This window comes from Xenopus laevis, chromosome 4L, assembly GCF_017654675.1.
Source record: "Xenopus laevis strain J_2021 chromosome 4L, Xenopus_laevis_v10.1, whole genome shotgun sequence".
NCBI lineage: Eukaryota > Metazoa > Chordata > Amphibia > Anura > Pipidae > Xenopus > Xenopus laevis.
The window spans coordinates 15,028,990-15,101,078 of record NC_054377.1 but is presented as its reverse complement, the minus strand read 5'-3'; the positions used below and the strand labels follow the sequence as shown (position 1 = coordinate 15,101,078).

General features: G+C 39.8%; 1 long non-coding RNA gene and 1 pseudogene across 1 annotated transcript in view; both read left to right on the top strand.

Moving 5' to 3' along the window:
* LOC108713814 overlaps positions 1-6,703 on the top strand; it is a 65,751-nt gene extending 59,048 nt beyond the window's left edge. Inside the window, exon 3 of the long non-coding RNA XR_001935222.2 lies at positions 6,372-6,703. This is a non-coding gene — a long non-coding RNA (uncharacterized LOC108713814). The remainder of the gene's footprint in view (positions 1-6,371) is intronic.
* A 27,626-nt stretch (positions 6,704-34,329) lies between these two features.
* Positions 34,330-50,032, top strand: LOC121402934 (annotated as a pseudogene).
* The last annotated feature ends 22,057 nt before the right edge of the window (positions 50,033-72,089 follow it).

The following is a 72,089-nucleotide window of genomic DNA, read 5'->3' as shown; positions in this document are numbered from 1 at the left end:
TGTTCTCTACTGTTGGTAAAATTCCATGTGTGATAGAGGTCTAACTGGTGGTTAGGGAAAGACTGAACACAAAACCTTTGTGAGTCCATCATCCACAATCTCTGGAAAAGATCCTCTCTTCTGAAATGCCTACAACTGCCTCTAGGCCATCTATCTACTCATGGCCCTCTCAACTGCCGCTGGGTTGGCTGTCTATAATGTAATACTTTGTATAATAAATAGGGCTTTGCACCAATATGATGTAACGCTTGACTGCTATTTGAAATGTATCTTTCCTTTGTAACACAGTAGACTTCCTCTGCATTCTTTTACACAGCATTATGTTTTTGAAAACCTTTTCTATATATTTGACATACGCCATGTCATCTTGGGTTTTTGTGGCCTATTGTCATTCACATGGACGTGTGATTAGCCGCACCACTAATATACTTTTAAAGCAGTCTCTATTTCTTCCCCTGTTACGCAGTGTATGAATTAAACGATTCTGACCTTTTTGTGCCACGATTTGGCAGGTTTGACATTTAGGATGATTATAGGTGCCAGCGCATTATTTTAAGGTGGTCTGCAATTAAAAATACCTCTCAGCAACGTATAGTGTTACACATAACTGATTTGAGCTTTCTGATTTTTCCATGACAGCCCTGAGAATGGTATCTTGATGTTAGAGCGTCAATTATTCTAATTTATTCTGTTAGTCATTGTATCCACGTACGACCTGCAGCCAATTAGTTTGAGTAGATGGGGAAGAGTTTCAGAATGTAAACCTCACAATCAAATGAGGTGGAGAGGTGACAAGTCATACAGGGCTATGTAACAAAAGTTACAAATTGTGCCCAGGTCTAGTAACCCATAGCAACCAATCAGATGTGGACTGGTTGGTGAAGATTAGAAGACCAGTAGTCATTAGTGCTTGTAGCTGGCTCTTGTACAACAGCGATTGATTTCAATATGAAAGACAGTTTGCTGTAGGTGAATAGACCAATGTTATTGCAGCATCATATACTGTAGACCACAGTGGCCTATGGGGCTGCCCAACCTGGGAGGGACTTGGAACAGTGGCAATGAAGGCCACGTATGAGTGAGAATTAGGGAGCATGGCCATATGCTTCCCTAGATACACTTGAAAACACAGCTTGAAGGTCAGTTAGATTGACATTTGGGTGCATTTGTATTTCCAGTCCTAGAGATTGTTGAAATTATGACTGAATGACTGGGCATCCTAACGAAACACTGGACCTTCAATGGGGTCCTAATCAAGAGTTGGACCTTCAAATGGGGCCTGAATTGTCTCATAAGTTTGCCTTCTGTACACCATCTGCCTGTGCTTTGCCAATTTTGATTGACCAAGAAGTGGTGGTTCTTCCTAGTACACTGCATCTACAGTGGGTATGATTTATGCTGCGCTAACTCTCTGGTCCATTGCTGAATGCACTTATCTCTGTTTCAGATTTGTCTTTTGTTTCATCCCGATGGATGTTGGTCAACCTTTGATTACGTTTGACAGATCAATGTCCCAAACCAGGACTTGTTAGCTTTAGCTTCAGTCAGAAGACTCATGTAGGTTCAGAAGGCTCACTGTGCCCCACCAATAGATCTTTATTAAACCTTTATCTTCATAGTAATGAATGCTGTGCCATGGTATACTGTGGTGCACTGGAAGTACGGCTAGGGTTGTGGTGTAATTAACCTAAAAAAAGTCAGCAACAGCAAATTATTTTTTGTAGGACCACAGGGTTGCCTTTAATTGAAGCCAGGTTGCAATTTCAGTGTATAGCTCTAATATATAACTTCCTGCTTATACCTGTTATTTAAATAACACTTACTCTTGCCATTCCCTTAGTTCTGCCTAAGAACACTGTGTAGGGAAGCCTTTTTTCATGTAATTTGGGTTAACTGCAAAGCTGACAGGAGCTCTCCAGGGGTTAAAACAACTGCATGCTCCCACAGAACATTCTTTTTTGCTTTACAACTTTTTTTTTTATATCTGCACTGCTACTTTAATAAGGGGAAAAAAAATGGGTCAGGTCTTGTTATCTATTCATTGCGTGGGTAGGAATCCTTTGACGAGCTTTCTGGGGAAGCCACTGACTAGGGAATTGCTAGTGAAATTCTAGGAGAACACGGATAAAATTCTGTCAGCAGCAATATATATTACAAATAAACCCTTACACGCCCACTGGAAAAAAAAAAAGGCAAGAAAGGGGCACGGTATCTTCCAATTAACTGATATCATTGCAAACTTTTAAATCGGAGAATCCTACGCATAGCCTACACACAGGAGACAATGTGTTCTTTTTAATACACTGCATAGTATTGGAAATCGTGGCCTAGAAAGAGGAATTAATGAATCCTGCAAAAGAAAATCTCTGCTCTCTCTCTCTTTTTAATTTTTTATTTTTTTTTGTAAAAGAAGGAAAGAAGATTTCGCTGTGCCGTGGGTTTAACCTATTCATTATTCCTTAAAGAGATAACAATGCCCATGCAAACAGATAAAAGCAGTTTCATGTAGTTATGTGATCCTCCTGCCCCCTCCCCAAAACAGTGTCACCATTAAGTTGTCCACATAAAAATATAGGGATGCACCAAATCCAGGATTCGGTTAAGGATCTGGATTTGGCCGAATCCCCCCATGCAAATTGGGGGGAAGGGAAATCTCATGACTTTTCATCACCAAACAAGGAATGTTTTTCCACTTTTTCCTTTACCACCCTAATTTGCATATGCAGATTTGGTTTCGTTTTCAGAAATCTTTCACAAAGAATTCAGGGATTCGGTCGAATCTAAAATAATGGATTTGGTGCATCCCTATAACAATATGAAGCACCAAAATAATGCCACCATTAAGTTGTAAGTACTGTTTCTATTTTTGCAGATGATACTAAATTGTGCAGAACTATAGGTTCCATTCAAGATGCTGCCACTTTGCACAGTGATTTGTCTAAGTTGGGAAAACTGGGCAGCAAACTGGAAAATGAGGTTCAATGTTGATAAATGCAGGTTATGCACTTTGGCAAAATAATATAAATGCAAGTTATACACTAAATGGCAGTTAGTTGGGAGTTTCCTTAAATGAGAAGGATCTAGGGGTCTTTGTAGATAACAAGTTGTCTAATTCTGGGCAGTGTCATTCTGTGGCTACTAAAGCAAATAAAGTTCTGTCTTGCATAAAAAGGGCATTAACTCAAGGGATGAAAACATAATTCTGCCTCTTTATAGGTCCCTGGTGAGGCCTCATCTGGAGTATGCAGTTCAGTTTTGAACTCCAGTCCTTAAGAGGGATATAAATGAGCTGGAGAGAGTGCAGAGACTAAGTGCAACTAAACTGGTTAGAGGGACGGAAGACTTAAATTATGAGGGTAGACTGTCAAGGTTTGGGTTGTTTTCTCTGGAAAAAAGGCGCTTGCGAGGGGACATGATTACACTTTACAAGTACATTAGAGGACATTATAGACAAATAGCAGGGGACCTTTTTACCCATAAAGTGGATCACCGTACCAGAGGCCTCCCCTTTAGACTAGAAGAAAAGAACTTTCATTTGAAGCAACGTAGGGGGTTCTTCACAGTCAGGACAGTGAGGTTGTGGAATGCACTGCCGGGTGATGTTGTGATGCTGATTCAGTTAATGACTATAAGAATGGCTTGGATGATTTCTTGGACAGACATAATATCAAAGGCTATTGTGATACTAAACTCTATAGTTAGTATAGGTATAGGTATATAGAATTTATGTGAAAGTAGGGAGGGGTGTGTGTATGGATGCTGGGTTTTCGTTTGGAGGGGTTGAACTTGATGGTCTTTTTTCAACCCAATTTAACTATGTAGCTATGTCTTCATAAAAATAGGAAGTGCCACAACATCTGCCATAATATCTAACAGAGCAGCAATTCTGCAGCAGTGGCACTTTGCAAGATAATGGAGTGCTCCCCTCATAGTTGCCCAAATAATTTAAGCCCTTCTATTTTGGAGTTAGGCAACACTGTCTGGTTGTATATGTCTAAGGGTTTTATCCTGTTACCTGCATTATTTTGCCAAAGTTTTTAATTTACCACCCTATGTTCCACCAGAGAGATCTCTAGCACATTTCTTTTGAATGCCTGTGAATCACAATACTATTGATTGGATTCTGTATAGTTGCTCATAGCTTTCCTTCTGTTCATTAGCCGGTTCCTGTTCCACAAATGGACAAATATATGAATTTATTCTCGCTGCATAGTCACATATACATAAATCCTTCAAGTTCTACCTTTCATAGAGCCCCTTTGGCACCACAGATCCCAAGGAGGACTAAATAAATAAAGCAAAGTTTTTAAAAAGACTGGTAACTCTCGACAATTTTGCTCAAGGGGAAATTCCCTTTCTCATTACTTAAAGGCAATAGGAAATTCTGCCTGAATCAATACATTCGTACTGTATAAATTATTGAATATAACCTTGGGTTTTCTGCTTATAATTTCAAAGTGGATATGTCCGTGGCTCAAGTGAACTGCACTTTATGTTCGATATATTCACCTACCAGAGAATCATGATGATACATTTTGCTGTAAGGAATCAGTTGCTCCAGTGCCACCAAATGGTTTTGGGGAAGTTCCGATAAATATGTAACATGCATAATACATATGAGCGTTTTCTAGCCAGGGGGTTCCTTCTACAGCTGTGGTGCCCATGTTCCAAAGAAGGCCCATGAATAGTTATTGTTCAAGACTCATGTATAGGATTTAGACCCCATATAATTGATTAATCAGCAGAAAAGCATAGTACAGTATATCTCCCCTGCGGAATTCTCTTTAAAGGAGAAGGAAAGGTTAAAACTAAGTAAGCCTTAACAGAAAGGTCCATCTAAATATACCAGTAAACCCCCAAAGTAATGTTGCTCTGAGTCCCCTGTCAAAAGAAACACTGCATTTCTTTCCTTCTATTGTGTACACAAGGGCTTCTGTATCCGACTGCCTGTTTTCAACTTAAACCTACAGGGCTAGGGCTTGAGCATGCTCAGTTTGCTGCTCTTCCCCCCCGCCCCCTCCCTTCTCTGCTGTAATCTGAGCCCAGAGCAGGGACAGACTCAGGCAGGAAGTGATGTCACACCATGTTAATACTGCAGCTGCTATCCTAAACAAACAGAGAGTTTCTAGAGCTTTTTACTCAGGTATGGTAAAGCATTCTACAAAATAAATATAGCATTCTAGCTTGCACTATTGCAGCTAATCTATTGGCAATAAAATGCCTCTGTAGCTTTCCTTCTCCTTTAAGGAGAAAATATTTTAAAGGGATACTGTCATGGGAAAACATGATTGTTTCAAAATGAATCAGTTAATAGAGCTGCTCCAGCAGAATTCTGCCCTGAAATCCAATTCTCAAAAGAGCAAACAGATTTTGTTATATTTACTTTTGAAATCTGACTTGGGGCTAGACATATTGTCAATTTCCCAGCTGCCCCCAGTCATGTGACTTGTGCCTGCCCTTTAGGATGGACTACTTTCTGGCAGACTGTTATTTCTCCTACTTAATGTAACTGAATCAGTCTCAGTGGGACTTGGTTTTTACTATTGTTGTTCTTAGACCTACAATGGAGTGGTTATCTTGTGTTAGGGAACTGTTATCTGGTTAACTTTGCATTGTTCTGTTGTTAGGCTGCTGGGGGGGGGGGTGATATATTACTCCAATTTGCAGTACAGCAGTAAAGAGTGACAGAAGTTTATCAGAGTCACATGAATGGGGGCAGCTGGGAAACCAACAATATGTCTAGCCCCATGTCAGATTTCAAAATTGAATATAAAAAATATCTGTTTGTTCTTTTCAAAAATGGATTTCAGTGCAGAATTCTGCTGGAGCAGCACTATTAACTGAAAAAAACATGTTTTCCCATGACAGTATCCCTTTAAAATATTTGACCCAAACAGTTTAGTTTTTCTTAGCGCTGTTTGGGCTTCAGCCTTGTGAAACCCAAACAATAATCTGGCCAGTAACCACCTTTGATCTCAAAACTCTGCCCACATAAGCACAAACTCCCCCCCAAAATATCACAACCATATGTCACTGCTCTGCCCCTGATGCCTTCAACGTATCGCATTGTTTGGTTTTTGCAGAAGTCAAAGATGGCAACCCTAACCTACATGGAAGGTGCTTCAAAGCACTTTTGTAGGAACTTGTCAGTCAATAGTTGCATGGAAATGTGGTGGTCTTTTAAGTCCAGTTCAGTTTGTTTGTTTTTGTTTAAAAAAACAATGTATCTATGGTTTGACAATGCGGAAAATAAATGAAGGCAGCTGACGTTCTCCGCAATAAGATGGTGTATTGGACATACTTAAAATATATATATTCTGTTCTGCTTTTCTTGTGATTACTTTGTGATCACAACTTTCTATGTCTTTCAGAAGTGGGAGCAAATAAGATTTTCCAGCGTGGTTTTGATGATCCGCAGTCAGAAGGTGCCGTGCTTCTTATTTTCACTTCAATACCAGAAATGCATTGGAGATTTTTTTTTTTTTCTTGGATTGTTCCAAGCTATAACTAGTTCTAAAATAAAAAGCTATATCTGAAGAGTTTCTCCTGGGGCACAAAGGGTCATACACCACCAAATAATTTATCGGTGGCTGACGCAAAAGACTTATTTTCAAGCAACTGTAGTAGAGCACTTGATTTTATGTTGTCCAGTGCCTATTACCATCAGATTTTCATTCCCAGCTTTCATTAAAGCCGTGCTTCTTCCAATCAATTTATTGTTTTTTTCCTTCTTCCTGCTAAATTTCTTCTTTCAACAGATTTGATGAGTCAACCATTGTTTTCTTATGGTGTTTCATTGTGAGTTGGGCAATATAAAACCGAACGGGTGATCTTTTATATGCACACCACAAATAGATATATTTCTCCCTATGTGTTCTTGCTACAGAGAAAAACAACAAGAAATCTCACAATTATAGATATTCTTTTATTCTATGCTACAGATTCTGTCAATGGAAGATGAAAATTCCTCTGAACTAAGAGTAATCCAGCTGTGTACATTGTGTGATACCAGGGTTATTTTATTGGCTTCCTTGAAGTTGTAGATGCCGTCATGGAATGTATATATATTGAGGAAGTCCATATAATCTTCTGACTAATAGAAGGTTGCCGTACACTTATATGTTCCAGCATTTGTTGTATTTAAGGGGATGGGTATGGTTGCCACTTTTGTGCAGCTCACGATCCAGGCAGGGTCGGGACCATGACATCAGTGACATTGCGGATGGGGCGTTCTATGTTGAGTGGGCGGGGCTATGACATGATGATCAGTGATTGGCTGAACACAATTTCAATTGGGAGATCCTGCCTGGTTTTCCTTACTTGGAAAACCGGGCAGACTGTCTTGACCCGGGCAGCCCTTCTGAAAACGGGGCTGCCCGGGTCAAATCTGAACAGGTGGCAACCCTAGGGATGGGGGATGCTAAGGCAATCATAGTTCTGGTAAATAACTGAATATGTTATAAGAAAAATCAGTCTTTCTTACTACGGAGAGTTCCATTATTATGACTCTACTGCGCCGTTTATGAGCTACAGTGCCCTGATGTTCATGCTAAAGAAGGGATAGTCAGCTTGATAGACAATGGCATCTAAGGCAAGACTAAAACTGGAAAGGAAGTCTGGAACACCTTCAGAAAAGCCAGAAAGAAGTGTTAGAAAATTATTATGACTTCTCAAAAAATAAATATATAGTGCTCCCATTATGGATGGGATGACTCACACACAATAGCCAGAACCCAACTTTTTGCTGCTTTCTAACTCTGAGTTAGTCAGAGACTTTAAAGAGGTTGCTCACCATTGAGTTAACTTTAAGTATGACTAGAGTGATATTTTGAGACAATTTGTAATTGATTTCCAGCTTTTATTATTTGTGGTTATTTTATTCATCAGTTTCAGCATTCTGGCTGCTAGGGTCCCAATTACCCTAGCAACTATGCATTGATTTGAATAAGAGACTGGAATATGAATAGGAACTGAAATGAAGGGACTGAATAGAAAGATGAGTAATAAAAAGTAGCAATAACAATACATTTGTAGCCTTACAGAGCTTTTGTTTTTCTAGATGGAGCCCCCGTGTGAAAGATGGAACGAGTTAGATGAAGGCAAATATTTAAAAAGACCAATCGAAAAGTTGCTTAGAATTAGCCATTCTATATCATACCAAAAGTTAACTTAAAGATGAATCACCCCTTTAAGGGGGGCACATGGGACATAACAGTTCAATTGATCCTCAGCATTCAGCTCAGATTTAAAAGCAACAGTTATGACCCATGTGGCCTCCCATCAAGTCACTGATTGGTTACTGCCTGGTAACCAATCAGTGGAAACCAAGAGAGCTGCAAAGCAGGAAGTAATGTTCTGGCTATTATGTTACATATCCAGTCACTCCAGCCTTTATACATTACATTTTTGGCTAACTAACTATATTGAAAACCTTTTTCATTTTGCAAAGCCTATCTATTTGCTGTACCCATTTTTTATTTTTATACTGAACAATTCCTTTAAGAACTGCTTGGGGGATATTCGATATACAAAGATAGTGGTCTGAGGTTTACCTATCCTTTGCTGTATTGCCACATGACTGGTTGTTGGTATTAAGGAGTGTTTAGTCTTTGTACAAAAGGGTTCTTGGACTTTAGGACACTGCGTCTACCACCTTCTACCACCTGATGTTGCTTCATTGCATTACAGCAATATAAATCAGATAGTGTTGTACTTCCATGAGCATCACCAATTTCTCAGAAAATTTAAAAAAAAAATATGAATGGGCAAAACCCAGAGGGGTGACCTAATTGAACTGTTTCAGGACAATCTAGTAGTCACTATCTCAAAATCTACTGGTATATTATAATCTGTTAGGTTCCAAAACAGGGGCTCCTGGCCTGGAACCTAATAGGTGACATATTATAGAATATAAACATTCGTTAGCCGGTTTTTCTACTTTATTTTATCGGTATTAATACAAAATTTTTGAAGATTAACGTCTAAATTGAAGGTTTGAGTGTTTTTTTGTGTTATGTTCTCAGTACATGGCTTGCTCAAACCTGAGTCACTTATATTTCAGGGGACCTCCTTGGAGATGAACACTGTAAACACCAGATAGAGAGTAGATGTAGTTGGTGTTTTGCAAACAATTCAACCACCCATCATACAAATCTGCCATGTTTATAGCATCATACCATGACCATGTCCTTTTTTGTCCCAACTACACCCATTGCTCCACCCAGAATGAGGTATAAATACTGTTGACAAGTCAGTCTTTGTTCCACTGTGTAAGAGGCATAGCCAAATATGTTTATCATCAGTTCTGTTTATATTGTGGCAAAACCGGACAAGGTCAGATTGGCCCACCAGGAAAACACTGTGGGCCGAGGTCATAGTGGGCGTGACTTCTAAGCATTTGATCTATTCATGGCTGGTTCAAATTTCTGTATGGGGAACAAAGAGGAGAAATAGATGGTAGGATAGATTTTATCATGTAAAGAAAGGAGACTAGGACAATAAAGAGGTTCAGTGAAAAGTGATGGAAAAATAGGGGCCTATGGTCTATGGTTTTCTGGTGGGCCCCTGGCACCCCAGATCCACACTGAAACTGGATTGATGCTCACTGCAGAATCACTTCAAATTCACTCTTTTTTTTTCTTTACCTTCATAAAAAACCACCTTGTGAACAAATAGTTGTACTTTGAGAAATAGCATCACTCATTCTTTAGTACCAGTTATGTAGCACCTGCTTACTGTCAATATTCAAGTCTTAAGCGCTTAGTAAATACTTGGGTACTGGAATTTCTGCACAAAGATGATTATCTGCATAGTTGAATGTATTAATATGTATAGACAAACATAAATATCATGCTTGGAACCACCCAGGCCAGAAATATGCTGCTGTTAACATCATTGGTATTATTGGTTTTCAGTGCCAACTTTAGCCAGCAGATGGGGCTTAATAGCTGTCATGATTTTGTTCATCAGCAGGTCAGTTCGTCGGACACCACTTTTGGGCAGGTTACAATGTGATGGAGCTTGTGTAGTAACATGGGCAGCAGTTGCACTGTACAGTAAATTTGCCAATCGGCCGTTAGCTAGTTTGGTCTTCCTTTGATTTGTTGCTCTGGGTTTCTGGGCTAGTGGAGACATTGACCATGTAACTAACTAACATCTATGTATGCTGTGCATATTTACTGATTTTTTGATATGCAGTATTTAACATGTAAGTTGGATTGTTGCACGGAGACTCCATTTGGAAAATATAGCATTTGGGAAATGTTTGATTTAGATTAAAAAAGGCTGCTGGAAACATGACTGATTGGCTGGCCAATGCTCAGATGAATGAAATACCCTTTGTTAACGTCGCTCTGATGTTTGGAATTGCTGGAAGCTGCTACTGACCTGCTATAAGCGGGGCATCACGGTGATAGATAATAAAGTCACCTTTGCCAAAGAAAAACCCTCTTCATTTAGTCAGTTAAAATGTTCTTCCTTTAATAAAATGTCTATGAAGGTTTTCATTCATCCATTTCTTGGTATATCTAGTAGAAGTAAATCTAGAGCAACTGGACTTGCTGATTAATTATTGAAGATGTTTCACTACTCATCCGAGCAGCTTCTTCAGTTCAACTGACTGGTACGGGAAATCCTCTGCATATAAACTCTTCCAATAATCCAATCACAATGGAGCAGAGAGGTAACTAAGTGAAACGAGGTGTAAAAGAGGCTATTTTTATTAAGGTAGAGAAACCATCCCTAAACAGATGAGGGGGCCTTCAACACCACCTGTCTGCTACATACAATACTGTTGGAACAATTTAACCTCGGTGGTTTCACAAAACTTCACACCTCCATTCATGCAACTCTCTCACGTAACACCTTCCTCTTTGAGTTTCATGGCACAATGATAATTCTAACACATCAACTACAGAGCATTCACTTGTGAAAAGTGAAACACTTGTCACCTCTTTGAATAGTTACACTGCATCATTCTGATTGGATTATTATAAGAGTTTATATGACGAGGATTTCCCGTACCAGTCAGTTGATCTGAAGAAGATGCTTGTATGAGTAGTGAAACGTCTTCCATGATTAATTAGCAAGTCCATTTGCTCTATATTTATTTCTAACTTTAATAAAATGCTTATCCTTGGCTTCGGCAATGGTCTGGAAAGATGTTCGTTGTCCATTAAGTGGAAATAAGCAATACTAGAGCCATTAAATGTACCCTACGTTTTATCCGCAAGCATACTTGCGTATGATAAGAGATAAGGTAATATAACTCTCATGGTTTGTTTTTAATTTCGCACCCAATGGTTCGCAACCCATCCTTGGTGAATTACTTTCAGTTTCTGCATCAGGGCCAGCTGCCACCATTAACACAGAGCAGTACAATGGAGATGTGAAGAACAGTAAAATTGCCAAGCACTGCTCTAAAACTTTGGAGAGAATGGGGTGGGCTGAATCCAATGGGAAACCATGAGGAATGTGAGTGGAGGTATTGAAGCAGTGAGATCAATAACTTAAAAGTGATTCAATAAAATCGAGCCTGGACAGCCTGGTTGGATATCATTATAGCACTGGTGAACAATTTACTGTTAAATTTCTCAAAACACCGATGGTATGTGGTTTCAAAATAAAAATATGGTAGTAAATGGTTATAGTATTCCATTAAGTGCTTTGCTTTGACACTTGGGTTGTTCATCATGGTTACCAATGGGAAGAGAGAAAAAAAAATGTTTGCATTTCAGTTGAGCCTAGTCTTACAAAGAAAAATAATGGCTTACATGTTTTCATCACTTGAACCTTTAGTTTCCTAGTAAACATCAGAGTAGGTTGCTGTTTGGGATGCACCAAATCCAGGATTCAGTTGGGGATTTGGCCAAGATTCTTTTTTCAGCAGGATTCAGATTCACCAAATACAAGTGGCGAGCAGAACCGAATCAAAATCCATAAAATCATATGACACAAAAACAAGGAAGTCAAACATTTTTTAGCTGCTCGTGCGGTTCTCTTTTACCCCTTTCAATCCTAATTTACATATGCAAATTTGAGTTTGGATACAGCCAAATCTTTCACAAAGGATTCAGGATTTGTCTGGATTCTGAAATCGTGGATTCAGTGCATCCCTAGTTGCTGTAAAGAGATGGAGTGGGTGAAGAGCAGAGGAGGAGGCTTGATAAAAAAAAGCCAACCTGTACCTGTATTCAGATGCAAGCATACATAACAGCTAAAATAGGATCATGCCTTAATTCTCATCATAAGATTGGGAAAATAGGGTTTAAATGACCTGAGGCTTGACCAAAATGGCCTACACCGGTGTAGGCAATTGGAAGGTTTATTAGAAACTCCTTGGTTTACAATGAACCTTTCAACTGCCTTCCCAGCCTGGTAGTTAATTAAAGGCAATGGGAACATGAATGATTATTTCCCAGCAGATTCTTATACCTATATCCAAAGCGGATTTTTTTTTTATATAATGATTATATATCAAATGAAATGAGCATTCCTTTAGATATCTAAGTATGATAATATATGCTGCGGGCATCCTTCTCACAGGCAACTGACCGCATTAGTATGCAGATGATCAGTGCTGTGCTATTGGAATTTCTGAGTCACCCAAGATTTCTAATTAATCAACTCAAAGCACAAAGCAATTCATTCATCAAATGTAACTATATATATGTGTTTGTATGCGTGTGTAATCAAAATCATGGTATATACCTAAGAGTTTCTTATCCAAAACAGTGCTAAGAGGTCCTGATTATTTTTTATACTGAAATTCGTTGAGCTAAACTCTGAAGATACATAAATATTCTAAATTTTTTTGTACTGTATCATTTTCTAGTTTCAATAGATGCTTACACATTTGGAAGTCTCCTTTCTAGTTTTTTTGTAGGCCAGAGAATCGTGATTACTGGCAAACTATTTCACAGTGATGTACAATAGTGCTAAAAACAATAAACATGTTGACTATTTCAGCTGAAGCTTACAGCCCAAAGTGTAATAAACAAGCGTTATACAACCATTGAGTTATCCACAGTAAGCACTTTGGAAGAATTAGATATCGGGGATGTAGTAGATTTATGAATTTGATATCCTTAGGGAGAACTGAGATTTAGGAAGAGTTTGGGAATAGAATTGAGACTTATGGTTTAAGAGATTGTTTAAAGGTTGGAGAATTGTAGACCGTTATAATGTCCAGTGGGACAATAAGCAGAAGACTCAGAGAGGAGATTAAAAAGGGAATGTTGTGATAGCGTTGAAGCTCTTAAAATTCATTTAAATTCTAGCTTGAACTATTGATTTTCCTGTAATAGTGAGTCTTTCCTTGTTTCAGTATTGGTGCTGCTCTCAGGTGATCAATCAGTTTACACTTAGAAATGCTCTTCATACAAAATTTAGAGGACTCCAATAAATCCCGAAGTGGTTTGGAATTGGGTATTTTAAGTTAAGTGAATAAAATGGATAATAAAGTATGGTAATAACACTTAGTTTTGCCAGATAAGTTTGGGTTTAGGAAGCCCTGAGACATTTTACAGGCCAGAGGCTGGAAGAGGTTTTAATATGGTCAATGTAGATATTGAAATTTATATCATAATAAAGGACCTAAGAAATAGCTATGATATACACTAGGGGTGCACCGTATCCAGTATTTTGGATTCTGGCGAACTCCCGAATCCTTAGCGAAAGATTTGGCCGAATACCGAACTGAATCCGAATTTGCCTATGCAAATTAGGGGTGGGAAGGGGAAAACATTTTTTACTTCCTTGTTTTGTGACAAAAAGTTATGATTTCCCTCCCTGTCCCTTATTTACATATGCAAATTAGGATTTGGTCCAACCGTGCAGAAGGATTCTGCCGAATCCTGCTGAAAAAGGCTGAATCGTGGCAGAATCCCGAATCCTGGATTCGGAGCATCCCTAATAATATACACTAATAAAAAGTGATGTTTGGGTCAGGAAAAGCTCAACCCAAACCTGCAAAACCTTAACCTGCTTCAAGTTCTAACCTGCAAAATTTTGGGTGTTGGTTTAGGAACTGGGTGTGCAAAAATGTTTCCTCTTGCTCATTCTACTACTCCATACTGTTTGGAAAACATACTTTGGAAATGCTCTGCCTGTCTTATATTCACTCCTCCATTGTCCCAACTTCCCTGGAATAGGTTGCCACTGTGATAGTCCACTAACTCTGGGCATATAACTGTGGCAGATAATACAGGCTTAAAGGGATCCATGTTTTTTCAAAACCCATCAGTTAATAGTGCTACTCCAGCAGAATTCTGCACTGAAATCCATTTCTTAAAAGAGCAAACAGATTTTTTTATATTCAATTTTGAAATCTGACATGGGGCTAGACATTTTGTCAATTTCCCAGCTGCCCCTGGTCATGTGACTTGTGCCTGCACTTTAGGAGAGAAATGCTTTCTGGCAGGCTGCTGTTTTTCCTTCTCAATGTAACTAAATGTGTCTCAGTGAGACATGGGTTTTTACTATTGAGTGCTGTTCTTAGATCTACCAGGCAGCTGTTATCTTGTGTTAGAGAGCTGCTATCTGGTTACCTTCCCATTGTTCTTTTGTTTGGCTGCTGGGGGGAAAAGGGACGGGGTGATATCACTCCAACTTGCAGTACAGCAGTAAAGAGTGATTGAAGTTTATCAGATCACAAGTCACATGACTTGGGGCAGCTGGGATATTGACAATATGTCTAGCCCCATGTCAGATTTCAAAATTGAATATAAAAAAATCTGTTTGCTCTTTTGAGAAATGGATTTCAGTGCAGAATTCTGCTGGAGCAGCACTATTAACTGATTCATTTTGAAAACATTTTTTTTCCCATGACAGTATCCCTTTAAGGTTTAGCAGTAGGGCATTTAACAGTGATTATATTTTCATTGTTTTAATCTTTCATTGAGAACTTGGGCCTGAGTCTCATAGGTTCCTCTCACTGGCATACTAATGGGAGTCCTTTAGCTTTTGGGTGGGAAGCAGAAGTCATGGACAGAGCATGATATGGATGGTATGGATGCTGGGTTTTCATTTGGAGGGGTTGGACTTGATGGACTTTGTTTTTTTTTCAACCCGATTTAACTATGTAACTATGTAACTATGATATGCTGTATCCAGCAGTCTTTGCTAATGAAAACAAAAACTAAAAATTCTTGGTCACATTTTCTTTACACAGAGTAGATAAAAACATGGAGAACAACGTTAACCAAAGAAGAAAGGAAAAAGAGCACTTGAGGTCTTCATAGCAGCACACACCAATTATTAATAGGTCAGTAAATGGCATGGGTAAGGTGCAGGTTACTATACACGGTTTTCTTTTTATTTACTGGGGACAGACTTTGAAACGTATTACTCTATGACAAATCTAATATCTTTCTTTTTGAGTAGTGGCTTATCCTTACATTAGAATTAGAAATGGCAATCCTGTTTCACCTTCCAACTGCTGAATATGACATGATTCATGCATCACAGGCAGGCAAAATCCATCTGCCTTTTTTTAATCACAAAAATGTTAGAGATTTTTTTTTTTGTGTTCTGCTATATTTAGGTTTATGAACACGATAATAGAAGTTTGGCATGCTTTAGGAGCACTGTGTCTTTATTCAGAATCCTGATTCAAATCCAAAAGAAATTGTTGCAAGCATGACAAATCTCTGTTTGGAGGGATCATCAATACGCTGCTTTAGCTTTGATCACAGTTGTATCACACGTACGACAGTGATTTAGCAAGTTACACATATCTGCTTATGGAGCATTAGCCAGGCAGCTTGGCAAAACCTGGTGGATGGTGGTTTCTATGAACTTCAGTATGTCCTGCTAAAATGTGTAATTGAGTAAGCGACTGCATTTGGGGGAAGGCTTTGCTATGTGTCCATGCACCCCAAGATAATTTACACTACTACTTGGGGGCACATTTACTAAGGGTCGAATATCGAGGGTTAATAAACCCTCGAATTCCACCCTCGAAGTAAAATCCTTTGAATATCGAATTCAAAGGATTTACCGCAAATCCTACGATCGATCGATCAAAGTAAAAATCGAACGATTCGAAGGATTTTAATTGTTCGATAAAAAAAAACCTTAGAAAACTGATGGGGAAGGTCCCCATAGGCTAACGTTGTTCCTCTGAAGGTTTAAACTGCCGAAGTATGTAGTCAAAGTTTTTTTTAAACAGACAGTACTTCGACTATCGAATGGTCGAATAGTCAAACGATTTTTAGTTCGAATCGTTCGAGTTGAAGTCGTAGTTGAAGGTCGTAGTGGCCTATTCGATGGTCGACGTACCCAAAAAAATACTTTGAAGCTAAGTAAATGTGCCCCTTAGTGTTTGTTTCCCTGCTCATTTGTTTATATGCATACATACAAAAAAGCCTTACGCATTTAGTGCCAAACCTGATTGCTCCCACAACCCCACTTTTTGTCTAGTTCTGTATTATAGTAAAATTATTCTGTAGAAAGCACGGCCAAACTTTAGTGTGGTTATAGCAACCCCACTTCCATTCCTTTAATGGTGTTCCTAGCAGGGCTGTGGAGTCGGCACATAAATCCTTCGACTCCGACTCTTCAGTTTATGGTACCTCTGACTCCTCTGTTGTAAAGGAACAGTAACACCAAAAACTCAAAGGGGCTCATTTATAAACTGTTGGCAAATTTGCACCTGGGTAGTAACCTATGGCAACCAATCAGATGATTGCTTTCAGTGCTCAACCTGAAGCTGGAAGACAAAAGCTAATAACTGATTGGTTGCCATGGGTTACTGCCCAGGTGCAAATGTGCCCACTGTTTATAAATGAGCCCCAACGTGTATTAAAGTAATTAAAATATAATGTACTGTTGCTGTGCACTGGTACAACTGGTGTTTTTGCTTCAGAAAGACAACTTGGCCTATACAAGCTGCTGTTTAGCCATGGGGGCAGCCATTCAAGTTGCTGGGAAAAAAACGGTGAAAAGGCACAGCATACATAGCAAATAACAGATAAAGCACCATTGTATTGGACAGGGCTTATCTGTTATTTGCCATGTATGTAACCTGTGCATTTTCTCTTTTTTTTCCAAGCTTGAATGGTTGTCCAGGTGATTACAGAGCAGGGGCCCAAATTCTCCTAGGTGCAATAACCCATAGCAAACAATAGGATATTTGCTTATAAATAGATGGCCAGCAAATGCTGCTGTCTGATTAGTTACTCTAGGTCCCCAACTTTTTTTTTTACCTGTGAGCCACATTCAAATGTAAAAACAGTTGAGGAACAACATAAGCATGAAAATAGTTCCAGGGGATGCCAAGTAGGGGCGGTGGTTGGATATTTGGTAGCCTACAAGAGCCTCTCTTTGGCAGTACTGGTTTTTATGGAACCAAAACTTGCCTCCACGTGATTAAACCTGTAGCTCACTTGCACCTTTTATTACATAAACCAGTTTGTTTTTGTTGTTGACCGGATAAGAGAATTCATTCAAGTTGTTTGGCACTACCCTAGTGATTCTAGTCACGTACCCGTTACCCCTATTTGGTGCTCTTCTTCTTCTTAAAAAAACATACCAGCCTGGAGTTGAGAGCTGTACCTCCATCTTTTTATGGTCTTTCCGATATCCCTTGTCAGGCTTGGCTGAGCATAGGCACAATACAGAACTTTTGCCCAGATTTATGTCCTAGAGTCCTGTATCAAGTTGGGTACCTGTTGAATACCCACAAATAAGGTTTCAGACGGAAAGTCTCTGATTGCCTGACCATGCACTTGTACCCTGTCTAAAAAAACACAGACAGGCTCTCCCTGAAGAAACATATTAATCCCCCCGGACCGGGTTAATATGCCTCTGGACGACCTCCTTTCAGTGGTGAATCCACTTGAAAGAACATTACCATTCTACTAGGAAGGAGCATCTGGCTTTGTTAGGGGTTATCTTTGTTTGAAAGAAATTAAATGATAAATACCCCCTCCCATACTAAAACCCTTGTTGCTCCCAGTAATGCCAGTCTAATTAACAATTAAGTGCTGTTCATAACCAGCCAGGCGACCATGGTTAAAATACCCTGCTTGCAAGACTTATGAGTTTTCCTTCCCAAAGGGATAGATATTCTAAATGCGTGCTAATAATACTTTTCGGAAGCCGTGTTTATATTTATGTATTAGTTTTGCATGTTGATCAAATACTTTCATTCATATTGTCCTGATTCCAGCCATCCGTCAGATGATAATTTCCTACAGCTTTGACGCACATCACACAAGAAAGGTCAGGCTGCGGAATATTTTAAGTCTCGATGGCAATTTGAACAGAGCTCAGTGGAAGGGAATAGTCGCTGATGCATTTCCAGGGCTAAGCAAACACTCCCTGATTATTGATTTTCTGATGTTATTTGGTTCTGTAATCAAGTTTTAGATGCACACCAGTTTACTAAGGATAGCGAGTTAACGATTGATACGTCTTTACGTCGCCTTTGCGTCACTTTTTTCTTTCTTCTAGTTTTCGAATCATTTGCTAACTGGACACCGCTGTGGAAATTATTGACTATTGACAGAGTGAAATAGGTTCAGGTGAGGCAATTGATGCTTGGGGGGAAATAAACTGATTTTTGTCCCATTCTATCAGGAATTTCCAGATCTGCGCCCCCACAAGCTGTTGCTTTCAGATGAAACAGTCTTTATAAATCATTTATGACCACAAGTGCAATGAGCAAAGTGCAATTTCGAGTGCAATCACAGTGTTTGTTTCCCCATAATGCAGCATTTCCAGTGTTGCGAGAGGGCCTGACAAATGTGTGGCCAATGCTTCAATATTATGCAACTCAGCATGCACTTTACTGTAAATCAGACACTGCAGTGTGGTTAACACGACTACAGTAGTGGTTGTTAATGGCCCCTTTGACCTAGACATTTGGATCATCCCTATTTGTTCATGGGTGACTAGATCCGTTCGTTTTACTGTTGACAAATTTGACCAGTGTCGTAACTATAGACCCAGCAGACCCTGCGATCACGGCTGGATGATGGGGGGCCCAGACTGCAGGGTCTGCTGCACATAAATCCCCCTTCCACACACAAGAGATTGTGCATCCGGTGGGGGAGGTGGGGTGGAACCAATATTGCTGTTTGTGAGCTGTGCCCCTCCAAACATTTTTTTGTGGGGAGGACAACTTCTGGTTAGTCCACTGCAACCAATACCCTTGCCCAAATTGGGCTAAATAAACCCATTGTCTGACCCCAGGCCAATGATTTAATCTTACTTTGGACCTATGCAGTTCTGTTGGGATCAATCTGCCAATGTGGTCCGCGTCCAACAGAATTTTCTATCGTGCTCCATAGATATCTGCCCAATTTTCAGCCAGACATTACACTGGGAAATAAACGGCAAACTATGGCAGATTTTATGAACCCGTATAGGACTTTTATATGTTCCACCATTTAAACAGAGCCTTATTCCATTGAAAAGAAGATGGTGATATGATGGTCCAGCTGAATAATGTAAAACAGGATTGCCCCGTCTGTAATTTTCTCCGCCAGCGTTGTCTTCGCCGCGCTTCGCCAGGCGTAGAATCGGCAGGACAACGCAAATTCACAAAGATCCGAAGTTCCACACAAGTTACGGATCGTTTCCGAAGTTACGATGAGCGGTCCGAAGTTGAGCTAGCGAAGGCTAATTTGCATACGGCGCCAAATTTGAATTTCAATGGACGTGTATGCAGCAGCGCATACAGAACTCTACACAAGCGCAGGGAAACTTAATAAAAGTTTATTTAGGTGTTCTAATGCCCTACACATTATGGTTAAGATGCCACAAATGTAGGGGGGGAAGGTGGGCACCCTAAAAAAAAATTTAGATCTTTTTCAGCCAGCGTTTTTTGGGACTTAAAAATTTCAACTATTTTGGGACTTAGAAAATTTTTCAACTTTTTTTTTTAAAACTCCTATCTACTCTATTGCACTTCGCCTGCTCTAACCTGGCGAAGAAAACTCTGGCGAAGGAGGTCACGTTCAGAAAAAGACCAATGTTAGTAAATTTGGCACAAGGAATAAGCCCCTTCTTTGAGGCCTCTGGGAGCAGCATCCAAGGGGTTGGTGAGCAACATGTTGCTCATGAGCCACTGGTTGGGGATCACTGGTTTAGAGTATGGAGTTGACCATTCTTCTACCAGGGCTTCAGTGGGACTGCATTAAACCATAAGCAAGACCCTGGAATTAGGGGTACAAGTGGGGGAGCAGCAATAAGAAGAGGAGGAGCAAGAGGCAGGGTAAGAGTGAGCAGTAAGCAGCAGAGGTAAATGAGCAAGCTGCAGAAAGACTGTGAGAAGTAAGTATCGAGGATACATTGGGTGATGTGTGACATACATTCCAAGTGATATGGGGCCGGTTAGTGAGCAACAGGGTAAGGGGGCAGAGCCAAGTACTATTACCTTGGGCAGCAATTCTTCTAGGCCCGGGTTTGCACCCTGAGTAGGAACTGATGGCTTGTAATAAAAGGCTGCTCATCCATGTGGTTCTACCTGAGAAGGTCATGATGATCATAAAGACCCATGTGTTGTGATCCTCTACAACACAATAAATATCTTTAAAGGGGCAGTTGTTCACCTTAAACACATTTTAAATATGATGAATAATGGTATTTGCATTTGCTCTTCATTTTTTTTCAATTTTTGAATTGTTTTCACATGAACATACTTTTGTTGTGCGACATTGGAAAGCATCAATACAATAAAATAAAAAAATAAGAATAATGATTAAATTAAAGCCTCATTTTTTCAAGAGCCGGGCAACTGCCATTAAAAGCAAATGGGGGGAGGGCGAATTCTGAGCTTTCTGTTTCCCTTCCATGGTGCTAACAATGCTTATTGGGTGCCATTATCCTAATGATAAAATCCCCTTTAAGTCTCCACTCTGCCCACATAAACATACCTTCATGGCAACTGGGACCTCTAGAGTACTCGCGGAAATCAGTTACTCATTAGAGTTCAGGTTTAATTAAGCTGACTGCTAGCGTGTAGCTCTCAGCAAGAACCTGATAGGATTAGTACTGACTCTGCTTCATGTAATAAAGGTTTTTAATCTGTAGGCCTCCTCTAACGACATTTAATCTCAAATTCAGTTACTGTGCATCACAGGGATTGAAAATGATAGAGATAGCCATCGCCATTAATAACCATTCATTTATTAATATAGCCCCTTTTTTGTACATTTATTAATATGTCAAGTTAAGTGGAAGGTGATTTTCTGAAGTGTTTCGTTCTTTTGCATGGATACATTGAGAACAGCATCGGCTCCTCTAAGAGACACAAATTCTGCTTGTTCTTGGCCAATTCCCATAACATGATAATATCATACAGGCTATGGGGCAATTCGTTCTGGGCCTCCAGTGGGTAAGTGATGGCAGGAGTGAAACATTTTATATAAAACTATTAATTAAAAATAGTTGTATCAGGGAGGGAAATATATGATATATCCAGGGTCAGACTGGGCCAGTGAGACAATTAGAAAAAAATGGTAGGCCATGCCGACCCAGACCCGCTCCCCTCACTGCTCCCTGCCCTCCACTACTTGGTCTGATCGTGTCACATCTAGAAGAATATAAGGTATCCACAGGGCGGGGGGCTGGCAGATGGGGGTTGCGGCTGGGGTGGACGCTGGATATATCAAATAATGGGGCAACAATTACAGAATTCATGATATTTGTTTAGGGAATAGTCCTATATAATACTACTTATTGTTCAATAGTACGGTTGCCACCTGTCTGGTTTTGTTCAAAAGTGTCTGCCCGGATCGCAGTCTGCACTGATTGGCAAGTTTGTCAGCCAATCAATGACTGCTGTGTCACAGCCCTGCCCCTGTTATCACAAGCCTGTCCTTAAATGTCTCAAAACCTGGCTCCACCTCTGACATCATCTGCTTCATGTCCAGACTTTTAGTATTGGACAAGTGGCTGGCGGCCCTATACACAAATTAAGTTTGGTATTAGCACTTCTTAAAAGACAAGAACATCCCAATACATCAGCCACCCCCTCAGTGATGGGAATTGCTAAATTTGCTAGATGTCTACATTTTATTTTACTGTGCATGCATGAGTCTAGGTCTTAAGAGGGAAGATAAGCAAGGTGGAGGTTCAGCACTATGTTACTTTTGCCTCCTGGGCTGATGCATTTTTTCCTTAAAAGTAGCAAAGAACTTGGCAATTCTCTTAACATATTGACACGGTCCATCAAAATGGGGTGCCCTTCTTCTTTAGCCCATTAGTCCTTTTAAGTCAGTAACCCAAACACAGTTGTGCAGCAGGGACAAGCGCCTACCAATTAGTGTGTAGTATCAGGGGCCGGAGTGCAGGGTCTGCTTCCTCTAAAGTTATATGGACCCCCCACCCCAGCCGCTTTCTTACCGTCTGCCAGAAAATGAGGATGAAGGTGGCCTGTAGACTCCGGGGAGGGGCTGACAGAAGGGCAGTTGGGGCTTGCTGGGCTACCCTGTAAAAAATCTTCAGAGGGGCCTGGCACCAATGATGGAGGAGGGAAGGGATTCAGGGCTTGTGAGTACATGCCAGGCTCTCCACTGAGGATCTGGCATTTGCTGGGGTCCCCCATTGTACTGACAATACAACTCTGGCTTAGGTTGTCCAAATGAATGGACCAACAGAAAGGTGGCCATGCTATTATGGTGTTCAAAGCTGAATACTGCCGACCCTTAGGTCACTACCATGGTGAACACAGAAAAGACAGTACAAGGAGTCCTCGAGTTACACACACCCAACTTATATACAACTCATACTTACAAATGGAGGCTATTACAGTAACATACAATGGTTTGCTTGGCCTTTATTAGCATTTAGCTTGCATAAACGACCTGCCCCAATCCCCTCTGGCATGTTGTCTACTGCAGAGCACAGAAAGGTAACAATAAATACTATGTTAAGACAAACATCTGTCTAGTTGCATTTAATAAGGAAATGTATATGTTTCAACTTACATACAAATTCAACTTAAAGGGATCCTGTCATCGGAAAACATGTTTATTTCAAAACACATCAGTTTATAGTGCTACTCCAGCAGAATTCTGCACTGAAATCCATTTCTCAAAAGAGCAAACAGATTTTTATATATTCAATTTTGAAATCTGACATTTTCCCAGCTGCCCCCAGTCATGTGACTTGTGCCTGCACTTTAGGAGAGAAATGCTTTCTGGCAGGCTGCTGTTTTTCCTTCTCAATGTAACTGAATGTGTCTCAGTGAGACATGGGTTTTTACTATTGAGTGTTGTTCTTAGATCTACCAGGCAGCTGTTATCTTGTGTTAGGGAGCTGTTATCTCGTTACCTTCCCATTGTTCTTTTGTTTGGCTGCTGGGGGGAAAAAGGGAGGCGGTGATATCACTCCAACTTGCAGTACAGCAGTAAAGAGTGATTGAAGTTTATCAGAGCACAAGTCACATGACTTGAGGCAGCTGGGAAATTGACAATATGTCTTTAAAATTGAATATAAAAAAATTTGTTTGCTCTTTTGAGAAATGGATTTCAGTGCAGAATTTTGCTGGAGCAGCACTATTAACTGATTCATTTAGAAAAAAATTTTTTTTCCCATGACAGTATCCCTTTAAGAACAAACCTACAGACCCTATCTCTTATGTAACCCGGGGACTGCCTGTATTCAGTCTGGCCAGTGCTGAATAAATGTATTTTTTAAAATAATATCACAATCCAGAGTAGTGTTATATTAGAAAATTATGCCTTTTTTTTTAACCTAATGATAAAAATATAATTGCAAGTGCAAATTATCCTATGTATTTCTGAACAGCACATATTCCTTTTCATCCATGTCATCCTTTTTATTTCCCCTTTGTTTTCAGCAGGCGTGTTTTTTTTTTTTTAAAGAACTGGTAATGAAAATAGCTCCCCCCCCCTGTATCCAGTCATTAGGGCAGGCTGTTGCAGAAGATGCTATTTCTGAACTATCTATCACCTTAGTTAACGTTTTGCTGGGCATAAATCATAGAAATGTGAGGTTGCATAGCGACAATTTTGTTCTCGGTGCCTGCTATTTCTGTAACTTTATTTAAAAACCCGAAGCATCACTTGCTGTACCTGAAACCCCTAGCGAGGCAGTTGTTGGAGTGGAAGGAAGTCCTGACGTCAGAGCAGCTATTTATTCCACCGGAGACCATTAGCGGTGCCTTACCCTTTGGCGCTTCTGTTTTCAGGCGCATAGTTAAAATTTTATGAATGGGTTTTGACCAATTATTCTTTATTTTTAGCACAAGATCGGAGAAGCAGCTTGTGTGTGTGTATATATATATATATATATATATATCTCCATATACATATGGCACATTACTGATGAGCATTAAAAAATGGATGTTAAGCAATAGGGGGATTACTTTACCTTCGACTACTCTGCTTTGATCGCTTGGAATTAGAGCCACTGTCTGCAACGACATTCTGCGGTTAGAGGTTCGCGCAATTCCGCTACGTATAAATGCACTATCATTTTCCCACTACTTATTTTTTTAAATTCATTTTGCTAATTTCCCCCTGAGACTTCCATGGGGTCTGACTTCATGCATGCACGACTCTAAAGCTGCCGGTCTGTAATTGCTCACAGTATGCAAATGCCTGGAACCTTGTTTAACCCCTGCGGCTGAGCTGAGCCGAGCAATGCTATTTACTGGCAGTAAATGTGTATATAATCGCTCTCTGGCTCATTAGGAACGGGGAGATAAGTGCTTTGTAAATGCCAGGAAATCTGGCCTTTTTTTACCGAGTGGTAGTGGCTCACTATCTGAAGGCAAATGATGAGCAGCTTTCCATACTTTTTATTCATCCACCTTCTGCCAGAGTCATCTCTATTGTATGCAGGATCAGGGGCTGACTGTCTGTATTCCACAGTCACACTTCCTTCCCAGAGACTATTATCCACTGTTACTATAGGCACCATCTCTCCCTACTATACCTGCTATCCCACAGTCACACTCCCTTCCCAGAGACTATTATCCACTGTTACTATAGACACCATCTCTCCCTACTATACCTGCTATCCCACAGTCACACTCCCTTCCCAGAGACTATTATCCCACTGTTACTATAGGCACCATCTCTCCCTACTATACCTGCTATCCCACAGTCACACTCCCTTCCCAGAGACTATTATCCACTGTTACTATAGGCACCATCTCTCCCTACTATACCTGCTATCCCACAGTCACACTCCCTTCCCAGAGACTATTATCCACTGTTACTATAGGCACCATCTCTCCCTACTATACCTGCTATCCCACAGTCACACTCCCTTCCCAGAGACTATTATCCCACTGTTACTATAGGCACCATCTCTCCCTACTATACCTGCTATCCCACAGTCACACTCCCTTCCCAGAGACTATTATCCACTGTTACTATAGGCACCGTCTCTCCCTACTATACCTGCTATCCCACAGTCACACTCCCTTCCCAGAGACTATTATCCACTGTTACTATAGGCACCATCTCTCCCTACTATACCTGCTATCCCACAGTCACACTCCCTTCCCAGAGACTATTATCCACTGGTACTATAGGCACCATCTCTCCCTACTATACCTGCTATCCCACAGTCACACTCCCTTCCCAGAGACTATTATCCACTGTTACTATAGGCACCATCTCTCCCTACTATACCTGCTATCCCACAGTCACACTCCCTTCCCAGAGACTATTATCCACTGTTAATATAGGTCTCATCTCTCCCTACTATACCTGCTATACCACAGCCAAAATCCCTTCCCAGAGACTATTATTCCACTGTTACTATAGACACCATCTCCCCTTACTATACCTGCTATCCCACAGTCACACTCCCTTCCCAGAGACTATTATTCCACTGTTACTATAGGCAGGACCTCACCCTACTTGCAAGGTAGACAATTAGATGAATAGTGCACAGATAATGCCCCTGCATAACGGAGTAGCTTCAATCTCCATCTTCATACTTCCTCTTCTAAGTACTACCCAGCCAAAATCCCTTCCCAGAGACTATTATTCCACTGTTACTATAGGCACCATCTCCCCTTACTATACCTGCTATCCCACAGTCACACTCCCTTCCCAGAGACTATTATTCCACTGTTACTATAGGCACCATCTCTCCCTACTATACCTAATATCCCACAGTCACACTCCCTTCCCAGAGACTATTATCCACTGTTACTATATTCACCATCTCTCCCTATTATACTTGCTACCCCACAGTCACACTCCCTTCCCAGAGACTATTATTCCACTGTTACTATAGGCACCATCTCTCCCTACAATACCGGCTATCCCATAGTCACACTCCCTTCCCAGAGACTATTATCCCACTGTTACTATAGACACCATCTCTCCCTACTATACCTGCTATCCCACAGTCACACTGCCTTCCCAGAGACTATTATCCCACTGTTACTATAGGTACCATCTCTCCCTACTATACCTGCTATACCACAGCCAAAATCCCTTCCCAGAGACTATTATTCCACTGTTACTATAGACACCATCTCTCCCTACTATACCTGCTATCCCACAGTCACACTCCCTTTCCAGATGTTATTATAACCACTTTTACTATAGGCAGGACCTCACCCTACTTGCAAGGTAGACAATTAGATTAATAGTGCACAGATAATGCCCTTGCATAACGGAGTAGCTTCAATCTCCATCTTCATACTTCCTCTTCTAAGTACAACCCAGGACCCTCTACACTCTTGGTCATCGTTACACATTTTTGAAATGCCAAAGTCCATGAAACATTTATTTTAAAGCTTTACTTGTTAAGCAGGACTTTTCAAATGTTTGGTGGCAAAACTGGAGCAAAATACCTATCCTCAATGAAAATCAGAATTTTCCAGACTGTGATCGAATGAAATGCGAGCAGCTCACTCACTTGCAAAACCGCTTGTCCACTTTTCCCTCTAACTAAAACATCTGTATGTGAACAGTTTTTCTATACCAAACTTGTTGTTTTGCCTTGGTCAGTTTGTACTTGGCATCGGCCTTCTCTGCCCTACCGCATTGCATATTTGGAGAGGGAAACTTGTAAAGCAAAATTTTAAAATTATAGGAAGAAAGGGCAGTTGCCCAATCGAGTTTGCAAAGCTGTGGAAAATAAACCATTCCAAGTTGCGTTATAAATTATGCTTTTTCTTTCTTTTTTTTTAGCAACTGTCATAAACCTTCTTTTTAAATAGTCGCGAGTGGGAAGGGTGTGTGAAACCGCACACTAAAACAAAGGTTGACTGGTCGTCCTAAGCTTGTTTCTGAAGCAGAAGGATTATTTTCAGGACATTAAGGATAACATGTCTAACTAATGTTGGGGTTGAAGAGGAACTCAAAGTCTTCTGCAGTTTAGCAGTTATAACCAATGCGTAGTCACTGACACTGAAATCACCTTGGGGTTCCATGACTGTATAAAAGTACATGGCTTTTGTGTGGCCATGAAGCTCATCAGTGACCTCTAATTTATAGAAAGAAGAAAATGTATGTTATTTATGTGTTGGGACAGGTTGTGACTGAATTTGATGAAACTTCTGATGGACCATCCTCTCTCCTTGAGGAACATCAACCAGTACTTATGGTTTGTAAGACACTGGACCCCTGTGTGTAATTACCCCTCATATCTCTGACCCCTGTTTGATTATTGTATTATTTCATGTTCCCATATATTAGTAATATGGACACGGAATTCGACCATCCTTTCTACTGGTAGACGGTCAGTGGAACAGCCTACCATTCTGTCTTACCAATCAACATTCCTTAGTTGACAACCAAGATCATCATAGCATGTACCTATCGTTTTTCAAAGGCACCGAGCTTGATTTTGTCTTTCGCTCTCCCCAAAATCACACACCTGACCAATTACATGATCATGTTAAATACTGTTGGAGAATACTCAGCAGTGGACTTTGTTCTAGAACAAAACACCTCCCATCTGACCAATAAGATTGCGCCATTCTACAGTATCAGAGAACTACCTAGCACTGCATTGCTGAAACCATATTCATAGGGGTTTTCAAGGGTGCTAAGCTTGGTTGTATCGACAAATGTGATTGGTTTACCAGCAAATCATGGGCGCTGGTCCACCTTCCAATGACGTTAGAGCATTCTTTAGTTCAGAAGATCTTACAGGTTTTGTTTTGCTTAAAAATGTATTAATATAATAATGTAAAATATTAAACATTTCCTGGGTAGTAGAAGGTGTCCCCAAGTAGCATCTTTACATTTTGCAATAGAGGGTATAGTATTCCCTTTATAAACCTACACAGATATATTAAAAGTAATTAACAGTTATTGAACAATTGTTAAATAGGCATCCATGGGAAAAAGGGATGCACCGAATCCACTGTTTTGGATTCGGCTGAACCCCCGAATATTTCGCGAAAGATTCGACCAAATACAGAATCCTAATTTACATATGCAAATCAGGGGTGAACCTCGTTCCTTGTTTTGTGAAAAAAAGTCACACAATTTCCCTCCCCGCCCCTAATTTGCGTATGTAAATTCGGTTTGGTCGGGCCGAATCCTGCTGAAAAAGGCCGAATCCTGGCCGAATCCTGAACTGAATCCTGGATTCAGTGCATCCATGAAAAATACCATGTTATGAACCTTGTCACCCATTAAAAAAGTGGATTGTGAAAATAAGTTTGACTGGTAAGAGTTTATCTCGAACAGTGTCATTTGCGTGACAGTTTCATTTCATATTCAGTACTTGGGGTCTCTGCCAGTTCTAGAGACAATAGTCCTTTTGTCTTTTCATTTCAGAAGCTCTACTGGACACAACACAGTCTAGTATTCTGGTTCCCTTCAAGCACCAAACATCACTGGTTCTCATTCTTTGTGGATAGATTGCACAGCCAAAGGCTATGTGTATTTCTTGTCTGATTTGTTGGATTGCTTCCACTTTTTTTCGGCTAAGGAGCTAAAACCGTTTTAGATTTTATTTTCCTGTCTGGTCAATTGTTTTGAAACTTTTTATGAGGTGACAATTGAAACCGTACATAATACGGTGCCTGGGCCAGAATGTGATTTCTTATAACAGCAGTGTCTTCAAGCCAACTAACAAATCATATCTGTAAAGGAGATATATATATATATATATATATATATATATATATATATATATATATATATATATATATATATATATATATATATATATAGACAAATGGGTTGAGTCCTCTGCACTCAACCCATTATCAATATATTTAAGACAGAGACATTTTGTGCATACTGCTACTGAAAAATGCTTTGTAAAATGTATAATGAAGCAATAGAATTCTTAATGAATCAGATGAAAATTGAGTGTAGGACTGGCCAGATATGGGATGACTATGACGTAGTTGTCCAGCTTAAATATATTGCAATATATGGACAAACAATCCCTGTTTTGTTTAAAGGGTAAGGCATTTTCAGTAGCTGTATGCACAAAATGTCTCTGTCTTAAATATATTGATAATGGGTTGAGTGCAGAGGAATCTTGTAGTTGACTATATGTATTTTGTGGTCACAGCCTCATTGCACCCCCGCCTAATGGTTTTAAAAAATAGTGGTGAGCACAACTTTCCCTTGTTTGTTATATATATATATATATATATATATATATATATATATATATATATATATATATATATATATATATATATATATATATATATATATATATAGGTATGGGACCTGTTATCCAGAATGCTCGGGACCTGTTTTTTTCCGGATAGCGATCTTTCTGTAATTTCGATCTTCATACCTTGATTCTTCCAGAAAATCATGTAAATATTAAATAAACCCAATACAGGGCCGGAACTAGGGGTAGACAGAGTAGGCATGTGCCTAGGGCACAAAGCTGGGGGGGAGCTAGGCACGTACCTGCTCCGTCGCCTACCCCATGTCCGGTCCCCTCTCTCCCCGACTGTGTGCGCTACATCCTAGTCTTCTTGTGTCCTGTAAGGATTCCGCACATGCGCGCCAACATCAGCTTGTGCTGGCGTGCACGAGCTCCAATGCGATGTGCAGTTTTAGGCTCCAGTCCAGGGTATCATTGAGCTAGAGCAGTTATCCCCAAACAGTAGCTCGTGAGCAACATGTTGCTCTCCAACTAAACTGGTAAAGGGGATGGAAGATTCAATCTAGTAGACTGCCAAGGTTGGAGTTATTTTCTCTTGAGAAAAGGCGCTTGTGAGGGTACATGTTTGTTCTTTATAAGTACATTAGATTACATTATAAAGGGGGGTATTTTTCCCCCCCATAGAAAAGATCAATGCAGCCCAAACTAGAGGAATAGGAATTTCATTTGAAGCAGGGTAAGTGGTTTTTCCACAGTGGCGGCAGTGAAGTTGGGGAATGCTCTGCTGGGGATGTTGTGATGGCTGATACTGTTAATGTCTTTAATACGGGCTTGGACGACTTCTTGGACAAGTATATATCCAAGGCTATTGGGATCTTAAGAGCTCACTGTCCTCACCATGAAGAACCACCTTTGCAGCTTCAAATTAAAGTTCACTTCATCAAGTCTAAGGGGGGTAGGGTCTAGTTCTTTGTTGCTTTCTATGGGAAAAAAAATCCCCCGCTTTTTGTCTATAATGTCCTCGAATGTTCTTCTAAACAGTAATCATGTCCCCTCACAAGTGCCTTTTGTTTAATTAATGCATTCCTTTGACTGTTTCATTTGCACCACTTTTCACTCTTTCCAGTTTATAGTGGTAAATGTCAATAATGTGTATATAATTCAAAATATCAAAAGCTGTACCTGTACCCCTCTAATTTCTGTTCCCTAGTCTCTCTATCTACGTGGAGCTTTGCAGATCATGTCCATTTTATATTCTGATTAGTGATGGGCGAATTTGTCCCGTTTTGCCACGAATTTGGAGAATTTCCCACCAAAAAATTCGCAAAACAGCATCAAAATTGGCACTGGCGTCGGAACAGTGGCATGTGTCGAAAAAACGTTGACGCCAATTTTAGTGGCAATTTCGCCTCCCGAATAAATTCGCCCATCATTAATTCTGATATGAGCCTTTTCTGTTAGTTCCAGATCGTTGGGTAGTTGCTTGCTTGTATTCATACTTTACATTCTATTTACAATTTGATGTTTAACCTTCACATGAGCCAAGTTAATTCTGATCTATATTTCTGCCAACAAAGGATTTTGTTGGCATCAAAGTGTGTTAGTTTGAAGACATGACATTACCATCTTACATTTCAAAGGCATCCAGGACTGCCTGCAACAAATCTCTTGCACAGTAAACACTACATACAGTATAAAAAAACCACAAATATTCCACCCTGGAGTTGCTCAGATGACACACATTCAAGTGATCAGAAACTTTATTTTGTTGCTTTCTTTTAAAATCTTCCAGGCACAACATTTGGCGTGTTGGGACGATTCAGTGAATCTGAAGACTTACTGATATCTGCTGGAGTAGAACCTGGATCTGTAGATGGGGTCCAACTGGATGCTGGATGTTCATCAATGCAGTTTGATATACCAGAGAGGGGATTTTCACTCTCTAACGAGAGGATAGATTATGACAGGTATGTTTTTCTCTAGGTTAGCAGATGCCTAGGTATGGGATCTATCCCACCACGTTGTTGAACTACAGCAATCAAAGGTTACTGAATAAAGCAGGAAGATTCGAGGCTTTTGCGTGTTTTGTTTTAAACTGTACAAACTCTACTGCATACAATATAAAGGCCTGAGGAACAATGGGTTGATAGAAGAGGTGATAGGCTCTACAGAATTTTTGACTTCCTATAATATGGGTGTTACATAGCCATCATAAAACGGTTGAGTTTTTTCAAATGTTTGAAGCAAAGGTACAGTTTGAGACTAAATTGAGGAACAAGCTCAGGAGAAGTCTTGCAGTCAAGAGTTGGACAAGTGAAGTGAAAGAAACAGAGTGTAGGTGCTGTACATGAGATTTTCTCTGTGGTCCTTATACCTGCCCTTCCTTTCTTCTCCAAATTTCATAATTATGTAGAGTTTCCCTCTTCAAGAGAACAAAGAACAAGAGCACAAATGGCACTCTTCATTACAGGGTCAATCACTCTTTGTACAAAGAGATAATGTTAACATATACCAATGTCTGCATTCCCATGTGTTAAGCACATGTCAACAGGAACAACCCCCTCCCAATACAGAGACATATAATAAATCTAGGCCCTGGTCTTAAGAACAATACCATAGGAGGTCATTATTTAAAATCTTCTCAAAACGGATAAACTCGTCTTATATGCAATGAAAATCTATTTATCAAAAATGTGTTTTGTTCTCGGAAAATAAACCTCCCCAGGAGCAAACCGAATGGGGAAAACAAAGGAAACAGCATGCATTTTCTGATTATTAGATAATTGCTTGGCCAGGTTTTAAAACATCTCTCTCACAAATAAATGAAGACAACTGTTGTGGAAAGCGCAAATTGAGAGAAAGGCAAGCAGAAGTCAAAGTCCAATTATAAAGTTTGGATTAAAGAAAACCTCCTCCCACTTTTCCTTCATATGCTGAGAACAGAGAATGTGTAATAAATGTTATCTTTAATTCCTCCTCCAGTGTGTAGGCTGCAAACATAACAAAAATAGTCCATAAACCAAGTTTTGTTTCTAAAAGCAAGTGCCTCAAACAGATTTCCCCTAGCACGTAATAATGGAATTTATAGACATAGATGTTTTGCCACTCAGCAGCGGGGACACTGAAATGATATATTTTTATATTCGATTTTATATATTTTATTATTATTGTGCCAGTGGTTTACACGGTATTATATACTGTTTTTCCTGAGTCCTACTCTAGACAGACCACTTTATTGTTAGATGACCAAAGTATTTGGGTCTATCATCTGGAAATAATTGTCTAGCTAGAAACGTAATAAATTTTTACTGCAACCTTTTGGTTAAAGGCACATGGGGTGTTTTTTAGCCAACTTGATTTGTAGCTTACAACTGGGTGGCAAAATGCTGGAAAATATCTTTGCGCTGACAGTTAGGGTGGCTACTTTTGCCAGAAACCAGACATAGGGACAAAGGCTGTAATGTTAGGGGGCGAGGCTTTCGTGTTAGGGGTAGTAGGGTTCATTAGTGTGGCGGTGAAGTCATGGGTGGTCATTGGGGGCAGATTTTTGTACAGGTTTCAGACCACTGAGGCAATATTGAACCAAACAGCCCAAAGAGAGGCCATACTGTCTGGTTCAACATTGGACATGTGGGAAACTAGTGAATGTGCTGACCCTGTTGGTATCTGGAAACATCTCTAAATGATAATCGCCTGATCCGCAGGTGCACCTGCAGCTCAATTGTCAATGCAAAGGTATTTCACAGCATTTTGCCACCCACCTGTGAGCAAATCACCGTAACTATTACCAAAAAACAAGTTTCCTTCACATTTTCTCCTCCCACATTAGAATCTGCTGAATAATAGAGGAAGGAAAGGGAGTAATTAAATTCCACCCACAGCAATCTGATTATGTTGTTTAACATGCAGTATTGTTGTATACAACCCAGCTGCAGGTGGTTGCTTTACCCCAAGTAGGAATTGGAGATTAACCCTGTGTATAGGCCGAGGGCAGTGCTGTACTTGGGATGGCAAGAGGCACCGAAATGGGTGCAAATTTATTTCTGAAAGGTAACTGTAGACATCTGTATAATAATAAATGCCTACCAAATTGGAGGCACATTTAGACTCTAAAACTAAACACATACACAGTTGTATAATATAAAACTACTTTGCAAATAAAACACAAAGCCAAAATCCTTTTTTAATTAAAACATATTTACATGTACTGTAAAGGTATTCAAACATCTCAGCTGTCAATCATATATTGCCTGCCCCGCATCTAAGGCTCAGGCATAGAGGCAGGGCAGACAATTACTTTCACTTTCCATTCTACCTCTAATTATGTAGCCAGTCTATGGGAATGGGCATCAGGTCACCCACTCTGGAACTAGGGTTGCCATCTACCGGCCTGGCTGGTAAAAATGATGGCTGATCTCAATGTTATTAATATTGAAAAAAGATAAATATATAGGAAGGCCAGTATTTTTTTCCAGAAAAGGTGGCAACCCTATCTGGAACATAAATAAGATTCTGGTATGATTCAAAGCTTGTGTTATTAACAGTGTTTGCAAAATGGCGGCTGCCCACTTTCTGTGAGTGTGTAATTCCAAGACTGAATGAAACAAAATGTAAATCATTTATGTAGTGTAAGTATAGTTTATTTTGTATGACTAACACAACAGAAAAGAATTTGGAAATATTTTTAGGGTGACAGGTTCCCTTTAAGGTATGTTTTTTTTTTCATTGATTGCTTGGTTACAGACAGGTACTTTTTTAGCGATGCAGAAAGCATACATTAGTGTAGCTAAACTAAGTTTAAAATAGATGCGGTGAAACTGCCCGGGAAGTTTTTGTCAGCGCAGGAACAGAAATTGACATAACGGGTGGTGATTTAAAAGCAGAGAGCTTTTTCCGTTTTTTTCCGACAGCTTTGAGTTAGCTTAAAATTTCCAAGGCGCACACACACACACACCTGTGAAGAGCGTGCGCTTGGCTTCTTGTCTCGGCGCCGAGAAACTTCACCTCTCGTCAATGAAGTCTGACGTCAGTGAACTAATTGGCTATCCTTGTGCGTAGGTACCCTGACATGCCCACCGCTGCTGATATTGTGAATGCCTTAGATCAACAGGCGCTTGCGTCCATCCTGAAAACATACGGGGAGGAGAGACTCGCCAAGAAAATAGCTTCAGCTATCGTTCAAGCACGTAGCATATACCCCATCACCAGAACTCAGCAGCTAGCCAGCATTGTTACAGGTATCCTCATTAATTCTGAACTGTGTCTGAAAAAAAAAAATATATTAATCCGTTCAGTCCCAGAGGGATCTATTTGTCCTGAAAAAATCATGCAGGATTTAAGCCGTTCTCTCCTTCTGATGGAGGCATCAGTTTCTTTGTTTCGCTATCTTTGCTGATTAGTTTAATAATAGATTGTGCATGAATTGATTTCTCCTATATGCCTGCCAGGGCGGAATATGGAGTTACAGGCTGAAAGGGGATGTTTGATCATTCCATCCTCTTAGCATTCCTGTTGCATGCATGGTTCATGCTTCTCATGGCATTCAACTGACGTCTTCAATTATTTAAAATTCAAAGAGGAACATGCATTCTCCACCAGCTGATATATGACTCATTATTTTTTTAGACCTACCAAACATGGTTCTTGAGATGATACTAACACATACTAAGGTGAGGCCCATATGTAAAAGGGACTCACGATCTGTAGGGGGATGGTCCATAAATCAGTTTCTCCCATATATTTGGTTATCTATTTCTGATTTTGCAGTAGGAAATGTTTCATTAGTTCACCCCACAATCTAACTATTTTTTCCTGCTGAAATTTTTTTTTTGGGAGTTGAGCATTCCTGATCTCCAACCCATGCTGGAATGTATCTGTTAAACCAGGTAAAACATCAATACGATGTATATTCTCTGACGCTAACTTTATTTTAAAGCTGTACAAGGAATTACGAGTCCTCTTTAGCTTTTCATGCATGTAAAGATCTGCTTGACTGGTGATGATGCCAAACAAGTGGATCAATGGCTGATTTGGACCCTTGTGGATATAATCGTTGGTCCCAGACCTACAGGTACCCATTAGGTGAAGATGGCATCAACATGCCCATAAATTTTTAACTAGCTCAAAAAGATATAATGGTTTATATACACAGGCCAATAGGCTACCATAAAATCACTAGGGGGCACTAAGACGTTTCAGTGATTATAGGTGTTTACCTGAAAAAGAGGAGCATCCGTCTGGGGTACCGTTCACCACAGCTTGGGGTACCATTCAAGGTGCATGCGATGTATAGGGGTTTTTGAAAAAGTTCTGTACTTCACGCCTACTCGCCTAATCCTGGCAGGGAAACCTGCAAGACTGGAAGAATATGGTGGTGCAATGCTCAGTATCTGGTGCCAGTTCATTCATGGGCTTATTCTGTTAAATTACTCTTGTCCATTGAATATTTAGCCATCTATTTAGATACCATTCATTCATGACTATAAGTTGACCTTCATTGTTGATCGATAAGAGGCACTAGTACAAATTCTCTGTCTGGATGGACTTGTAAGGAGAACTCGTCGGCGTTCCTTACTACGTCGGCTTCTTTTCCAAAATGACAGCGCCCAGGGGAACGACGTGCGATGTTGGACGCCGATGCGTCAAACTGGGAGTGGCATCATGACGCCGGCATCAAAACGCGTGTCGTTAAAGTGCAACATCAGCATGTGGCGCTTGATGTCATCAAGTACGTTTTGTCGTGAAAATTTGCCTATAAAAGGACGCTAAAAGGCCTACAGATAATAGATTCTACTTATTGTGTTCCTGGATGGGTTATATTACTTTTAACCTTGATTCCTGATCTTGACCTCGGCCTGTTATATCGACTAAGAACCTTGCTGCCTGAATTGCCTGGATTGACTGCTCTACTTCTTAACCCCTTGGATACCGTGAACTGTGTTTGGAACCTGCTGCTTCCTCCTTGGTCCATAAACTCCAACTTGAGCCTTCGGGCCCTGACAGGACGAAGGTCTGGTAGGATGATGGTCACTCTAAAATGACTCCTGATGGACCAAGTGGTTGAACATATTTCTTGGTCTCTTCTGAATACTTTGAAATCCAATGAGCTACATTGGGTGGAATATACATTAAAATATTTCTCTGTTATAGCTGAACCTTCCTCTAACAGGTTAAAGTCTGAAGGCCTACAGTGGGAGCCAGTAGGGGAATATGTCTATTCATTCAGTTAACAGTTGTCAGGAGGTGGTGATCAGATAACAACTGCAATTGTGATTGGCTGTTGCCGCATCATAACCCAAACTGCTGTTTCTTGTTCCAATTTGTTTTTTTCTTTTGTGGCTGGGAAAATGCTCAGGTCACCTTGTCGGGCACGTTGTGTTTTCTGACGTGTCTGGCAGGGATTTTTTATTCCCATGCTGCAAACTTTTGTCGATGTTCCTTATCCATTTTCCATGCTTGTGCTCGTCTCTATGGGAGTTACAAACTCAGGGTTTCCTAGTAGGAAGCCTGAATGTGCTCTTGCGTTGCACATTCGATAATTGCTGCCGGTCCCTTTTGTCTTTGCGGTCATGATCTCTGCGCTGCCGTTCCAACTTGCTTTCACATTAGTGAAATGGGAAAACAATTTCCGGCGTCAAAGTTGATGGAAAAAGAGTACTAATTAATCTCAGTGCAGTAGCCAGTGTCTTAGCAATCATTGATTCATAATGGAAACCAAGTGCATTATACGGTTAGCTGGAATTAGGTTGCAACAAACTCAGGTTATGTTGACTATAAATTAGGGCCAAACCCCTATATTTTGGAAATCTCCTTATATTAAAAAGACCAGTTCACAAGCTTTTCAGTTAATCGATCCCATAAATATTTATATTATCTAGATCAAATTTTACATTTAAAGACAAACATTGGTGGAAGATTTAATATGCATTCATAGAAGTAGGGTCCTCAGTCATCCTTTATTAGTATTTTCAAGAGCAGTTGGTCTTCTATTTTTAGATATATTAAATAGTCTTTAAGGATATGGATATGGCTAGGTGGTTGTAATGCATAAAACACATTCCTAGTTTGGAGGTTCTGATAAAGATCAAACTAGCCACCCTGGGTAGATTTAAAAAAAAAAAAAAAAAAAAACTGGAAATGGGGATTTTTTAGTTGTGCATTGTGCAATAGCAATATTGCCACCCTCCAGTGCCAGGCAAAATGGCAAGGGCACCCCAAGGCAAGCTCCCGCCCTCTATGATGTCTCCCCTGTGAGGTACCATTGTCCCAGAGTTACTGAAAGCCTAACTAGGGGTAGGCAGGAAGAATAAGAATGTTTCTAGTGTCCTCTCACCATTGTGTCTTAAGGTGGCCATACACGGAGAGATCCGCTCGTTTGGCGATGTCGCCAAACGAGCGGATCTCTCACCAATATGCCCACCTTAAGGTGGGCAATATTGGGCTGATCCGATCGTGGGCCCTAGGGCACAACGATGGGATCCTAAAGAATAGTAATGGGCGGTCGGATCGCGGGACCGCATCAACGAATAGATGCGGCCGCGATCTGACGGGATTTTTTGTCCCATCCGATCAAGATCTGCCCGACTTCCAGCCAGATCTCGATCGGGGGAGCCCGTCGGGGGGCCCCATACACGGGCCAATAAACTGCCGAGACGGCAGATTTTATCGGCCCTTGTATGGCCACCTTTAGGCATGTACCTCTTCTGGCTACCGCTAGTTCCAGCCCTGCCCCAGTTGGAGATTAGATTTAAGCTCGAAGAGGTGGAATTAGCTTTGCTGGCTCAGTGGCAGAAACAAGAGAAGCAGCCCTGTCTCTGAAGTCTTAATGTAAAATGTTGTAGCTTGGGCCCCCCACAAACCCCCCCTACACACTCTGACGGCCTCCCCCGCCCAAGGTGCAACACACTCCGACGCCTCCAAGCCCCAGGCGCAATCCCCTCCTATGGCCCCCTGCATCAGGTGCAAACCCCTCCCAAAGGCCCCTGCCCAAGACGCAACCCCCTTCCAATGGCCCCCATTCCCTGAGCATTCCTTTCCTTCTGCAAGATGCAGGGTGGTCAGGGCCTGAAGAGGAGGTCAGGGAGAGACACAAGGAGCAGGTCTGGGCTGGCGGGGCCCACAAAAGACCAGGGCCCATCTGGATTTTTTCCAGTGTCCCACTGGCCCAGTCTGACCCTGGGTAGTTGGACCCAATGTTGATGAGCAGTCACCTTGGGTGCAACTGCTATTTGACCCAGCATGTTACCATTCATATAAACGGGAAGAGTCTACAGGCAGGGAAGGATGTTTTGACTGATGTTCTCTGGTCTGATAACCAAATGTTCCGCAACCTTATATATAGTCACCAGGGTTACGGCAAAAAGATCAAGGGGGGACAGTCTGCCATCACTGGGAATGTGGCTTAATATGTAACAATACAGGCATAGTTGTAGCAGAAATGAACCCATACAACTCTATAACCCTGCACAGAGAAAGCGTAAATACAGGTCAGCAGAGGTTTTCCTTGCATATACTGTATAAACATTCTGCAGGAGAAAAATGGAATGTAACAAGCGAAGGCAATGTCCCGAAGTTGATAAATGCAGCAGAACAATGTGCACTGTTTGTCACTGGCGGAGACACTTATGTAGAACAAGCCTGAAGTGATTACTTTAACGTGTTGTTTTTATCCCTCTGTCCTTATCAGCTGTCATGTACAAGCATCTCCAGTGAATTGCTGCAGAATGAGCAGCTTGATAAGAGCCCTATCTACATTTCAGCACATTAACCTACACAAAGGCTCAATGAACTTCCAGCGAGTTTCCCTTTCATCTCCCGTTCCTCCGCGTTTCTTTCTTGAATTCCAAAGAAAAAAATCTTAGCGCCCTATGGTTTTCATGCGGAATCAGATGGAGACTCTGTTAGCTGGGTGCTGTTGAGTGACGAGTGTTGCTCCCACAACAACATCAATACACTGGGATGTATCTCACATTGTGTAATACAAGCTGTCATAATATTTGCCTAACAATTGTCATTTGTCTTCTTACACTTAACTGTGGGCTGATTGAGCTGCTCATTAACATGAGCCTTCTTTTGTTGTTTGAAGGCCAGGGCTGACAGATGCAGTTTAGGCTATTGTGCTTCATGTTGCAATATTGATACAGCACTGACATATTCTGTAGCGCTGTACAGAGGTTACACATCATTCCCACCAGCCCCTTCTCCAGTGGAGCTTACAATCTAAGGTTCCTATCACGTTCACATAAACTAGAGGCAGTTTTATTAGAAACCATTTAATCTGTCTGTATGTTTTTGGATTTTGGAAGAAAACCTTATCTAGATCGCCATCTTTGCCTTGTTCTACATTTTCCACCTTCCCTGTTTCATTTTTCTATTTTAAGACATAAACCAACTAAAACTTGGCAAGGGGCATTTATTAACTAAGCGCGATGGGAAAAGCGACATCTTTAGACATAAAATCAGCATGTTTTTTTACCCACAGAATTTTATTTCAAAATTAATTCCACTGTGTGTGTTTTGTTCTACCAATTGCGTTCAAATTGTGAGTAATATTTTTGAAGTGGGGAAGTCCATCCTCCACAATAGCGATAAAATGTATTGGCACAAAACCAGATCTGAGTCAGAAGATTGCTGCTTAAAATGTATTTATTGTGCAAATATTTACATCAGCCAAACAGCCTTACGCATTTCATGCCATTCTGGGACACTAATCATAGTTTTGTGCCAGCCCATTTTGGCTCTATGGTGGATTATAGACTTTTCTGGAGCATGTGCATTCAGTGTGGTGAGTCTACTATATACTTTTAAGCCAGGTTATATAGATTTCCCAATTGCATATTTTTGAAGTCTGGACAACATTTCTGGCACACTGTGTTAAAAAAAACATTCACATGTGATACTTTTAGGTCCAGGTCTGCTTCGTCTATTGATATAGACATCTGGGAGCCGTGGAACTACCACCTACCATCAGGGTTTTGCAAAATGAACACAATGGCGATCAGTGATTAAGTCCCCAGGGGGAACGAAATGCGTAAGGCCAGTGGAGATACTTTTCCTTTTTTAAATGAATCTATAATAAATAATATATTTTTTATACTATTTTTGGTGGGCCTTGTTGAGTTTTTTGAGTGCCTGGATTCCCCCTGTTTTTTCTGACAATGGTGATCAACACAACTATACTTGGATGAAAATATAACTAAACTTCAAAACACGTAACATTTGTGTCCCTTGTAGTATAACTGCACTCCTACTTGTGGTCATAAATGACTCTTGGGGGGGGGGGGTTATTTATTAAAGATCGAATTTTAGAGTTTTGTATACCTCAAATTAACTCGAATGAACTCACGACTAGAATGGTTTCTAATTAAAAAAAAAAACTTGAATGGAAAAACAACCCAAACTTTCGGCAGGAAAAAACTCAAATTGCTCTAATTGATCGAGTTTTTGGCCAGATTCCTTGAACATCATGAAGGCTATTTACATCTTCAAATGGTTCAAGGGACCTCTGCCATTGACTCCTACATGACCTCAACAGGTTTTAGATGGGTTTCTTTCGGATTCGAGCTATTTCCATTGTTGGGGTATAATAAATGTGACTTTTGACCAAAAAAAATTACTCGGAAACTCAAATGTTTGTGGAAAACACAACTTCCTCCTTAATAAATAACCAACCCCCTTGGTGTCAAAATTATACTTTGTACCATCATGCCTGGATGGTAGCCACCATGGCATGGCAAACCTAACTGCAACACGGCTAAAGTATGAAGAAAAAATATCCTAACAATCTCTCTGCATGTAATAATACATGACCTGTAAACCTTTATTGTAACATGGAAAACCAGCAAGCATTCTCCAAGGCCACATTCATCTTTTCATTTCCTGAGGTTCAGTTAATTTAAATCAAAAGACAAAGCACAACATAAAGGCAAATTATAAAGAGCTATGGCCACCAGAGTCCCTTTTTGTTTTGCAAAAATATAACAACTTCTAAAAATATATTTATGTTTTTAATAAAAACTCCTTTTGTTTACAAGAGGAATTTGAGCCATAGCTTTTCTTCAAACAGGATTTATAGCATATTTACTAGATCACCACTATATCCATTAATAGTATGGTATGCATTAGCAGCCATACTGGTATTGAAGGAAAGGTACCTTACCCTATTTATCTGCTCTTTCTCTCTTTGTACCCCTATTATTATCACTGCACATTATGAGAAAATGACAGTTGCTGGGGATCCTGTAAGTTACTGTAGCTATATCTAAAAAATAAAAACTAGCAGTAAAAAAAACCCCAGTTTTTAGCCTAACTTGGGTCATCCAAGCTGTTGGTTCAGTTTCGCATCTGGGTATGTAGAATGTGTGGGTGAAAGCCAGTGTTACATAACGTCTGTATTACTCACCGCTAAATAATGTTTGCAAACTGTCTTACATCAGCTATTTTCTTATCACAGAGAAGCGCTTCAAATCCATCAGTGCCGACAATTTTGCAGCTATTTTCCCACCTATATTTGTAGTAAAATTATACCCACATAAAAACTGTTCTGGTGTTAAAAACTGCACATTTTACTTCTTTTAAAAGCTTCAAAATATTTCTCAGCACAGTAATAATACAAGCGACATAAATAAACTAGTGATGGGCGAATACATTCGGCAGGCATGGATTTGCGGCGAATTTCAGCGTTTTGCCGTAAATAAATTCGCAACACTGTGGCGAAAAAGTTTGCTGCGACAAGAAAAAATTTTGCGCATCAAAATTGCTGCGCATCAAAATTATTCAGACGCCCATTGACTAATGCATTTGAACAAAATACTCGTGCGTATAAAAATTACTGCTCGTGTGAAAATTGTCATGCGTCAAAATTATTTTGGTGCCCATTGACTTCAATGCATTTCGCAAATTTTTCGCAGTTTCGCAAATTTTTCACAGTTTCGCGAATAGGGGACATATTCATCCATCACTAAAAAAGAACCTGTAAAATACCCCCTTATAATACACAAGAGCCACGAATATTAAATTATATTTTCATAAATAGTAATGTCATCCATTATAATCAGTGCTGTCCTTTTCATCACATGTATTATAAATAAAAATGTCCCCTCTTTTGTAAATATGAAGTTATTCGAAGTCAGCCTGGAGTTCCATGACCTGTTTTGGCCCATTGGGGGGATCAAATATGAAAAGCCAAATAAGAAGAAATTTGGCGTGAGCACATTTTCTTCCCTGAGTTATCTAGCAACTGTAGCATAGCGACTGATACATTTTTTTTGTATATATCTGTAATTTGGTTATGAGGTAAAGAGAGCGCTGCACACATTTTGCAACCATAATCTTGAACCAAAAAAGTGCTGTAAGATAGAATGTCTTTCTGTTTGGAAAAGGAGACGGTGATACCAGGGAATACAGAATGAGATGGAAAATGGAGTTAGAGGGGTCTAATAACAAAACCAACGGAATCTGCCACAAGGCAGGATAAGATATATATATATATATATATATATATATAAAGCTTATCTAGCCAACATTTTCCTCTACATAAATGGTGGTGACAAATCTTTGTTTCCAATCAAAGTCTATGTAAAGCATATTGTATTGTTCCAACTTCAAACACAAACATTCACATCTTGGGTAGGTAGTAGCCAGTACAACATGCCCCTGTTACTTAGACACTGACTTTCAACACATTTTTTCTTGAAGTCACTTTTAAACTGTCCCGGGAAAAGTCATGCATCCATAAATAATATCCAGAAAAGAGGCATGTAAAAACAGTAAGGGACAACCTATGTTGCTTAATTCAGTAGAGGATGAAGAGAGCATTTAAACCATACAGAGAGACCCCTTAAGAGTTTCAAGACACATTTCTAATGCCTACATGTATTAGTGTTGAAGGCAACACTCAAAAATACAAATGAGGAACTGATCGATTCACCTGCAAAGACCAATACCAAATATATATCTCAGCAGTAAAAATAGGCAGTTTGAGAGTGTGGATCAATTTGAAAATGGACCATGTGTTACATGACTAACAGTGTTGTTTTCACATCTTAATTGTCAGTGGCTAACACAGGTCATGGTAATTACACCTTATGTTTAGCCAGGTTACTTTTTATGACATTATCAGACTCCTCAGACTAACTAAACTAAATTGGAGAAAAGCTAATGTGATTACAACATTTAAAAAGAGTTTAGGGCATCAGCCTGGCAATTAGAGACCTGTAGGTTTGACATCTACAGTAGGAAAGCTATTTGTAGGTTTATTAAGAGATCACATTTAAGATCATGTCCTAAAAAAGGCCATTTTTATGTAGTAATCAGCATGGTTTATTTCGGACAGATAGGGGCAGATTTACATATTGTCGAATATCGAGGGTTGATTAACCTTCGATATTCGACTGCCGAATGTAAATCCTTCGACTTCGAATATCGAAGTCGAAGTATTTACCGCAATTCGAAGGATTTTAATCCATCGATCAAAAAATTTTCTACGACCAAAAAAAACATAGGAAAGCCTATGGGAACCTTCCCCATAGGCTAACATTGCACCTCGGTAGGTTTTAGGTGGCGAAGTAGGGGGTCGAAGTTTTTTTTTTAAAGAGACAGTACTTCGGCTATCGAATGGTCGAATATTCGAACGATTTTTAGTTTGAATCGTTCGATTCGAAGTCGTAGTCTAAGGTCGAAGTTGCCAATTCGATGGTCGAAGTAGCCAAAAAAAACATTCGAAATTCGAAGTTTTTTTTATTCTATTCCTTCAATCGAGCAAAGTAAATGTGCCCCATAATGTTAAATTATGTAAATACGTTGATGATGCTGTAGTTAGTAGCATGTTGGACAGTGGTATTGAAGTATATGTAGTCTACGCTACTGTGGTGAACATACACGCGTCTGTGTGCTAAACTAAAGTGTTTTATTCTTGGTGGGGCAGTTTTTTCGTGGCTAGAGAACTGGCCATGAAAGGCTATGAACAAGGTATAGCTAGGAGTCTAAAAGATATGCCATATGGTTCTATGCTTTTATTTAATAACTTGCAGGAGGTCATTGAAGGTAATATGGGATTTGTGCTCCAATGAGGCAGATGACATTCATTGCTGAAAAATGTATGGTTTGCACTTAAGAGAGATGAATCCTTGATGGAGAAAGGCCTAGAAGTTATATGTAGCAAGCAATGTCACTTGGCAGCAAGGTTCAGCAAGATATTCTCCTCTTTTAAATGGGGTAAAGTCAAGGATGGAAAGTGCAGTTTTGGTGTCCAAGGGACATTATTTGAAATAGTGTTCTGAGAAGAACAACTGAGGGACATTATTGAAATAGTTTTTAGAGAAGAACGACCAAGTTTATAAGGAGTATAGAAGATCTGGCCAGTTTTAAATGGCTTTCATTTGGGCTTTGAATGTATATACAAGGGGCCTATAGAATACACTCTATAGTGCCAGCATGACACAAGGACCCCCCTTTCATTACGGCTACCAATGCAGCATCACAAGTTGATTGGTTCAATGATCAATCACCTCTAGTACCTTGTGGACATCAAGACACTGTTGGTGGCACTTGCTTAAAAATAATCCATTGTCATTACCTATTTTCGCTGTGGTCATTCTTCAACGGTCTCATTTCAGCCTGAAACAAGACCATTTCTTTGTAGTCATCCTTCAACAATCTCATTTCGGCAGAAATGAGATTGTTGAAGGATGACTACAAAGAAATAGGTAGTAATAAGTGTTCAGTGGCTGAGTCCCAAGGCTCTCCCAGCTCTTAGCATGACCCATCAAGTGTGCCCGGTTCATAGATATCCAAACAGTAGCACTGGTGGATTAACTACAGCAACTATGGTATTCACAAAACGTACCATAAGGGTATCTGAAACAGATATAAACATTCATCTCTATTTTATAGCCTAATTGGTCTCAGCTTCGGCCTCCAAATTGGGTCAGATTGGATTCCACTCCTACGGTATACCGTAGTTTCTCAAATCAGTCCTTGCTGAATATTTTAGGGATATCAATGCATTGTCACAGGTAGATTGGTATTGTGCCTATGCTGCTATGTGAATATCTTCAAACCATACACAGTTGATGGGTCACACTAACAGGTGTGACAGCCTTGGGTCTAGGCCTCTAAATATAAGCCATTATCATTACTAATTTCCTTAGTAGTCATTGTTCAACAGTCTCATTTCAAGGTTTGCCTTTATTACTCAGATCCTAATTTCGCAGTTCAGGCACAAAACTAAGGCTAGAAGCTTAATTGTACCTTGCAGCATTTCGATGATTGGTTTATCAAATTAAAAACCCCATTGAGAAAGGGTTATTAAAGAAGAGGGCGGTTGTTAAATTTAAAGCCAAAGCAACAGCTTTCATATTAAAACTTTATGATGATGTTCATTGAGGCTTTTTTTCCCCCTCCCCGTGTCCTTTACTACAACCTAAATATGTAAAGCCAGTTATAGCTAGGTTCATGGACTTTAATTAACAGTTAGAAAATTGTAATATCACTTGAATTTTAGATTGGTGAGAATTCAACACTGTATTAATCAGCCTACACAAAAGGACATGAAATGCGTCAGAGAGACTTATTAAATGCAATGCAAATTCACTAGCCAGATTCCTGCAAACAGGTGCGAGAGATGAATTAATTTTTAAACTCCACCACTCTCACTCTGGGGATTTTCATGCATCGCATTGACAGCCACGGCACGTTGACAATTTCATCCTCGAGCTTAAAAAAAATTCCAGTGCAGTTTAACTGGGAAATCTTACCAGATGCTTAACCATTCCTGCCGGGCTTGAAGCTTTCACAATGCTTGGTTGGACCATGCTGGTTCTTAAATGGTTAAACAAAGGGGGGAAAAGAAGCAGGGCTCTACAGTCTTCTACGATGGGAAATGTTAATTTCTCTCTCTGGGATTTCAAATCATTCATCTAGCCAGAAGCACACCGAGTTTTTATGAATGAAATCCATCTTGCCAGCTGAATACAAATTCTTCTCTATTATCATATTGTTTTATTACCCTGCGAGATTCTGTTTAACTTGTAATATGATTTTCTTTGGTGAATTAGCATCAGGCTATTTGCTCTGCACATTTGATCCGTGGCATGAAATATCCATATAATTCTGGGACTTTAACCTGTTCAGGAACAGAGCATCCCTCAATATAATAATGCTTTTTTCATCCACAACTGGTTTGTAGATTTGTCATGGTATTATTAAATATGTTCCCATAATAAAAGGGTAATAACAGGACTTTAATCTTTTGCAATCTTTGACATTAAAAAACCCACCCCAGTCATGTTCAGTCATGCTCTGTCATGTTTGGACATGCACCATAATCTGTCTGAGCCCCTGCCCACTCCCCATTAAGATGCACTTCATTTGTTGTCCCTGATTTAGGACTGTCCTCCCAGTTTTAGGAAAGTTGGGAAGGTAATGCCACAGGACTGCCTTTGTTGAAAATGAATTAACTGTGTAGAAAGGGGATGCATTAAGCAGCACTAAGAAGCACCCAGACTTCTGCTCCAGAAATCTGTAAATTCACTTGCAATTAGGAGAATGTGGCACTTGCAATTAGGAAGATGTGCTATGAAATAAATCATACAGAGAGAGACCCCTTTAGAGTGCCAAGACACATTTTTAATACCTAAAAATATTAGCATTGTAAGCAGCACTAAAGAAGGCAACACTAGAAAATGAGGAACTGATTGCTTCACTTGCAAAGACTAATCCCAAAAAGTAAATCAACAGTAAAACTCTGTAGTTTGAGAGTGTGGATCCATTTGAAAATAGACAATGAGAAAGTGTTAAAGGACTAACCATGTAGTAGAACAGATTGTTTATCACATCCTAATTGTCGGTTGCTAACACAGGCCATGGTACTTAAACCCAGAGCGCTTATGTTTAGGCAAGTTACTTTATACTTTATCTGACTCCTCGGGCAACTAATTTGGAAAAAAGCTAATGTAATTACAATTTTTAAAAAGAGTTATGGCCTCAATTATAGGCCTGTAGGTTTGACATATATGGTAGGAAAGCTGGATTTCTTATGAGATTTAATTTAAGATTATATACCTCTTCACACAGGCAAACTTGTAGTTCGCTGTATGCAACCCACCTACTATGCACAAAAGAACGCATCTAGAGAAATTCTGTATAGCTGCCTATAATTATATATAAATCCCAATTATGGGATTCCCAATGCTATCATGTAGGCCTAGGGCACTAACAGTAATACTCTAAGCATGTTACCTAGTTATTAGTAAACCTTGTTGGATCTTCCAGGTGTCTGTTGGGCAGGTTTGCAAACAAGGACTGCAGTGGGCCATTGATGAAGTCCTATCCTGATGGACCTACATAGGTTCATATTAGGATCCATTGGTTTTGCCAAAGGCTGATCAGATCACAGTGATTCTTCCTACCATCTGGATGATGAGCTCATTAGAGACCTTATTTATGGGGATTATTCAGTCCATATTTTAGAAAATTTATAAGCAAAACTGTGATGTAGAAATTATTCTCCATAACATGGCATTTTACGACTGTAAATTGGCTTGTAGAGGAATTTATGTAGCATCTGATTTGTTAAAATTATGGTAGCATGGACACTTCTAACCTTCCCTGTTGTGAAAACAGACATGTCTGTAAGATGGTTGTCTGATGTCACATATCTAGTTCATGTGTGTGTATTGGGAGAATCAGTGTTGTGGTTCATGCATAAATTTGCCCTACTATCGAGATGATACATGTAGTTTACATATGTACTTCCAGTTGAACACAGTGGCCTTTTAATATCTGACCAAATCAATATAAGGCATATGAGTAAATTGTACAAATGCACCAAATTAATTATCTTTTATTTGGGCAAACACTAGGGGGCAGATTTACCTAGGCTCGAATATCGAGGGTTAATTAACCCTCGATATTCGACTGTCGAATGTAAATCTGTCGACTTTGAATATCAAAGACGAAAGAATTTACTGCAAATAGTTCGATCGAACGAAAAATTGTTCGATAGACCGATTAATTTCGAAGGATTTTAATCGATCGAACGAACGATTTTTCTTCGACCAAACGATTGCAAAGCCTATGGGGACCTTCCCCATAGGCTAACATTGACTTCGGTAGGTTTTAGGTGGCGAACTAGGGGGTCGAAGGTTTTTTTAAAGATACAGTACTTCGACTATCGAATGGTGGAATATTCGAACGATTTTTAGTTTGAATCATTCGAGTCGTAGTCGAAGGTCGAAGTAGCAAATTTGATGGTCGAAGTAGCCAAAAAAACCATTCGAAATTCAACGTTTTTTTTATTCTATTCCTTCACTAGAGCTAAGTAAATGGGCCCCTTAATGTTCCTATTGTGGCTTCAGTCATTAAAGGGGATGTAAACACCCCAAAAATGTTTTGGGCCAGGCAGGAGTGCCAAGTTATAGCTTCCCATATCCCATTTTGCCATTGATTGTTTATCCTTTAAGATATAGCTCCCGTTTTGTGCAACACGTAACAAAAAAGGCATTGAAGCTGGCCATAGATGTCAAGATCTGCTCACTTAGCAAGGTCACCAAATAGGTAGATCTTACCAGATTTGCCCACCCATGTACAGGGCCAGGTCAAGCTGATCTAATCATTTGGACTCTGTCCAACGATCACATCATGATGTGCGGCCCTATACATGTGCCAATATACTGCTGACTTGGTCTAAAGGGGCTGAATCTGCATCTTAGATTGAATGTTTTTTTTTCTAATTTCTTGGGAAATTGACTGTGTTTGGTGCTACCAGGCTTTGCATCTAAGCTCATTATATTTGATAAAGTATTTCAAGTTAGCATTTTGCCTTTAATATTTTACATTTCTTCTTATTCTCAGGTGCCTCGATTCATGCCCGGGCAGATCTTCTTTAAGGCCCAGCAAATGTGGCGACTACAACTTTCCAGGCTCTCTACATCTTTGTAAACAATGAACTCAATGAACTTTATGCAGGGCTAAGCACCACAGAGAAGTTCCTTAGGCCCGGTGGAAGGCTTGTTGCTATTTCTTTCCATTCCCTTGAAGACCGAATCGTCAAGAGATTCCTCCATGGAATAGACATGGCCGATAAGCCAAATTTAGCAGCCAGGCATAAAATAAGGCAAGGGCAGAGAAACAGCAAAGAGTTTGAGGAGGAAGAATTCCAAATGTCACAGTCTAGTTCAACTTTGACTCCAAAAAAAAGTGCTCACACCCCAGTAAGAAGATGTATTAGAAAACCCACGTGTGAGGTCTGCTAAACTGAGAGCAGCTATAAAACGATGAGTCCTCTGATGTTTTTTTATTTTATAGGGCCATTGTACTGACTACTTATGCATAGCACACTGTGTTTTTATATGCGTTTTATATAAACATTGATGCCTCGCGTTGGATTGCTGGAGGGGTTTTTGGCATCTCTTAAGCCTTAAATTGGCCATTCCTCTCCTTTTTCCCAAAAGAACACTACAGATTGTTAGCCGTTGAACCCCAATAAAACCTGGATGGCAACAAATTGACAACTGGTCATGTTTCAACACAATAGCTACTGAGCATCACATACATCAGTGGTACAGTTGTCCCTCATGAGTTTTTCATTCTTCATATTTTTTTTCGATAATTTGGGTATTATTCTACTTTTACCTTAATATAATCTATATCTTACCAGGTCTGGACTGGGAGTCAAAATAGGGCCTGGTGTTCCAATTACAGAGAGGCCCAAATAGCCTTCCACCAGCCCACTAAATAGTGACTTTCTATGGCATCTTACAGCAGCCCCTCTGGCATTTGCCGGAACCCACAGTTTTGTTGCTACCATAACAGACCTACTGTGTTGTCATCATTTACCAAGTATGCAAAAAGGAGCAACCAGGGGGGAAAAGGGATACTCTTTTACTTTACATATAGTGACTAAAGCCATCCAGTTAAAGTATAAATGTCTGAGTAGCCACAGATGTATGAGGGTAAGAAAACAAGATTTGTGCTTCATTAAGGCCCCCATAGACGCGACGATTCTTCTTTGCGAAACGACCGATTTCAGCGCAGCCCGACCGATTCGTCAAATTATCGTGCGGTTAGTGGGATTCAAACGATCGTACATCTTACGATTTTTCGTCCGACATCTGCCAGGAAATTGATCGGCCAGGTTAAAAAATCTTTGTCGGTCCCAGTACAATCTATGGATGTTTGCAGGGCCAAGCAGGCAGCTCCCCTTTGTTTTCCTGGTAAATTGGTCGTTTTAGTTGATGGACAGTTCGAACGTTCGTACGATGGTTCTCAGAAGATCTTGGTCTCACGATGTGGATTGGATCTGTTGAAAATCTGTACATCTATGGCCAGCTTTAGGAACCCACATGGCAAGGTTAAAGCAAACATTCCAATTAAGGAACCTGCTCCAACAGAGCACAAAATAGAATGTTAATCTATACAATGAGGTGCTCATCTCAAAACCTGCAACTGGGGCAATGGAGTGGTGTGTTTATACAGAGGGCATTGCTATGGATTGGTCATTTGTTTAACCAACTTGATAACACCAAGAAGTTGAAATGTGACATAAGTGCAATAGTACGAAATCTCGAATGGAAGCAGGCACTCAAGGGCAAAAACTTCCACCAGGCAGATGTTCAAAAAGTGAAAAAGTTTATTGTCTCAAAATAGCCTGACGCGTTTCGTGTTCCAAACACTTAATCATCATGATGATTTATCCGCCCCTTGTGCTGAGGGCCCAGGGCGGTGCCCCTGGGCCACTTCTTTGATGTGGTGAGTAACCATTGTACTACTAAGAGACCCTACAATATAGAAGATGAGTGCAATAGTACACAGGTGCACTCAGAGATCTTCTCTTTCTGAAAGGAGCTTCCAGCTGGCAGCCTTATACCTACAGACCAAGGCTCATTTGCTTACTAAGCCAGAGGCCAGACAGGGAGAGTCTGGGAGCTAGTCTGCATCTTAATTTTATTTACAGCAGATGGTCTGCAAAGAGCCTGGAACCAGCCCAGCGTACATGGCACTTCCAATAGATTCCCCAAAGTCAGGAAAGCTGTTCATTTTTTCTTGACCAACCTTTGCCTCTAAAATTGAGGGCACGTGGCCCAGAATGACAGCTGAATTGAGTGCTAACATTTTTGTATTTTAATACCCCGGCTTCTTATAACACACATTTAGGCTAGCTAAACATTTAGGAGCGTAATAGAGAATACGCCTGGGATGTTGTCCAATATTCTCCTGCTTAAGTGTAACTGAGAGGGGCTTTTTTTCCCCCTTGTGGTTGATATTTATTTCCAACTATTCCTGTTGACATTTCTCATTAAATCTAAATGAATTGTCTTTTCTACCAAGCAAATCTACTGTCCCCATTTAGAATGATGGTTTCACAGGAGTGTTCCAACAGACATGTTACACAATCCATAGAGTGTTTATATGTGGGTTCCGTGGTGAGAAATGGAGATGTGTGTTGACAGCTTGCTGCAGACTGATTAGGCCGCCTGCTATTCGCTACTTGAATTGGACGATATTATATGCATGGTGATATCCAACGAAATATAATTCAATAAAATGTCTTGTGCCTGGAATATGGAAAGTTCACGTCAGTATTTCTTTACTTGTCTTTCAAAGTATCCAGAAGAGTGGGGGAGTAGCTCAATAGCTGGCATTGGCATCATTATATACCATCAGAGGAGCAAAATGTTCTTTAGTGCACCACCCATGTTGAAGGAAATAGAATATCTGCTTGGTTTGCAAATAATGCTTTATAAATTGAGTCCATCCCTGTTTTTGTTGTCTTCTAAGCTTTATTCAAAATACAGAGGACGTCACTCCCTTATTAAAAAGGGAAGTTCACTTTTAATTTAACTTTTAGAACTTTAGTATGTTTAAATAAAGTGATTCCAAGCAACCTTCAATTATAATAGTGTGTATTTAATTATTAGCCTGTCGATTTCCAACCTGAAACTGAAAATTCTATAGTTGGGGTCACTGAGTCTGGCATCCAAAAAAACAGAGGAACTGTGAGGGTTCTATCCCTTTCTTATTAAAACTTCCATCCTGACTTCCAGACTCCTTGTTGCTAAGTTAATTAAAGGACAAGTAAAGCCACTGCCTGTGCCAACTTCATCACACTCCTCAAAACTGCTTTCCCCATACTCCAGGCCAAAATACATCTCCGCAAGGTAATTTTTGGCATGATGGATTAGTCTTCCTCCTTGTTAACAGCAGTCCTCTGTGGCAGGTCAGGATTGGCACATGAGAAGAGCCAGATTTTGTTATAAAATAATTCTGTGCGTGCTCCAAGCCTGAACTGCTGCGGAGGACCAATTTATTGCTAGATAAGATAACATAACAAGCCTTAACCTTTATGAGATGTTTCTTTAAATATTTAATGTATAAGACTGTATCACTTTTGTTTATTTTGTCGTGTCTTGTGCCAGCTTGTCATTTTGAAAAGAAAAATTGTATATAACCTCCCCCAGCTGAAGGTTGAGGACTTGTGCACCTGACCCACCATTGGAATTGGTTAGTCTACCCTATGTTGCTCACCAAACCCTTGGATGTTGCTCTCAGTGGCCTCAAAGCAGGTGCTTATTTTTGAATTCCAGGCTTGGAAGCAAGTTTTGGTTGTATAAAAAAACAGAGCCTCCTATAGGCTGCCAGCCCACATAGGGGTTACCAAATGGCCAATCAAAGCCCTTATTTGGCATCCTAAGGACTTTTTTCATGCTTCTATTGCTCCCCAACTCTTTTTACATTTGAATGATCCCAGTTTCTCCTTGCTGCTTCTGGGTGGTACATTTTTTCTGGCCCAACCCACCTGTTCCTGCAATGTTATCTTTCCATTATAGTTAATGCCAGTTAGCACAAGAGGACACATTGCCTTGTCATCTGAACCACTAGTCAATGACTGGAGGGCAAGAATTCACAATGGAGGTCTTCCGAACCACCTGAAAGTGCCAGTACTGGTGGGTCTTGGGCTGACATTACACTCAACGGGAGATAACAGGACCAGTTTCGCTTAGAGGTGTCCAAACCTCCATCAAATCTGGTGTAAACAAGCTTTCCCTGCTAGTTCCATATAAGGATCTACTTTGCTGGTCATGCCTCCCATGGAAGATAAGTACATAACCCCTTTACAATTAGACTACATTGCCTTCAAGCTTTATGTTACTGGGTTATAACACAATAGGGGGCTAATGGAGATGCTAAGGGGCAAATTCACTAAGATTCATAGTTGCGCCAGCGTCCGCTTCGCTGCACTTCGACAGGCGTATTTTCGCCAGTGCTGCGCAAATACACTAAAATCCGAAGTTGCGCTCAGGGGAAGCATCCTAACTTCCTAGCGTTAATTCGCCAAGCAAAGCGAAGTTACGCTAGCGATGATTAATTTGCATACGGCGCCAAATTCAAGTTACAATGGAGGTATATGTAGCAGCACTACACAAGTCTGGGAAACCTTCAAAACAACAAATAAAATTTTTATTTTGCCCTACACATGTGCCCACTGTATAGTTAAGGTGCCATGAGTTAGGAAATGTAGGGGGGGAAGGAAAAAATTTTTCGATCTTTTTCAGCCAGCGTTTTTTGGGACCTAGAAAAATTTTTAACTTTTTTTGAAGCAATCCCTATCTACTCTATTGCACTTCGCCTGGTCTGAGGTGGCGAAGGAAGTCTGGCGTAAAAGGTAGCGTTCAGAAAAATGCACGCGACTGTGAATTTTCGGAGTTACATCCGTTGCACAAATTCGCCAGGCGTAAGGGTGCAAAGTAACACTAGCAAATTTCCCCAAGCGTCCGTTAATGAATCAGCGAATTAACGAAAATGCGCTACGCTAGTGAATTAACGCTAGCGTTAGGCGATTCGTCCTTTAGTGAATTTGCCCCTAATAGTGAATGTGACCAGCCAGCCTTTGAGAAAACTGAGATGTTGTTTGATACATGGTGTTTGTCCTTTGTTGACAAATACAATGGAAAAACAAAGAATGGTGGCATTTGGATCTTCAATCTGGAGGTACCTGTGCACAGCATTAAACAAAATACTATAATACTTAAGACTTAATAAAAATTAAAAGGTTTCTGGGAGAAATGAACAACAAACAAAAACACATTTTCCAATAAAAGCTTTAATAACAAAAAACGAGATGCTCTGAAGTCTTCGACTGCCTTCTACTCGTCTGCATTAGTCACATAATGAAACAGAAATGTAAAACCCTTACAAATTAATTTTCATGATAATGATAATATAACAAGTATTGGAATTAACAAGTGGAACAAATAGGATAATATACAGACACATAGCTGGAGAAAAAAAAAACACAATTGCCTTAAGGGTTTTACTCCTCTTGTGTTGATGAGGCAGCAATTACCGTCAGTGTCGGAAAAAGTTTATGAGCTGTGGAATATTGCGCCATAGAAAAACCCTCCGAGTGGAAACCGGTTGTGTTTAGAGATTCATTTATTTCATGCAGTCGTTTGCACGCTGTTAAACAAGTTATTTCAAGCACACACCATTAATTCCCAGCATTCTGTATTGGGGAGTTTAATTGAGAAGAACGATTGTTAACCTAAACCTGCAGTAGGGGAAGCAGGGGAGAGGTTTATATTTGTTTTACATTTTAGAAAGGGCTTCACTGTTTTGGTTCTAGATCAGTCCTTTGACCCCCAGCACAACCATGGACTCCATAGATTGCACTGTGATCTTGGGTTGACTCAAGCCCTTCCTATCCAATAGAAACATAGATAGTCAGTCACAAAACCAGAGGTCCTGTTGTCAGTTTCTTTTGACTTTCAAATTTAATAAATGTTTTTCTCTGGAGAACCAAGACCTGTTTCCCATGCCTGAACCTTCCTATAGAGCAGATGTCTACACAACACAGATATTGCTACAGGTATGGGATCCATTATCCAGAAACACAGCCAGGAAAAGGGCTATAGATATCTCCGAGAAGCTTCCATTGGAGGACACTAACTTCTTATCCTTTCATCTCAAGCCATCTGGAAACTGGTTTTGTTGGACTATCTTCTCACTATCATATGATTTGCCTCATCCATCCAGTGTACAAAAAAGTACATTTTCTGTTCAATAAACCTTCAGTTGATGGTTAAGTGCCAACATTATCCAGAAAGCTCCGGATTATGGGAAGGTCATCTCCCAAAGACTCCATTCTAATCAAATAATCGACATTTTTAAAATAATTTAATTTTATTTCATCCATATTTCTCAGTCCCGTTAAATCTCTCCTTTATTTCCATTTTATTATTCCCTTGCCTCTTCCACTTTCCATCCCCCAGTCTTTAACTTCACAGTTGAAACTCTATCACCATTGGACATATGCCAACAAAAAGTGCATATGGGGACCAATCAGGAGCCATGTTCTAATTGACCTTCACTTAATGCAGTTGACACAGGACCATCAAGATATCTATTTTATCAATAAATATAGAAAATCAAATGAATCTCCAACAGTGCTGCTTTATACATGGGACCTTCACTTAATTCTGAAAAACTGGAACTGAATTTGGAGAAAAGTTTTTTCTCCTCGAATTGAATCTTGTCCATGCAAATCTTGCGTTTGCTTTGTGATAAGTCACACACACCATGCAATATTTTACACAGATTTTGACACCGTTTTTTTCTGCGAATTCGTTTTACACAGCATAATAAATATGCCCCTAAATGTCATTTTAACAGCTGAGAATGCACTGATAATCTGATAAATCTGGCAAGTGTTCTTCATGTAATAAAAAAACAATTGTCACTTGTAGCAAACTGTATTTCTGTGTTGTTTGTCTGGGTCTTCCATGTATCACGTTTGTACAACTGATTAAAATCATACAACTTAATCGTACAGGTTTAGCCAGTAAAAACCAACCAAAGCTGGGGCTGCTAAATTTGTAATCCCTAGTTGTTTGGCCCCTCGCCCTCCTTCACAGCCCCAATCCCCTTTCCCCTGTATGTCCACAAAACTGCCTACTCATTGAATTCCGATCCACTTCATCTTGAACCACCCCCACAACTCACTTTATCTAGACTAGTCTTTGCAACTTGCTTCATCTAGCCCCTCCCCTTTACATCATTGGCTGGGATGGGCAAGAAGAAAAAGCAACTTTAATGTGCACAATGGGGGTTGCATCACCTCCAGAGTGTTCTTTTCAAATAGAATTTGCATTGATTCATTGGGTGTAGGTCAGGTGTGCCTATTAGTGATGTGCGGACTGGCCCAACATCCACAGGACCCAGGTGTCAAGCCATGGGTCGGACGGGCTTGCGCTGATTTACATACACAGGTCGTGGACGGGTTTGGGTTGAGCTCTTCTTCACTCCCCCCCAACCGAGATCTTACAATGCCAGCTGTTAGCTCTAGCAACTTCCATTTATAGGTGCACTCCCCTTTTGTGATGTCAGAGATGGGTTGGTTTGGCGCAGGTCTACAAATGGAGGTGCCAGTCCAATTTTTGTCAACCCGCACATCACTAGCACTTATTGATGCAATCTGCTGAGTTTCCACCAGGTCGGTTGGGGTGTTCGGTTTGTGTGTCTCTTATGTGACAATGTTAGAGCACCAGTATTTGTGGGTGTGTTTGTAAAGACAAATACTATCCCTTCTGCTTGGCTTTCTCTCTGACATATTTCTGTACATGAATTAAGCATGTTGATGTGTTAACTGTCCTCCAACAAACCTGAGACTTTACTTTCACCCTTGTTGAGTATGTTGAGTCATTCTCACTACAGATCTATGTGACTTCACTGGTAACACTACTATGTTGTAAGCTTGTTTCATTATTAAAAGGCCTCTGCTTGGGCAACTTGTTCTGTATCAGTTTTCATTTGTTTGCATGAAAGAGCTGCATTAGCCTTTTGGGTGCCTGGTTACCAGTAAGTAGATGGTAGACAAACATGAGAAGATGCCATGGATAGATTGTCATAACTCTTGGTCTACAAAGTATTCTTCTCCTCATTTACTGAAAAGACTGGCAATTGCAGAATCTCTGACAAAACAATTGGACCATTTTTATCGGTCTTTTGTGCAAGATCTATTGTATTTATAAACGGTTCTTGAACCCTGCTGCTCTGGAAGTCCCAATTTTGTCATCTATGCCGTGTGGGAAGTGGTTTCTCCTACTGACCCAGGAATCTTGTGACCTTTTCCTCTTCATAGGTTACATAATACAAGGAAGATTTTTCTCTCTTTTTGGACTTCACTGTAATGTTAGTCTAAGACCAGGATGTAAGCTAAGAACCCTTATTGAATGCCAGTTGTTGTGATAGTACACTTCAGGGGTGTAAAATAGTCAGGTCTAGTAAGCAAGGACAGTCCTGTGCTCCATCAAGAAGAATTAGTGGGGTGACACCTGCCTATTGTATGGACCACAGCCAGGAAAAGGGCTTTGTTGTCAGGAGAAAGAAAGAGGCCGCTCTGATGTTCTTCTTCTTAGGAAAGATTTGAGAAACGTTTCTAATTTTTTTCTTAAGCAGAAGAACATCAGAGCAGCCTCTTTCTTTCTCCTGACAACTTCCTTGACTACTTGGTGGTCAGCGGGTGACGCTGTTGTGACAAAATTCATTCATATTAACAGTACATGTATCCCTTAATATCTTGGAATTAAAACTAAATAAATAATGAATGTAAATGCCAAAAGTGCTTAGAATAGCACCCTCATTCATTTTACATTCACTTATTTTAAAGGTTTACTTATCCTTTAGGGCAGGGATACCCAACCCTTTGAACCCATGAGCAATATTCTAATGTTAAAGAAGTTGGGGAGCAATGTTAGCATGAAAAATGTTCTTGTTCCAAATAAGTGCTGTGATTGGGAATTTAGTAGCCCCTATGTGGACTGTCAACCTACTTAAGACTCTGTTTGGCAGAATATGTGATTTTTATGCTACAAAATCTTGCCTCCAAGTCAGTAATTCAAAAATAAGCGCTTGGTTTGAGGCCACTGGGAGCAACATGTAAGGGGTTGGAGAGCAACATGTTGCTAACAAGCCACTGGTTGGGGATCACTGCTTTAAGGTGTTATGGTAGATATATGGGGGCAAATTCACTAAACGATGAAGCGCCTAACGCCAGCGTGAATGCGCTAGCGAATCTCATTTTTGTTAATTTGCTAGTGTAAATTCGCTAGTGTTACTTCACACCCTTACACCTGGCGAATTTGTGCAATGGACGTAACTACACAAATTCACTGACGTGCAAATTATTCTGAACGCTATCTTTTACGCCAGATTTCCTTCGCCACCTCAGACCAGGCGAAGTGCAATAGAGTAGATAGGGATTGCTTCAAGAAAAGTTGAACATTTTTCTAAATCCCAAAAAACGCTGGCGTTTTTTCTTTTTTTATGGGTGATAGGCTGAAAAAGATTTAAATTTTATTTGGGGCTCCCCTCCTTCCCCCCTACATTTCCTAACTCATGGCAACTTAACTATACAGTGGGCACATGTGTAGGGCAAAATAAAAATTTTATTTGCTGTTTTGAAGGTTTCCCAGGCTTGTGTAGTGATGCTACATATTCCTCCATTGTAACTTGAATTTGGCGCCGTATGCAAATTAACCATCGCTAGCGTAACTTTGCTTGGCAAAATAACGCTAGCGCAACTTTTCGACCATATGCTTCCCCTGAGCGCAACTTCGGATTTTAGTGAATTTGCGTAGCGCTGACGAAAATACGCTGGCGAAGTGCGGCGAAGCGGACTCTGGCGCAACAACGAATCTTAGTGAATTTGCCCCATAGGGTCCTCTTCATTGCCAGTGCCCTAAAACCAATGCTTGGGACTATTTAGAATATTACATGGGGCCCCCAGAGAGATTCTTATGGCATCCCTTGCAGCTAAAGGCACTTATATCCAATGCTGGTTACTATACCTATATTCATTTTTATAATGTTCTTACATTAACAGTTAGATTAAGGGAATTAACGATTAAATGTAGACTCAGACAAAGCCATTTACATTGTGCCACAGCCCTTAATGCCCGATCGACTGAAAACAAGTGATTTATTGACACGGCTGTATTGCTACTCAAGAACACGCTGCACATTTCTGTCCAATTTCCAGACAACCTAATTATTAAGGGCCGGGTCAGTAGGAAAAAAAAGGTGTAATTTCAATTAACTCCAAATAAACGAACTGTCAGCGTTTTATGGGCCATGAAATTACCCAGCTATTTTATCTCACTTATAGCGCTATTAGCCTACAGTTTTAATACTATCATCCAAGTGTGACATGTGCTGCACACACCTCTGCATCCGACTGGGAGTCTTGAAGAAACGGAGATTGTCGGTGACCTGCCTTGTCGGTACCTTCCACGTATCTAATTAATACATGTTCCAGGTCTATAAATATTGGTTTTAAACCAAAAGCCGTCTGTTTAATTATAGGATGCTAATAACTCCACTGCTAGAATTGTATAGTGAAAATAAAGAATATGAGCATCATTTTAAGATAAATTTGAAGCCATTTGGAAAAATTAAAACTCTTGGACCTGCAGGAGAAGCAGTTGCCAGCTGTGGAACTGAGGGACTAAAGCAACTGGAAAGATTTAATGCAGCCTTTAAATTTCATTTGAATTTATCTTGAATTTAGATCAGAACACAATTTCCTAAAGGATATTTTGAATAAACAGTTAGTTTTTGGGATTATGGTTTATCTGCTTCCATCGCTGTTGGTCAAGACAGAGTGATTGGACCTCAAGTCTACTTCATTAAGTACAGACTTTTTTTTTCTTTATTTATTGCATTATTATATTCCTATGACAAATTTATTGGGCAGTTGTGGGACCGACCAATGAGAATTTTTCCTGGGCCCAATGGTACCTTAAAGTAGCCCTGGTTCCATTGCCTAAGGTCTTCTTTGAAGGACCAGTTTGTAGCCTGAAGATCAGATTGTAGTCTAAAAATCACAACACATTCAGTGTTCTATCGCTATGGTTTTTGGGTAACCAGATGTTATAAGGTTATCAGCCTATGAATGGGCACCAGTGGCTTCCTGGTACAGTTAGAATGCATTCTTTTATCTTATTCTTGCCTGGCAATCTGTAAGAGAACATGCCGACCATCAAAAAATGGTGACTTAAGGTAGCAAGGGACACATTTGTTGATTTGCATATGCCAACTTGATAAGATTATTTAATTGAGCACTTATTAGAACATATATTATCTGCTGTTTAGGTTTTCTTTCACAACATACAGTTCCCCGTTTGAGCTACACTTAATTATAATTAAAATACAATGACTGATGTATGCAAAATATTCCTAAGTAGACTTAAAAGCTTGCCATTTAAAAACAGGAATTAGATTTGCCACCTAAAAGCACCCACCATACATTGCTCTAAACCAGTGACCCCACCAGTTGCTCCCAAGTAACATGTTACTCTCCAACCCCTTGGATGTTGCTCCCAGTGGCCTCAAAGCAGGTGCTTATTTTTGAATTCCAGGCTTGAAGGCAAGTTTTGGTTGTATAAACACCAGGTGCACTGACAAACTGAATCTCCTGTCGGCTGCCAGTCCACATAGGGGCTACTAAATATCCAATCAAAGCCCTAATTTCACACTCCCAGTGACTTTTTTCATTCTTGTGTTGCTCCCCAACTCTGTTTACATTTGAATGTGGTTCATTGGTAAAAAAGGTTGTGGACCCCTACTCTAAACAATATGGTTACTGGTCCTCAAAGAAAAGTTTTCTTATGGTCCCCAAAAGGAACAAGGGGCCAAATATATATATTTGCTCCTCTTTGCTATCACACACCAACATCACACCTATGCAGTCATCTCTCCCCTTGAATCACTGATTCATTATCACAAATGGACTGTCTGGAATTGCTTTAGAGCTATGACCACCCTTTAAGGTAAAAATCATATAGGTGTGCCATCCTTGGGAAAATCCCAAAATGGGCAGTATTTCAAGTCATTTAGACTTATTTTGATGCCACCGCCTCTTCTCAAAAGAACATATCACTACAAAATGCTTACATCTGTAGCCTGGTGCGATGTATAACTTAGATCAGGGGTCCCAAACCTTTCTTATTCATGAGTTGCATTCAAATGTAAAAACAGATGGGGAGCAACATAAGCATGAAAAAGTCCATGTGGATGCTAAATAAGGACTGTGATTGGCTATTTGGCAGCCTACAGAAGGCTCTGTTTAGCAGTATTCCTATAAGCTCCTGCTTTGAGGCCACTGGGAGCAACATCCAAGGGGTTGGTGAGTAACTTGTTGCTCAAGAGCCACTGGTTGGGGATCACTGCTTTAGATGATACATAATTAACTAGGGAAGTGGGAGGAAGAGAAAAGCTTTGCGAGAAAGTCAACAAAACTATTGATCTTTTTTAAAATATCGCTCTTTTCTCTGTTATTTTCTCTTTGAACTCCAAGGGTGGCTAAACCTCTGAATCTGTTAGTGACTGCCCTCCCTAACTAACTATAAAGCCATCGAGCTCTGAATCAGGTTAATTACACACAGCAGACATACAGTATTCTTTGTCTTTATAATGAACTGATTTTAAAACAAAGTTTTCATTTTACATATAAAGAGAAAGTGGCTGCCATTTAGTTGCTTTGGTATAATTCAGGAGGACAAAAAAGCAGACAACCAATAATGAAAGTTAGTGTTTTAGTCGCAGCTCTCCATTCTCAAAAAGGAATGTGTGTCTCCTAACATGACCCAAGACACTGGTGAAATACCTGAATGATATCTGAATGATAAAAACACAGAAACGATACACTCCTTTAAGTGTGTTATAACCATTGTGTGAAAGGGAAGCTCCTGGTGTGTAGCCCTTGGTTCTACATGTCGTCTTAGTGGTTCTTAATTTCTCTACAACAATGTCATTTGTGTTTTGTGACCTTAGAACTTGATTTCAATGCAGTGACTTCAAAGACATCCTGTCAAAGTAATCACAATCCTCAAGAACCTCAAATAGTGAAATTCCACTCTCTAAACTCCAACCTGGTTGCTTTCTAAATTCACCTTCCAATTATAAACCTCTTACAGACCAGATTTTATGAACAGAAGTGCTGATGTTCTGTATAGGCGAATGTTTTCATCTGATGGTGGCCCAGTACTTTCTCTATCCTACAAATCTGGTGCTTCTAAGTCTTCCTCGTGCTGCTTTTATGGACCTCATGGACTGTGAAGTGTTCTTCCATTGCACTCATTGTTCTATTGAACAGGATGATCAACCTGTTTGGTTGTCAAAGCATTCTGCTTGGTGGCCCACTGTTTACTCATTATTGCATGGTTAATCTATAGAATTTGCACCAAATGCGTTATGTTCAAAAACTTTTTCTGTTATATCTTGCCCATTGACTAATATTTCAGTGGACTTTATGGTAGACTAAACTGCCAGATATTCAGTTACACTTTACATCTCTTGGTACTAATTCCTCAAGTTTCTGTATGATTCTTTCTTAAAGGGATACTGTCATGGGAAAATAATTTTTTTCCAAAATGAATCAGTTAATAGAGCTGCTCCAGCAGAATTCTGCACTGAAATCCATTTCTCAAAAGAACAAACAGATTTTTTTTTTATTTAATTTTGAAATCTGACATAGGGCTAGACATATTGTCAATTTCCCAGCTGCCCCAAGTCATGTGACTTGTGCTCTGATAAACTTCAATCACTCTTTACTGCTGTACTGCAAGTTGGAGTGATATCACCCCTCCCTCCCTTCCCCCCCCAGCAGCCAAACAAAAGAACAATGGGAAGGTAACCAGATAGCATCTCCCGAACACAAGATAACAGCTGCCTGTTAGATCTAAGAACAGCACTCAATAGTAAAAACCCAAAAAAAGACACATTCAGTTACATTGAGAAGGAAAAACAGCAGCCTGCCAGAAAGCATTTCTCTCCTAAAGTGCAGGCACAAGTCACATGACCAGGGGCAGCTGGGAAATTGACAAAATGTCTAGCCCCATGTCAGATTTCAAAATTGAATATAAAAAAAATCTGTTTGCTCTTTGAGAAATAGATTTCAGTGCAGAATTCTGCTGGAGTAGCACTATTAACTGATGCGTTTTGAAAAAAACATGTTTTCCGATGACAGGATCCCTTTAAGAGTATTAATCAGTTAAAGGGTACTGGTGCTATCTTTCATGCCAAGAACAGATTGCGATCTGTGTTTATGTTGGGCATGTATCCGAAATTGACGAAATTATATTTCTAACACGTGTTTGCCAGGAATTTGGATTTGGATTTTGCCCCAGATTTGCTGTTGTGACTTTTTGATAACATAATGAAAAAAATTACAACACTGGGTCATTCTTTAACATGTTCTTACCCATATGATCTGCAACTCATCCTTGTCTGTGTCCCCTGTGATTTTCCTTTTTTTCTGCTGGCCTTTGCCACCGCACATCCAGATCTGTCATGTTCTTGGTGTTAAATGCAGTTGTATATATTACTGTAAGGCAATGGCAGACAGATTTGCCAATACATCAGCGGCACAGTTAATGAGTTGTGCATTTAAGATGAGCCTTCAAGGATTGAGTTAAAGGTCTTCATATTGATATTTAAAGACCCTACAGCACTGAGCCCTTGTTATTTATTCACATTATCACAAGTGACTCACCAGCCATCTCGCTGAATTTTCCAATCCTCTTAGATCCTGCTTCTTGCAGGTAGTGATACCTTTGACTACTGTCAGTTTGCAGTCATATATCTTCTCTACTGAACCACCCAAACACCAATATTGTTTTTACAGAAAAAAAGTGGTTAAACAGAATAAAGGCAAAATCATCACTAAAGTCTAGCAATAATGGGTTTTTAATTCAACAATGTTTACTAAAACATTCTCCAAATTTTCAAGACCGGAGAATTCTGTCTGCTCTATGTATTTAAGGATACTTTCTTTAAGTTGTAGAGTGTGAAGTCAGAGAAATTGATGGAAAGGTTGTGTGCCCTTTAATACCCTACCTGTTGCAGGTCCATAAATCCTGCTCTTGATCTGGGCCATTCTGCACTTTGTGTGGTTGTGGAGCAACAAGGTCAAAGGCATTTTCATGCATAGAGAAAATGAGAAAAATATGAACATGCTTTACCCCTTCCCAAGGAGCAGCCTCTTGAAGACTATGCCTGTTTTTTAAGTTTTTTTGATAGACACAAGCCAATAAGGATGCATGAACATGTTCTAAAGATTCTCATCACAAATATTGTAGTTTACCATCACAAAGTCTGAAGTCTAACATGATTCTTGACAGCAATGGAGGTGTAGGAGTGCCTCGTGGATACTAAACTGCACATTTCAACAAGCAATAACATAGCAGGCCAACTCTTGGTGACCTTCTTGGTCCAACTTGATTACTGGATGCCATCTCCCAGAATCTGTATGATATGTCAATATGTGAGATTACCAGGGAGGTGGTGGAAAATCAACCAATAAAAAGACGGGAGGAAGGAAGTTGCTAGTTCCTTCCCTTTTTGGAGAATTCTCTTGCACCTAAAGGTATGAGTGAGATGCTTGTATTGTACAAGGATCCTTTAGGGCTGACAACAAATTCAAAAATTCAACATTCAACATTCAAGTTTTAACAGTTATTTGATTTTTTTCAGCAAAAATCATGAATTTGAATTCAAGCTTCCAAGACTCCAATTTTCCAGATTTATTAAGCACAAAAAAAAAACTTGGAATAAAAAAAAATTCTGCATTTAAAAAAGCTGATAAGTTCATGGAAAATTTTTGAATTTCAAGCAATATTTTTATTCAGATTTTTGAGACTTTGAAATCGGAAAATGTACCGGTTGTATGCTTTTAAGCGATCAAGTTTTCGAGTTTCTCGTTTTTTTTTTTTTCAATTACAACAGAAATTTCATAAAATTCTAAATTTGCCTCTATCTATTTAGCCTAATGGAACTGTTAAAGGTGACAGCTATGGGCGTCTGAAATTGAACATTTTAATGGGTTTGTATTTAGTCCAATCTTTTGTGAAGAATTTGGATTATGGAATTATGGATTTAGTGCATCCTTGGTTTATATAAGGTTATTCTTTATATATTTGTGCATTTTCCTTCTTTCCCAGCCTTTTCTTTCAATAAAAAAAACCATCTCAGAATGAAATTTCTCCCTGGTGATTCATTTTCGGAATCATTATCTCGTCCTGCCATGGGATAAGCTAACCCTGAACCCATAAGAGACTTCTCGCTAGGGTATCAGCTTGTTACCTCAGTAAATGTTTTATAATTCAATTAAGCTATCATCAGAACCATTGTGTTACCGTTTCTCTGCAAGAATATTACCACTTGTATGCCTTGGGAATTTCTCTATGCTTTCTGAATCCAGTTTCTTCACTTTAATTGCCTTATAATTGGATTGTCATAGTTTTGCATCACTAACAGTTTTCTCAGCAAAGGAGCAAATTCTCTGTGCTGGGTGAATGCAGCTTATATAAATATGGCGAGCTTGTGTCGGAAAAAAAAAAATGACATTTCAGTTAGAAGAGAAAAACATTGCTAAATACGTGGACTGTTATATTTAGAGCCAACACTTTTCACATAGTTGACTGATGACTTCACGGTTGAGAAGAATATTATCTAGCCGGCGTTTCATACAACACTCTTCATAGGCAGACGCATTGCCCTTGATCTTTAAAGTTCTTCATAAAAGCTTTGTCTGGCTTGCTACTAAGAACATCATTTTATGCTGACGGAGGTGGGGGGCGAAATTGAAAAAAAAAAAAAAGATTTCTCAATGAGCGAGTCTGAGGTTAGAACTTTTTGAATGATTTTTTTTTCTTGAATGACGCAAGGACAAGCTCAGGAGAGTAAGATCAAATCCAACTAAAGAGCCTAACATGTTGAAACAGAAAGTGCATCCAGCTGGGAATCCTGCTATTTTGAGACTGGCTATAAAAAAAGAACTGAAAAAAAAAAGAACTTTGATAAAAATAATGCTTTTGAAGTCTGCATCCTTGAGGGAAAGCAATGCAATTAAAAGAAAAAAAGACAATGAATAAAAAAGACATTTCTTACTATTTAAAGTTTGCTGTTAGTGAGAAGTGCTATGAATGAGCACATTACTGTGTCCGTCTTATGATTTAAAGGAAAACTATACCCCCCAAACAATGTAGGTCTCTATAGAAAGATATTGCATAAAACAGCTCATATGTAAAATCCTGCTTCATGTAAATAAACCATTTTCATAATAATATACTTTTCTAGTAGTATGTGCCATTGGGTAATCATAAATAGAAAATTGCCATTTTAAAAAATAAGGGCCGCCCCCTGGGATCGTAGGATTCACTGTACTCACAAATATACCAACAAACCATACATGTTAGGTCACATGAGCCAATTAACAGACAGAGTTGTGTCTTTTGCTTCCACACTTCTTCCTGTTACAGTTAGAGTTGAAGTATTTCTGGTCAGGTGATCTCTGAGGCAGCACACAGACCATCACGAAATGGTGGCTCAAGGCAAGAGATGTAAAAGGGCAATATTTACTTAAATATATATTCCAGTTTGGTAAGATTCTTTGATATGCCACTTAATATGATATGAACTATCTGTTGCTTAAGTGTTCATTTTGGGGGTATAGTTTTCCTTTAAGCTATGCCTTAAAGGGGGCCTGGAGTTTAGCAGGGATAATTAAGGAAACTGTATTTCATAGAATACGAAAGAAGTATATGTAAACTGCACTGTCCTTTCTATGACATTCCCTTTACTCAGAGATCTGCCATTATTGCACAGAGCTACAGCCATCTGTTCTCCTATTGCCACTCCCCCCCTGTGAAGGTTTATTAACCACACCCACGTTTTAAAGGGGTTGTACCCTTTTAATACCCCTTGTTTCAAAGAATCTTGGTTTTTATTGACTGGTGTTAGGGCTTATGGCAAATATTGCCCAGAGATTTATGATCAACATCAGGGCCCCAAACAGCAGCCATTGATATATACAAATTTCATGGTTATCTGTGTAAGGTGGGATCTATTCTTTCCACCCTGTGATTAGGGTGAAAGTGATCCACTCTAGGACATTTTGAAACCTTATTTCATGTTAACATTTAGCGTAAAGGGATTAGGTTTGCGGAAAAAAAATCCAGGACTGGATCAGTATCACCCAGATATAGGGTCCCCACCCATCCAGTGGAATTTTACCAGACTACGGGGAAAGGGACAGGGCTGTGGCTTCAAAGGGACAGTGACATAACAGGGTAGATCAGTGTTATCAAAGGAGAAATGAATAGATGGCTTGGGGTAGGGAATAGTCAGATGGTGGTGAAGATTATGGAAGGTAAAACACTTCTTTGTAATCTAATCTAATATTATGTTCCAGGTCAATTTCCTTACATTTAACAAGTGACCTTCTGTGTAGTACACAAAATCTAGTAGATCACATTAAACTGCCATACCAATGTCGAGGCATCTTCTAACCTCCACATAGAAGACAATTCCATTTGCCTGGCAAGATCTATTGAATATAAATTCAGAGTATTGTGACTTGAAATGTATCCTATTGCGTTATTCCTCATTACCATTTCCAATAGTTTCTTTTAAATCTGATGTCAGACTAACAGGCCTATAGTTTTCAGTGTGAGAACAGGGTTCCTTTTTGAAAGATGGTGCTGCATAAGCAACTCGCTAAACTCTAGGCACAATGCCAGCCAATGTATCCTGGTTGACTAATCAAAGAGCTAAGCTCATTTGATACCCTGGGATGAATACCATCCACTCCTGGACCCTTTGTTTGCTTTTTGTATGTAAACCAACCATCAATAGTTGAATTCTTCAAACTGGTTCTATTAAAAATGAAGCCTTCATCAATGGGTTTCTCGGTAGTTAAAGCAGAACCATTTTTTAGAATCTCTAGTTTTCCCTGGTTTTATCAACCAATTTACCTCCCTAAGGAGAGATATTTATATCTTTAAAATTAATTTAAGATGTATTTTACTTTCAGCTGCAATGTCGTTCCACCCCCTAGTTTACGGTAACTTGTCTGATTGCTTTTTTTTCATACTTTCTGAGCTTCTTTGTACCTAAAAGAATTTCAGCTATCCCTCATCCCACCTAATTTGATGTCTTAAATGCACATTTTTCCTATCAACCTCAATGCTAACCTTTCTATCAAACCTTAGTGGGTTTGCTTAGCTACATCGTCCCTTGCTTACAAGGGGAATAGTTTTGATAAAGCCTATTGATCAACTGGATGACCTCGGCCATATTGAACCTTTCTTTTAGTGAGAAAACTATGTGGATTGTCCTCCTGCCTCCAGGTTTGTCAGAGAGGTAAGAGGAATTGCACTTCTGTATCATTTAGAACAGTGTTCCCCAACCAGTAGCTCACAAACATGTTTCTTGTCAACTCCTTGGATGTTGCTCCCAGTTGCCTCAAAGCAGGTGCTTATTTTTGAATTCCTGGCTTAGATGTAAGTTTTGGTTGCATAAAAACCAGATGTTCTGCAAACAGAGCCTTCTGTAGACTGAGAGTCAACATAGAGTCTACCAAATAGTCAATCACAGTCCTGATTTGGCACCGCTCAGGACTTTTTTCATGATGGTGTTGCTCCTCAACTCTTTTTACTTTTGAATATGGCCCAAAATGGTTTGGGGACCTATGATTTAGAAAGACCTACGTCTTTCTGCTCAATGTTACCAACCTTATATTTGCTGTGCATAGTTGCAGTGTTGGTCCAATTAACTATAAAGCAAAATTTTCTCTAAAAGGCCTAAAACAAATGATGAAAAAAATAAAAAAGCACAAAAAACAGAAATATATTTTCCTTTATGTGCTTAATTGTTTTTTCTAATGCTTTCCATAAATAAATGTTCTTTATCACACAAAAAATACTTCTTAAACGACAACAATGCTTCTCCAGTGATCGGTTCCATTTTATGAATGGGTATAGTATTCTCTCATTTCTCAGTATGAAGTTTGGCTCAATTAATTATGCTCCGAGACAGGGTACAGCTGTGAGTGCCACAAACAATGAAATATTTAATGGAAATGTACATTACTTTTTTTTTTTAATCTGTTACGCCGGCTGGGTTTATTTGAACAAATTGCCAGTTAAATTATGAACATGGAACATCTTATTCAAGAGTAGGAATCCCTTTGTTGGTATTAAAGGGACACTAAACCCTACTGTAGTGCTCACCTTGCCTCATGCTCATGGCAGGAACGGCCCTGGTTGTGGGACTACAAATCCCAGTATACTATATATTATCAAGGTTAATCCACGCATTCTTAAAGCAATAATGCTCCATAAAACGTTTCCCCAGCTGATCTGTGTAAATCCCATGTTCTTCGTACCTGCAACTGCGGTTGGAAGCTTTAAGCACAGTTTTCCCAGTCTGTCCTTTATCCTCCTGTCTGATTCTGGTATGATGTAATGAAGTCAAAATGATTAATCAATAATAATCTTTGTAATTATGTTTTTGGGTAGTAGACTTCTCATTGGTGAATTGTCTTGCATCTGTAATGACATTTGTGGTAAACTTCTGTAGAGAGCTAGGGGTCCCAATCTAGTAGTTTAAAAATAAAAGCCAAGATCTGGTTGATAGTGGCAAATGCCCTTGTTCAATTTAGCACATCTATTTGTAAATAAGCCCTTCAGTATGCAGTGTCTAGGAGCACACATAGTCTGGAGGTTGCTCCTTTTTCTCTATAGGAGTGTGCAGCAACCTCACCATCTAAAGGGTACCTGATACAGTTGGGCTTGTGGACTTGTTATAAAGGTATTGGACCAGTGATGGGCGAATTTGTCCCGTTTCTCTTTGCCGAAAAATATGCGAATTTCCAACGAAAGTCGCAAAACTGCGAAAAAATTTGCGAAACACAAATGTTGACGCCCACGTCAATTCACGACAGTTGTGACACTTGCGTCAATTTGGAAGTCCACGTTAAAGTCAATGGGCGTTTGAATAATGTTGATTATTTGGCACGAGCAACTATTCTGACACGCGTCCAGATTTTTGTGGGCCCGGCAAATTTTTGTGAATTCATTCGTCGGTGGTGAAACGCTTAATTTGCCCCAAATTAGTGCCTGGCAAATTTATTCGCCCATCACTAATGGGATCTGTTATCCAGAAGTCCATTATCTAGAAAGTTCTGAATTACAGGAAGCCTATTCCCCATAGACTCCATTTTATCCAAATAATCCAAAATGTAAATTGTTTTTTCTTTTTTCTCTGTAATAATAAAACATTACCTTGTACTTGATCCCAACTAAGATATAATTAATATTTATTGGAAGCAAAATAATCCTATTGGCTTTTTGTTAATTTGTAATTATTTTTAGTAGACAAAGTATGGAGATCCAATGGAAAGACCCCTGATCCAGAAAGCCCCAGGTCCCTAACATTCCAAATAACAGTTTCCATACCTGTATAGCATTCTGCACAATATATGCCATCTCCAGGATATAAATAATAGGGTAGTCTCAATATGTCAGATACAATGTGATGATAATGATGATAAAGCCCTAGGGGTAGATTCACTAACGAGCAAATTTCCGCCAGCGTCAGCTTCGTACCCACCGCACCACTTCGCCAGGCTCAAATACGCTACGAATACGCTAATTCACTAGGATGCGAAGTTAGTAATCTTGCGTTTAGGTCAATTTGCATAGGGCTGGAAATTTAAAGTTGTATGGAGGTCTTTATTATAAATTTTGCTGCCAGTGGCAGAACTTTCGGGGGAGATGGGGGTGCGAGCGGGCCAGGGCCTGCACCCCCTCAGGGCCCCCCGGCAGCGACGCACGCCACTAAATTCACCCCGGGAGCGCGCCGTATGGAGGGGGGCGGGGCTGCGCGTCACCCCTCTAGGAATGCTGCTGTTTGCTGCAAATGGTTTAAGTTAGCGGTTTATATATATTACACATGTCCAGGGAACCTTAATAAAGACAAGAGAGTAAATATAATGCCCCAATTATGAGCCCACTGTAAAATGAATGTTCCTTGAGTTATAAAATGTGTTGAGAAAACTGCTTGCCCAAAAAAGTTCAAGTCAGGACTTTTGTAGCCAATCCCACTTAAAAAAAAAGAAAAGTCGCCAGCGTCTTTTGAACTTGAATGCATTTTCGGCTCACAGGATATGATGTAAGTGACAGAAGATTGAGGAAGATCTAGCTGCTTTATAGCACTTTTCCTGGTCTGGGGTGATGAAGGCAACTCTGGCGAAAGAGGTAACGTTCAGTAAAATCCTCATTTTAGTGAATTTGCTGAGTAACGTACGTTCGCCAGATCGAAAAGTCGCCTGGCGATAGAGTATAAATGACCACTAGTGACGATCTGTTTTGCTAGAGAATTGGCGCTTGTGTCTGCTGGTGAACTGTCGCTAGTGTTAGCCACTTCGCTGCTTAGTAAATCTGCCCCCTAGTCCGGGTGATTCTCCCTGGCAGAGGAGTGTTTGGAAGGCTTTTTATTGAAGAACTAATTATATAATATTATATATAACTATTTATTTTAGGGAAGGTCAACCCTCCCTAAATATCCATTATTTTCTGCCTTTGCTCATTGGAGAATCCTCTTCTCCTGATCTTCAATGAAACTACGATGCCTACATTGGAAAAATGAGTCATTTTTAGATTAAAGCACAGATTTGCTACACAACCACCACAATTCTCAGAAGAATTCATCTGTAGCTATTTGTG